General features: G+C 41.0%; 2 protein-coding genes across 3 annotated transcripts in view; one reads left to right on the forward strand and one right to left on the reverse strand.

The window, feature by feature from the left end:
- ADAMTS12 (ADAM metallopeptidase with thrombospondin type 1 motif 12) overlaps positions 1–16,236 on the forward strand; it is a 200,668-nt gene extending 184,432 nt beyond the window's left edge. The window contains exons 19-23 of one of the 2 annotated variants that reach the window (XM_042451931.1): positions 1–152; positions 2,336–2,488; positions 6,988–7,161; positions 8,166–8,382; positions 14,091–16,236. The exon at positions 1–152 is cut by the window's left edge and continues 949 nt beyond it. In XM_042451931.1, the coding sequence (XP_042307865.1) occupies positions 1–152; positions 2,336–2,488; positions 6,988–7,161; positions 8,166–8,382; positions 14,091–14,209 (815 nt within the window). In that variant the 3' untranslated portion in view covers positions 14,210–16,236. Of the gene's footprint in view, positions 153–2,335; positions 2,503–6,987; positions 7,162–8,165; positions 8,383–14,090 lie in introns of those variants that run through there. The other variant, XR_006102164.1, reaches the window with a different exon arrangement.
- A 16,004-nt stretch (positions 16,237–32,240) lies between these two features.
- On the reverse strand, positions 32,241–58,987 carry TARS1 (threonyl-tRNA synthetase 1). Its single transcript, XM_042453627.1, has 19 exons — positions 58,879–58,987; positions 57,101–57,181; positions 56,745–56,935; positions 55,345–55,468; positions 53,438–53,559; positions 51,711–51,828; positions 50,851–50,915; positions 50,688–50,766; positions 49,611–49,757; positions 48,725–48,823; positions 47,594–47,760; positions 44,378–44,540; positions 44,152–44,289; positions 42,945–43,022; positions 41,790–41,890; positions 41,575–41,679; positions 37,834–37,906; positions 35,339–35,453; positions 32,241–33,001 (listed from the first exon to the last, which is right to left on the reverse strand). The coding sequence occupies exons 1-19, from the start codon at positions 58,900–58,902 to the stop codon at positions 32,853–32,855; spliced, it is 2,139 nt and encodes a 712-aa protein (XP_042309561.1). The 5' UTR covers positions 58,903–58,987; the 3' UTR covers positions 32,241–32,852.
- Between the last annotated feature and the right edge of the window lie 11,901 nt (positions 58,988–70,888).

The raw sequence follows: 70,888 nt of genomic DNA on the forward strand, positions 1-70,888 counted from the left end.
GCTGGCCCACGAAGAGCCCATTTCTGCAAGACTCTCATGTTCCAACAAATCAGGAGAAAGCTTTCAAGACAATTTTGTGGAACAACTCGGATCCAAAAGATTCCATGAACTCTCATACTGATGCTTATTGGATAGTGGGGAATTGGAGTGAAGTGAGTATTGCTGGTTTTTTACATTACGATTGTTTTTATCATGGAGAATGCAACCTTTAGTTGCATTGCTATTTTTTTCTTAAAAAAACAACTCTTTTCTGTATCCTGTATCTACAAATCACTTTTTAGTTTGTGCATGTACCTTCAAGATGCCTGTCGACTTATGATGACCCTATGAATTTCATAGGTCTTTCATAGGCAAGAAATACTCAGATGTGGTTTTCCAGTTCCTTTCTCTGAACTAAAGCCTGAAGCTGGGATCCGTTGACAATCTCCTATCCAAGTATGTGCCAGGGCTCAGATCAGTCAGAATCTGATGCCAATGGGGTAATTAGGCCTTCTACAAATTAGGCCTTGTATTACCCCTATTGAAACTCCCTTTTCTACAGATAGTCTGCATGCTTGTCTGGATTTATGACAAGAAGGTTAATATGCTAGAGGGGAATGTAGCTGTGGGAAGATGATGGGACACGCAAGTTCACAGATGTAGCAGTGTCCCAGCAGCTAGTTATGCTAGTAAATAAATATTGTGATAACAAATCAAATCAAACCTATATATATTATACAAATAAAATCACAAAATTCAGGAAACTGAATAGTAGATACAACCCCTTCAGTTGTACTTCAAATTAGAAAAAGACTATTTTTAAAAAAGGAAATGACAGGATTATCACTTCCCTTTTCTTTTTAAAAGACTGTTTGCATTCTGGGCTGTCTTTAAATGGCAAACTGTGCCTCCTGCGGGTATATGCCAAGCTGACATTTTAAAAATTGTGGGTTTTTCCACCCAAGAGCTGGAATCCTAGGGACTCAAGGATTTCGGCCCTGGGGCTCCTTGTGCATCTTTAAAATAAGTATAATTAGAAGATGTTGTTGGAAAAATTAGAAAAGTACACAAACTCTGTTTTCATTGTGTATATTGGTTTGTGATGAAATGGTTAAGTTTGTTCTAAAATGTTCACTGAATACACTTATTCCCTGTCTCTTGTCCAGGTAATTTTTCCATTGCCTGCTAGGTGATACTTACAGCTGAGGTGTGGAGACTGCATCTAAAATTTTCTGAATGCAAAATATACATAATATATGCCATATTACTGAGCTGTGTTTCCTCTCACATCACCTCCCCAAACATAAGACAATACAGTCAGCCTTCCATGTCCACAGACTCTGAATCTATGGATTCAACCATCCACAAATTGAAAATGTTTTTTTAAAAATAAATCCAAAAGCAAACCTTGATTTTGTGATTTTATGTAAGGGACATCATTTTGCTACCCCACTGTGTATAACAGGACTTGAGCATCCATAGATTTTGGTATCCATGGTCCCAGTACAAACCCCAGCAGATACCAAGGACCTACTTTATTCACATACTGATTTGTGTTGCCAACCAAGCAGTAGGCTTCTAGTTATAAATTTTATATAGTGGCATTTAAACAAAAAGACACATGGTGATCTGCCACAGCAAACTCCATTGTTAAGCTCCATTTCCTATCCTGTTGACCCTGGTAACTGAGTCTGAGAGGAGCTGGAATCAAAAAGGATGAGGAGGGCCACAGGTTCTTTCACCTACAAAGGCAGAGAAGTCACTTCCTACACAGGAATACTAGCCACAGTATGCAATTATTTCCATCCGAAGAAACAATTCTAGGAAGTTATTTTTCTCTTCATGCTTGTTATAGCCTTCAGGCAACACTGGAAAGGATAAAAGTGTGAAGTGAACTAAAATAATCACAACTGATATGAAAGAGCTTTCAGATGTGAAAGAGTACATAATACTGGGTGAGGTATAACACATATTTGACATTATCTCCCTGAGCTGTCAAGTATGCAGGAAAGAACAGCCACCAAAAAGCTGAGTTTGGACGAAAAGCGACCTTCACATATACCTTTTACTTTGCAATTGTCACAATTTTTCATAAAAGATTGCAGACTTTGTGCATTGCTAACAAAACAGCAGATGTTTCAGTTGGGATGTTAATTGTTTTCTGCTAATTTCTGCCTACATTAAATATGATGCTTCAGACCAACACTAGAATATGATTATCTTTTGCTTCCAGTTACTCTCTGTGCTCTTGGGTTGCAAATGAGATGCTTAATATACATCTCAAGAGGCCATCCCAGCAATGTAATTAAGATAAGAATGTCAAAGCAAAGTCCTTTATTGCTCTGTTATTTTACAGTGTTCCACCTCATGTGGTGGAGGAGCCTTTTGGAGAGCAGTGGAATGCAGCACCAAGAATGAATCTGACTGCCAGCATATTACGAAACCTGATCCAGCAAGAAGGTGCTACCTCCGCCCATGTGCCCAATGGAAAGCTGGCAACTGGAGCAAGGTAATGGCCCCAAGGTAATGGTCCTTCTTGGCCATGGAAATCCACTGGGTGACCTTGGGCAAAGCACACACTCTCAGCCTCAGAGGACAATAATAGAAAATCTTCTGAACAAATCTTGCCAGGAAAGCCCCAAGATAAGCTTGCTTTAGGGTCACTATATGTCAGATGGGGAATTTTCACTGGCATAAGGCACCACAGGATGCTGGCCAAGCTTGTCTCCAGATGCAGTACTGCAAAATTCCTTTAAAATGGGGGGCAAATTGTTGTGTTAGTTAAATACATTTCTCCAAGTCACTGAAGAAATTTGGATCATCTGTAACTGTATCCTAATTTTCCTTACACCAACACTACCCTTTACCCTAATATTTTCAGGCCAAGTTCATTTGCATGTATAACAATAAAGAAGAAAGCAGAAAGGAAGATTGAATCAAAATGCATTGTACGTCAGGGATTATAAACCCAATTATGCAGCTAATTCTGATGCAAATGTCTTTCTGTAACAGCAACCACTATCATATTGGATTTTTTTTTTAAAAAAAAAATCATTTTCTTTATGCTTCCCTGTTCTTACAAGAGGGATATTCAGGAAAGTAACCATTTTCTTGATTAGCTAAACTGCTGCTGTTTTTTTCTCATTATCAGATATTACTCTTATTATTGTACTGTACTATTGCAGATATTGCTATTTCTATGCAGTTATCTAAAGAGGGTATCTGAGGATAACAACACAAGCCTAACCAGGGAGAATAATTTTAAATCAGTGAAAGATTTTGGTTTTTCTCAGAAGACAGATGCTCCTGATGAATCTGACATTTTGAACAATAATTCCCCAAATCTCCCAGAAAGCCATGGCCAGCTTATTTCCAAGCCCCTGATAAAACACTAATATGGAAAGAACTATGACTAGGATGTATCTGTGTCATTATGTGCTTTCTTAGAAAATGTGCAAGGCTGGGTTCTAGTACTTCCTTGCACGAAGAGTTTCCCCCTCCTTCACTTCCTCTTTGACCCTTCTCTGTAACTCCTCTGTCTGCTGTCTCCCCTCCTCCTTTGTCACAAATGCTTCATCTGTTGAGGCGCCTCTGGTACACAGAGGAGAGGACCAGAGAAGGAAGAAATTCTGTTGTTGGATAAATGATTCCCCACCCCACCCCCTACCTCCATTTATCCAACAGCAGAATTTCTTCCTTCCCTGGTCCTCCCTCTCTGTGTACCAAAGACATATGCCTAGACATGTGTCTAGATCAGGAGTTTCCATTATGCCTCTTCAACATTTCAAGAAAAACATCACTGTCTGGTAACTTTTTAAGGTGGACTTAGTTTAGGGTTGCCATTTGTCCAAAGAAACCTGGAAAATCCCAGATTGAAGGGACAAAAAAATGTCCCAGCCGACTGGGCCAGTTGAAGCAGTGAATCCTAGATTTCTTCTCCATTGCAGGCTGATGGGTAGGTTAAAATGTGTCAGTAGCAATGTGTCAGTAGCAATGAAGCAGGAAATCATGGGAAAAGGCCTCTTCCCACCCTGCAGGCTCCAGTTGCTACTGCACAGGTGTAGCTTTCGGGCAAAGCAGATGGCCAGCTTGGAACAGCCAGAGGCGTTCCAACCTCAGTGCTCCCCCTAATCGGTGCAGCACCACAGCGACCAGACACCATGATTCTGAGGCCAGCCTCCACCTCAGTCCCAAACAGGCCACTAGTAAGAAGTGTTTTCTCTGCATTCCTTTTGCTGGAGGTCCTGGGCCACCATGGGCAGTCTCAGGGCAGCATGTGTCAGAAGCCACTCTATCTTGCCTGTCTGTTTTGGGCCATTGTCACCTTATTCTTCCATTCCCTCCCTCCTTCCCCCAACAGGCCCAGAAAGCAGAAAAGTAAAGGAGGCAAGCAGAGATAGCCTTGTGTTGTGAGGTGACTGTGTTTGTAACTTGAGCCTAGGCCCAGGCAACAGGATGGAATTCCGCTTCCAAACAGTCTCAAGAGAGTACCGGGAATTCATTTATTCTCTGGGGCTGCTTGGAAGTCTCCTTGTCTTCACATCAGCTAGTGGGGGTGGAAAGAAAAAAGAGCTCTTAGCTTGGTACTGGTACTGAGATTGAAACATAATGGTCAAAAAAATACAACAATTAAAATATTGAATTTGCATAATCAGAATGCAAATTCATCATATGCATAATTATAATAATTTGCACAATATGAAAATGAGATACCCAGAGATGCAGAACTCGAATAAGGAACCCCTAGATGGATTGGCACTTGAGGGAACTGTCTGAACAGCAAGAGCAATGGATAGCTGCCAGAATATGCATGGGGAGGGCAATCCAGTGTAGCTGTCTAGGTGGCGCTTTTTGCTCTGCCAGTACTGAACTGGATCTTGGCCAGAATGCTGTTGGTACAGCTGTATTTTTCCCAGGGTCACTAAACAGCGAGGAGAGAAGGTAGACACTGACCAAAATCATGTATGAACCTGATTAGTATAACAGTTCTGCATATGTAACTGTTCTACAGCTGGCAATTAATCAACCCCCAGATTTACTATAGAGCCACTGCAGCCATTCCACCTTCCACCATGTCATTCTGGAGAGCTGGGGGGGAAATCAGAGAAGTGTCTGGCTACATTGCCAGATGCGTAATGATAATATCACCTGCTGAGGTTCATTGGGGTCCTCAGAGGTATCAGCAAGTTTAATAATAATTTCATTTCTGGGTACAGGAACATAGCCAGATGCTTGCTTGATTTCTCCCAGCTCTCGATCAGGTACAGCATGGTCGTTCAAGGGCTTCAGTGCATCTGTGGTAAGTCCAGAGGGGAGCTTTGGTCACTGCAGGGGGGGGGATACCTATCTTGCATCAACCAGAAAATGGCAATACAATAAGTAAAGTTGACTTACACCTGTGCATGTAGGATACCACTATCTGTCAGCTCCAAACAACCTGTTTTCCATTGTCTCACTGTCTTCATTGCTATTGCACCAACAGCTCTCCAACTGCCAGTTCCAATGCCTGTGTGTAGTTATGCTACCAGAGTGCACCAAAAGGATTCTGGTCTCCTTTGAATCCTCATTTTGGCCAGAAATACACCCAGTGCATGTGAGAAAGCAACACAGCAAACCTATTCCTTGTAATTGCAGTCTTACCTCAGAGCTTAGAAATGACAGATTTTAAGTAGCATTTATGTATGTATGTGTGGGTGGGTATGTAATAACCCCTTCCTTTTTGCAATTGAGGTATAACAATACTACATTTCAAAAAAAAATGTAAAAAAAGAGGAGCAATGTTGCATTTTTGGTGCAACCGAAATATTTTCCCATTGCTTCTTGAAAAGCTACTTCTGAGAGCATTTGTAGGCATTTTGAGCTGATTTTTTTCAAATGTTATGCCATTATTCTATTAATATTCATGGCTCTCCCTCAAAAAGGTAACAGAAAAGCATTGCCTAATGCAATGAGTTTAAAGAAGGGAATTAATAAAAATTAATTAAGTCTGGGGGATTTTCAAAGAGTTTCATTTTTTAAAAGTAACTTTCCCAATTCTGTCTATCCTATCAGTACACTTCCAGACATCCCTGTGCTGCCTCAGGAAATCCTGGCAATATGTAGTACCACTAGAATGGCTAGTTTTGCCTTTGAGTCAGTAAGACAGTAAAAATATGTATCTGAGCTTTCTTGCTTTCCTATTCCCTCCACATCCCCTTTTCCTTTTGTGTCTTGTCTTTTTTTATTATAAACTGAAGGACAGGGACAGTCTTCTCTCTTATTTTTTTATTATTGATATGCAAGCCACTCTGAGAGTCTTTCTGACTACAGAATGGGTTATAAATAAAGAAGGATGCCAGCCAGTTGGCCAGTCACAACGGATGGTTGTCAAACTCAGCACATGTTGCAAGTAATAAAATTACACTGAAGGAACATTTTTCAGTAGACTGAATGAACATGACACACACACCACTTTTATCCTTCCTATATAAGGACAATTCTCAGCCTAGTCTACAAAATTGTGATTTTCCCAAGATGACTAGTGATCTCCATGACCAAGCAGGTTTTTGTACCTGAGTTTCCATGATTCAGATTCAACAGTACAGGCTGAGTCTCCCTTATCCAAAATGTGTGGGACCAGTGCTATTTTGGATTTTGGATTTTTTTTTCTTTTAAAATACTTGTGTTTGCATATACATAAATAATTAGATATCTTAAAATTCAAAAGGCCATCCACTATCTGTGAGCTCTGAGCATATATACCTTGTACATATAGCTTGAAGGCAATTTTATACAATATTTTTAATATGTCTATGAATCACAGTTTGTGTTCACTGAGTAATCAGAATGCAAAGGGGTCACTGTCTCAGCCACTGATGAAAAATGTTTGGGGTTTGGGAATTTTTCGAATTTCAGAATTCTTGATGAGGGAGATGCAACCTGCACCATAATTTATCTGTTGCTGTGTTGGCCAAATATTTCTAACAAGAGTCCTTTAAAGCTGTAACCTTCTTAATCTTCTTTCTGCAGTGCTCCTCAAACTGTGGAGGTGGATTCAAGATCCGTGACGCTTATTGCCTTGATGTGCGTGACAACAGAATCCTGAGGCCATTCCACTGCCAGATTATAGGACGCAAGCCACAGCTGAATGTGAGCTGTAACAAAGATCCCTGCTTCAAGTGGCGTGCAGAGCTCTGGAATGAGGTACACAGTCCTCTAAGGCAGGCTATTAGACTGTGTAATTAATTACCAATTACAGGCACAACTGTGGCCTCTAAAGGCATTATGAGTATTTCTTCTCAAAGCAAGGCACAAACCTACTCTTGAATGGCACTTAGCAGCTACTCTTGGGGATGCCGAAGCATTCTTGCATGTAAAAAATGTCAAAGGTGCACAGTAATCCATGAGCAGGTATGGCTAAATTGAGGATGATGTCAGAATACATGTCCCTCACCAATACTAGATAGAGTTCATGGGTATTGCAATTGTTTCTCTGTCGAATGTGACAAACAAGGTGGGTCATATTACAGTCAACCTTCTGTAACTATGGATTCTATATCAACTGATTCCACTATCCATGGCTTAAAAATATTTTTAAAAATATAAATTCCAAAAGGCAAACCTTGATTTTGCCATTTTATATAAGGGACACCATTTTACTAAACCATTGTATTTAATAGAACTTGAGCATCCATTGATTTTGATATCCACAGGGGCTCCTGGAACCAAATCCCAGTAAATACCAAGGGCCCACTGTACAGCTAGGAAAAGTTCCTTCTTTGGACAGAAACCTCCAGAATCTCCCAGGAAGCAAGGTTACTAGGACTTGAGGACTACAAAAGTATCTTTTTAACCCACAAACATACTACTGAATAGGACTTTGCAGCTCCTCTTGGAGATGCTGGTGCGTTTTTGTATTTAAAAGTGTCAAAGTGTCAAAGAAATACAATAATCCATAAGTTTTCCCAGGAACTTTTGAACAGGAAGTTTTAAAAGCTTGGCCTAGGCAGCACTACCGCCAGTGACATGCTAAGGACCACAGATTAGGGATTAATAAAAGGCAATTAACAGGACAGACATTTTTGCCTTTATTGCCTTTGTCCTGCTCTTGGAAGCTGAGCTACTTGCTTTTTTGGTGAGATCAAACATGCTGCTTCCTTTTCTCTCCATTATACTATAAGTACACTGCTATCCATACTGTCTTCCAGTGTCCTGTTTCATGTGGAGGAGGCATCCAGCAAAGAGCTGTACAGTGCATCAGTGTGGAAGGATTCCTAGCCAGCGATGAGAGTGTGTGTGAGCACAAGGCTAAGCCTCCAGATGTGCAGAAATGCAACCAGCAAGACTGCATAGAAAGTGCGGATCGATTGCACTCAACAGCAGAGGAGCCTCATCTCAGAAATACAGAGAATCCTGCAAGACAGGGTACTTCATTGGGAATGTTCTGGCATTTCTTTTTAAACTGATAAATATCTTGTGTCTACATCACAATGCAATGGTTAAGCATAAATTTAGGAATGGTTAGATCAGCCTTTGTTACTGCCCATGTCAGTTTTACCTGTATTTGCATCAGTCTGTGAATTGAGGAAAGGGGACTTTGTAAACATTCATATTAACATGTGTATTTAAACAATTTGAACATAAATTAGTAATTAAATACATATTTTAAAGATAATTTCAATATGGCTGCTGCCCCACTGCAGAATTAATGCAGTTTGACATCTCTGTAACTGCCATGGCTCCATGCTATGGAACCCTGGGATTTGTAGTTTGTTGTGGCACCTAAGCTCTCTGACAGAGAAGACTAAATATCTCACAAACTACAAATCAGAATTCCATAGCATTGAGCCATGCCAGTTAATGCCTTGTTAAGATGCATTAATTCTGCAGTGTAGATGCAGCCTAGATCAGATTTGCAGTCATAAAGTACACTGCAGGAATCCTATATCAACATTTACTCAACTTTACATATACTTAGCTAAGCAGCAGAGGCACAATGATCCCAAGGAGATAGGCCAAATAAAGCACCTTCCATGTGCTTTTGGGGTCTGGCGTTCAAATGACACACACCCACAAAGTGCCCAGAAGCTGTTCTGAGACCAGCTAACACAGCTCAAAGCCAACCCAAAAAGGAGTAGCAAAAAGACACTCATGTCAGTGGCCCATTCTGGACCATGGCAATGGCCAGCTTTGGGACCACAGCATCCAGTCACCATGGGTCCGGAGTGGCCGCAGATTACTCCATTTGGCCCATCTGCTTTAGCCCTAAGGAACCCTGTTAATAAATTGCAAAGATGCTTATTGGGACACTGGTAAGAATGCATGATGCACATTGGGCACTTCGACAGCTCTGTTACATAATAATGTAACAACAACCTTCTACTGGACATAGACATTATGAAACTGTCCAGTTCTAATTCCCACATATGTAAGTCCACTTATGAAGATGTAACTCCCATACAGGATTCCAGCCCACATTTCTAAACATATTACAGGTTGAGTACAAAATACAAAATACAAAATGCAGAAGTCACTTTATGTTCTCTTCCTGTTCTTAAAAAAGATCTCTCCTAAACCTAAAGTGATCTTGGGTGAAAAGGCCCTCATGCCTCCCCTGGAGGGCATTTTAAGGCACAAAAAGTTTTACAAATGTTTACCTTTTCTTAACGCTTAGCGTATGAAATGGTGACTAGTGCTCTCCATATGGAAGCAGGTTTGGGGGCCTGGGTTTTTCTAATTCCTGACATAAAGGCCTGGTACAGAGCTCCCAAAAAGGGTGGTCTCCCGGCGCCTGGTTTTGCTCCACGGGGAAGCCTCCAGACCGCGGGACTTCCCTGTGGAGCAAAAAGAACCCGCAAAAAGCGGGTTCTTCTTGTAGCGCCATTATGACACCGCAATGAGCCAATGGTGCACTCGCAATTTCATAATGGCACCACGATGTGTGGACACTAGGCGTCCTGGATGTAACAATGGCACCGCCCATCTGTACAGGGTGCCACCATTGTTACACCCTCATCACATGCTAGGGTTGAGGCACATGTGGGTGGAGCACTCTCGGCCAACCCCTAGCACATGACGAGGGCACCCAATAGGTCCGTATGTACCAAGCCAAAGACTGACTTATTATTCAACAGCTGATTTCTTGGCTTTACTTTAGTTAGGCCAACCAGTTGAATTTGGGTCTTTATCATAAAACAAACATTTAAAATGCTTTTTGCTGTGGTATTTAGCTGAAGGCTGTAGAGGTTTAAGAAAAAGGTTGCTGGCTCTGACACTGGAAATTAGGTACTGAAGAAATAGAATGCTCAAAGCCAACAGATTTCATCTGCCTTCCTCACTTCTGCTGCACAACCCCAGAAAACGTATAACTGCTAGCATTGTGTACCCACAAGATTCCAGACAAGACTAAACCAGATTTGAAATTGAAATGCTTGCAAATCACTATAAAGTAGCGATGACAAATAGGTCTTAACATCATTGCAAAGTATAAGAGATAATTACATCTCCAGAATTATTATGTTCATATTGACAGCTGTAAAAATTGATATAAATTTTCACTATAAATTGAAAGAGACTCCTGAATCTGGATGGTAAGAGTCTGGAACAATGTGAACATGATTAGACTAGCAAACGTAATCACTGCCATCCAGAGAATGAATTCCATGAACAAAAACAGCATTCTGTCTGTGCATAGCGCCCTAGGTAAGAAATTTCAAATATAAATTGGATATTTATTGATATTCATCTGAGAGTGGATGTCAGCTAGTTGCAGAACATATACATGCATAGTCTTCTATCCACATTCTGGTATATTAGGTTGCATAGAAATGGAGACCAAGATTCTGCAGCAGACATGTTGACATGATGTTATGTCTACACTCCTTTTCCGCTTTGACCTGAACCTCACCTTAAAATCCAACTAGTTTTACTCAGGGATTGAATTCTACAAGGATCATGGATGGTGCGTTCAGCCTCCTCCCACCAATAAGCTGCAGTGTGAGGAGCAGAAGAATGGACTCTTTCAGGATCTTGTCACAACCCAGCGCACTGGCAGGAGGGGACTGAACATGGCATCCTTTGGTGCTCTGCTTATTAGCACTACAGACCTTCATCCCTCAGTGTGGTTGGGTGGATTTTAAGGTGGGTTTCCATGGCATTTATAACAATGGCAATAGTTCCAATATCATGAATATGGAAAGAAAACAGTTGCAGGGTCATAAGTCTAACTTAGGACATCATCACACGCTAGTTATATTTTTTGCCTATGCTAGAACTTGATCAGAATAAATGTTTATAAGGGAAAGAAGAACTAAAAGTGTACTATCACTTTGCTTTCTTCTTTTTATTTCTCTTAACCTTTATTTAAACCTAAAACTGCTCTTCATCCTTATGGGTACCATACTAAAGTGATATAGAAACAGTATCAAAACAATAAAAATATATCATCATAACAAAAACCAAGAAAAGGCAAATGTTTTATGTTGGCATTGAAATCAATGCCAGCATTGATTAGCAACTACACCTCCTTGGGAAGGAGATTTTACAGTTTGTTTATGAATTCTTTGGTGTTACATACTGAGATGTTAGGAGAAGACCCTTTACTAATGATTTTACATCATGGATAAAATCTGGTAAATATTTGGGTCTCAGGCCATTTAGGCATGCAAAGGTAACCAGTAGCATCTTGAATTGGGCTTGGAAGCAAACAGGTAATCAGCATAGCTCTTTCAGAAGAACGGTACTATATTTCTATGTTGCTATATGTCATGGCTAGCCAAGAGCAGGTCTCAGAGGATGAGGAGGAGGATGGGGCTCCTCCAGTGCAAGAGGTAATTGAGGCTATACCAGGTGCTAATCCTGCTCTGCCAGAATCCAGCCCTGATCTCCCAGCCCCAGAGGAGGAGGCTCAGCCAGGTCCTAGTGCTGGTGGGATTCCTCTGGTGGTACAGCAGCCTAGTGGTGACTCTGGGGAGGAACCAGGCTTGAAGGTTCCCTCCTATAGACAATGCAGGGTTGAAAGTGCTGGCAGGCACAGATCCCAGAGAACTGCTGAGAAGCAATTAGCAAATCAGCCTCAGGTGGCACGGGGAAGAGTTTCTCTTACTTAATGAGCAGAGAGACACCAACTCAGGGCCAGAGTTTACTGCATGATCCTTTGGTGTGATTGCTGTCTGCACTGGCTCCTTGTTGCCTTGATTCTTGACTTTGGATTGGACTGGACTATTGCTACCTTCTGGCTGATCTGACCCTGGACTGGACTGACTATTGTGACCTCTGTTATCCTGACCTCAGCTTGGCTTTTGGTTTGCTTTCTCTCTTTCTCCCTGCAAGGTTTGTGGACTACTTCCAGCTCCATAGTTAATTGCCTTCCTTATTGGCATGTGTCTGTGTGTGCTGGCCACAGTCCAGGACACTATACCATTTATAGTTCTCACTGCCACAGATTGTTCTGAACTTATTGAAGCTTCTAGCCCCCATACAATACATTGTAGGAGTATATTCAAGAACCTACTAGAGTATGAATCATAGAATCATAGAGTTGGAAGAGACCACAAGGGCCATCCAGTTCAACCCCCTGCCATGCAGGAAATCCAAATCAAAGCATCCCCAACAGATGGCCATCCAGCCTCTGTTTAAAGACCTCCAAGGAAGGAGACTCCACTACACTCCGAGGGAGTGTGTTCCACTGTTGAACAGCCCTTACTGTCAGGAAGTTCTTCCTAATGTTGAGGTGGAATCTCTTTTCCTGTAGCTTGCATCCATTGTTCCGGGTCCTGTTCTCTGGAGCAGCAGAAAACAAGCTTGCTCCCTCCTCAATATGACATCCTTTCACATATTTAAACAGGGCTATCATATCACCTCTTAACCTTCTCTTCTCCAGGCTAAACATCCCTAGCTCTCTGAGTCGCTCCTCATAGGGCAAGGTTTCCAGACCTTTCACCATTTTAGTCGCCCTCCTTTGGACATGCTCCAGTTTCTCAATGTCCTTTTTGAATTGTGGTGCCCAGAACTGGACACAATATTCCAGGTGGGGCCTGACCAGAGCAGAATACAATAGCACAAATACTTCTCTTGATCTAGACACTATACTTTTATTGATGCAGCCTAAAATTGCATTGGCCTTTTTAGCTGCCGCATCGCACTGTTGACTCATGTTCAACTTATCGTCTACTTGGACTCCTAGATCCCTTTCACATGTACTTTCATTCAGCAATGTGTCTCCCATCCTATATCTGTGCATTTCATTTTTCCGCCCTAAGTGCAGTACCTTACATTTCTCTGTGTTGAATTTCATTTTGTTAGCTTTGGCTCAGCTTTCTAGTCTATTCAGATCATTTTGAATGTTGATCCTTTCTGGAGTATTAGCTATTCCTCCTAATTTGGTGTCATCTGCAAATGTTGGGGTGTGTTTGGTATAGTGACGATGGAGACGGATCATGCCAACCACACTGATATATCTGAAGGATCATTGGATACACTTATCCACTGTTGCTTCAAAAAGTAGGACTGAAAGCAATAAGTGGAAGTAGCAAGAGTGTAGCATTCAGTTAAATCTTAGGAGAAACCTCCTAATAGTAACTGCTCTTTAACAGTGAAAATGATCTGCCTCAGAAGGCAGCGGGCTCTCCTTCAGTAAAGATATTTAAGCAGAGGCTGGGTGGCAATCTTTCTGGGATGCTGTAGCTCAGGAGTTGGGAACCTGCTGAACATAACAACAATTCCCATCACCCCAACAGTATCCTTAGTGTCTAGGAATAGTAGGATCTGGGGTCCAGCATTGCGAAAGCAATGGATTTCCCACCTTTGAGTCAGTTGCATAATTTCTGTTCTGAATTAGGGCTGGATTAGATGAACTTCCAATGCTTAAACCCTGTGATTCTATAAATAAATGAGTCCTTTTGTCTCTATAGAAAAGATACTCAATATGCTGAGCAGGCTCACTCTTGTCCTGTTTCATGTTTTCCTCTTGACTTTTGCTAAGGTGTGGAATACAAACTTGTCCTGACAATGGTCCAGTGATTAAAGCTTAACAGGTCACTTCATTTCTTTTTTCTCTGATACTTGACTGTCTTATCCTACTTCATTCAGCACCAAAACACTATTAACTTTTATTATGTGTGTGTTTCTCTAAGGACTACCTTGCAGCAAAGACAGGCTGTCAACAAATTTCTGCAAGAGAGTGAAAGATGTCGGCAAATGCTCCATGCCCTCAGTTCGGAAGCAGTGCTGCTCCACATGCAAGAGGCCCTAGGCTGTTAGCAAAATGGAGCCCCAGAACCTACCAAACCTAAAACCATGAAAACTAAGAGTGCCAGTTCAGAATTCAAAATTAAAAAACATGAATGTTGTTGAGCATTACTGTCTCTCCTTCTATGATCTGTGAAACTATAATGAAGTGGCTTTAAACCATTCCAAATCCAAGGTTAGTCTTAGCCCACATTTGAAACAGTAGACTCGCTTTTTAAATATGTTCTATAGTATACATATTTTCCTTTTGTCATTATATCTATTTGTCTGTTCTCTGTGTGTCCTTCCTCCTCCTTTAAAAAATGACTGTGGTGCTATCTTTATGGATCACTTTTGTCATATTTTGTTCACTCTAATAACTTGCTATGGAGACAACACAACCACCTTCACCTTGATCATGCAAGCAAGAACTAGGTATGGTGAGAACTACAGGAGTGTGTTATGCAAATACATACCTTCATATATATTGAAATGTACATCCAGGACAAGGTGGATATGTTCTTGAATGGAAATGAAGACGTAAATACTCTATGAAAGCCATTCGTTTTCTATACAGATGTTATAATCGCCACCACCAGCACCATCTATTTCTATGTATGCCACTTTTCTTATAAGATTTCATCCAAAGCAATTACAACACATCAAAAGAACATCACTTCCCCATCTCATCTGGATTAGAACATTTGGATCAAATGTTTTAAATTTCTGGTCTGTGTGACTGTGATACTGTGAAATATTATCCTGAATTAACGTTTTGGAAATAATATTGATGTCGGGGGGGAGGTTTGATCAAAGACAGCAGCTGATGAGCTGTTGCATGGTTGATATGATAATATAACATGATTTACATTAATATAATCTCACTATTATCCAGCTATCCTATTCTACCTGAAACTATTCAGCATAGTCACACTGAAGTAACATACATTTCAAAGTGTATCCCATTTTTTCACTTTGCATTCATCACCCATCAGCAACAATCCAAGAGTACAAGCAAGGGACTATTATCACCATGTTTCTGAGATCACCTTAGTTGGAGATTGAATCTGAGTCCTTGAGCATGCAAACCATGTGGTGTGTTACTAAATTATACAGATGCCTGCATGTCATCCAATTCCCCCCCCCCCCCCGTTTATCACAAGATTATCTGCATTAAAGCCTTGTGGTACAATGGGGGCCAAACTGAATGAATAGGCCTGTGATCAGAGGTTCTTTCTTGGTAAGCATCTGTCAAAAGCAATTGAAAGAAAGATTCAGTTTTTGACTACAGTGGGGAGATGCAGATGCAGTAGACAAGGTTAACCCAGCAGTGGGGAACCTCAACATTCTATCAGATTCCAGGTCCTATCAGCTTTAACCAACATGGTCAATTGTTCTGGAATGTGGTTAATGCTACCACACTAACAGTGGAGAACTAGCACAGATTTACCATCATCTCACCTACTTTGGCCCAAAAATTCTTTTAAAAATTGCTGTGATAATCTTTTTTATCTCTGAATCCATTTATTTCTTATAAATCTTGTGAATTGCGGAATTCTCTAAATACCAATTTTGGGGAAAAGGCCAGATGATGATGAATGATGATGATGCTTCCTTGTGAAAAGGTATGTCTCAAAGAGAAGTTAGTAAGATAAAAGTCTCAAGAGTCCCTGCATTAGCTAAATGACATTGGAAATTTGTTATTTGTACTGAGAGTTGCCAGTTCTCATCATATTCTTCAACAAACTGACACATATACCTCTAAGTGAAGAAAGTGCTTTTCTTTTTTTCTGATGCTGAATATGGTGCTGAAATACCATGGTGCTAAAACATGCATGGCATCCAAACATTCTGTACATTGTGTGGATGCATTTATGTCTGCTCTGAAATTATACTTTAGCTAGGTGTTGCTGTGCAATGCCCATTGTATTCCTTTTTCCCCCCAAATGGGTTGTGATGTGTTTCACCCAAATTGCTTCAATTTGTAAAATAACAGGTGTTTTTTTTAATAGTTACTTCTGAGAATAAAAAGTGTATCTGCTTCTTTGATGTTGGAAAGAGCTGTAATTGGATTTCTGCATGAAAGAAAGTTTTAGTGTATGGTTGAGATCTGATGTGCATGAAAAAGCACTCGCTGGATTGTCACTTAGGAGGCCACCATGTGAGAGGGGACTGCTGTTTTCATATCCAAGTAAATGGACAGACTCAGTTGCTCACAGCAGTCTAGGATGATGATGTGCAAACATACATAATTGTACTTCATGGTTACCATTTAATATTATAGTTACAGCTTCATACTGTAGAGTGATATTTCTGTATTCAAGTAGAATAACATCCAAAATCCACAGAACAGTGATACCTTTATTGGACCAATCAACATGCACAAAATACATGTCGCAAGCTTTCAAAATTCCACTGGCTTCTTCATCAGGCAAAGGTATTACAGAAAAAAAAAATGACAATGTTAGTCACAGGCCTGCATTTTGTCAAGATGTTGTTGGTGTTGTTCTGAGTTAAGATGGTATGGAGGGATATGTATGTGGCAGGCCACTCCTCTTTCAGGTCATGTGTGTACTGGGAAACAAGGTATTATAAAGTACAGGAAATAAAATGTATATTCTGTACTTCCTTTGAGATCCAGGATGCCTCCATCCTTTGTGAGACTACAAACCCCTTTGTTAGGTAGAGAACCCTTTTGTAGTCTCACATAGAACAGAAACATCATGGATCTCAAAGGAAATATTTTTTTTGTGTTGCTAATGGAATGTAAATTTTATTTCCTAGACTTTAATCTGCTTGGTTTTCAGCAAACATCTCTCTGCCTTTATAACTCTGGTCTGAAAAATGAGTGCAGCTCCATCCAGGGGAAAAAAAACACCTTTTAATCTCTCAAATAACTGTATGTGACTGTAAGCAAGTGCTTTGATTTTCAAAGTGTTCCCCATTCCTTCTTCCTTCCCCTGCTCCCCTCCTTCCTCAAGTGATAGGAAACTGGCTTCATGACTGGCTAGCCAACCAGTTCCCAGCATAGTCTTGCTCTGTGAAGGCTAGAAGTTGATTCATTATCAGTCCAGAGGCCAGTTAACTATGAAAATCCATTTTCTGCTCTTTGTGGGAATAAGAGGTTGGTTCAAACCCATGGAAAAGTTTCACATCCAACAGCAGTGCAATAAATGTCTTTCCTTATTGCTGAATGTATGGGATGCCCCAAGTCAAAAACTGTGCAAAGGATGTGGAGAAGTGTTACAAAAACATAAGATGAGCCATAATGGATCACACCAAAAGGCCTAGTTAGTCCAGAATTCACTTTCCATGGTACCCAACTACTGTTTATGAGAAACAATGAGCAGGACCTAAGTGCATTAGCCCCCTTCCAACCATGTTTACTAAGCACTGGTATACTGAGCCACACTGCCTCTAGTACTAGAGGCAATATACTATCCATTTGAACAGTAGCCATTGTTTGTCTCTATCTAATGCCTACCTAATCAATCAGAAACCAGACTGACAAAATTATGGGTGACCTCAAAAGAATCATGATATAAACATGCCTCGACAGCTAGCGTGGTGTAGTAGTTAGAGTGTTGGACTATGACTCTGGAGAACAGGGTTCAATTCCCAGCTGAGCCATGAAACCCACTGGGTGACCTTGGGCAAGCCACATGCTCTCAGCCTCAGGGGAAGGCAACGCCAAACCTCTGAACAAATCTTGCCAAGAAAACCCCATGATAGGCTCATCTTAGGGTCGCCATAGTTGGAACCATCTTGAAGGCACACAACAACAACAAGCGGGCATACCTCAGTTAACAAATCCCCTGACAAAGAAGCCTCTTTTTACAAAGTCCTTTTATGCCTTTCCTCTTTGTCCTTCATCTAGATCAGTGGTTCCCAACCTGTGGGTTGGGACTCCTTTGGGGGTTGAATGACCCTTTCACAGGGGTCACCTAAGACCATTGGAAAACACATATTTTGCATGTAGCAATGAAAATAATTGTATGATTGGGGGTCAACACAACATGAAGAACTGTAATAGAGGGTCACAGCATTAGGAAGGTTGAGAACCACTGATCTAGATGGAATGTTATTTTTAGCAGAATGAGTAGGATGGTGAAGGACGACTATAGAAACACTGTTGCTGTTGGATTACACAGCAGCAGGTCTGTAGTAAACAGAGTGGTAAAGCTTGAACTGGGAAAGATCAAGATTCGGCTCTATCTAATCTTACTGTAGCCATGTGTGCTTGCTTACAATGGAAACAGTAAACTGCAGCTGTCTCTAGAATCTCTTACTGAGTATATGTGGACAGCAAAACAGAAAAGGGCAGAACAGATATACTTGCCTTAGCAGCTACCCCTAACATGTTTTTTAAAAGAAAAAAACACATAGATCTAGCAATGTGGCCACTAAAATGAACATTATAAGAAAATGGAAACTGGTGAAAGAAGAAATCATTCTTGGATACTTTTTGGAAGAAGCCTTCAGGTATTCTATAGAAGTTTCAACATGTTCTTCTTTACTTCTGAAATGCATACCTGATCTAGTTGTTTCATTTTACAGGTGCACACTGCAAAGGGATCTTGTAGCACCTTTGAGACTAACTAAAAGAAAGAAGCTAGTAGCATGAGCTTTTGTAGACTTGAGTCTACTTCCTCAGATGCATCCTGTTAGTTTTTGATAGACAGTTTGCTGAAACATGTTGAAGAGCTCTTTTCTTTTGTTAGGTAGGCACCTATCCATATTTTCTCCATGTTATTTTTACCTCTGGTACCAATGTTTCTGTTAATGAAGTAATGCCTAGGAAGACATCTACTTAATTAACAGTGGTATCTGCAGTGCATGGGTCTCCTTGTCTATTTACAGAGCACAGCTGTGCCATTGAAAGAGAAGAGGTGGCAAAAGGAAGGAACCCAATGCAGGGACACAAAATTACTTCTTTTCATGATGCACATTGCTTATACCCCAGGAGCCATCCAAATGCCACATCTTATCCTACCATACTGTCAGATTAACAAAGAGAAATATCTCTTTTTGCCCTTTGCTGGCTTCTGAAAGGAAAATTCGTGTAGCAACAAAATTTGCACTTGGGATTTTGGCTGTCAAAACAAGCTGTTAAAAGCATGTGGATAGGATGGGAAAGATGCAACCTCTACGTAACGGAGAACTGTGATCACTAGCATCTTAGTTCTTAGTTTAGACTTATGTTGCTTTTGAGTCAGAAGCAATTTGGGAGTGGGTTCAAAGATCTAGATATCTTTTGCTAATCTTGGCTGTGTTGTGGTGCTGTTTTCCATAACCAGTAGCAGAGTTATGTTCTGCTGTTATCCAACCCCTATACTGGATAGTAACATAGCTCAACAAATGTGCATTGGAAATCAATGTGCATTGGCAATACAAAGCTTTTGCACACTAGTCTCTAACCATCATTGAGCAACTGCATGTGCAACAGTTCTTCATTCTAGTCACAGTGTCACATAGTGCTTGGCTGCTGAGAGGTACGGCCAAAAGACCTTGCGCACCCTTTCTCTTTCACCACAGCGGCAGCATCCTCCTCTAGTATTACTTCATATACTAGATAAGACTTCAATCAAGTGATCCATAGTTCACAAAAGTGTATACTGTAATAAATGTATTAGTTTTCAAGGTGCCACAGGATGCTGTGGGGTATCAGGGTGGGGAGATTAGTTTTTTATTTGTGTTGCTGTAACATGACTGTCAATTCACAAACTATATGAGTCCCAGTCCTGGGAGAAAGGCAGGATAGAAATTAAAGCCAGACTTACTGTCTCATAATTTTGGGGATCATGTTTATGGTCATAACTAACTGAACATGACCTCAAAAATCTACCTCATAAGCCAGCTGTTCTTAACTGCCTTCAAGTCAAACCCAGCTCATGGTGGCCATGTAGATGAGACATCTCGAAGCCCCTGTTCTCCACTGTTCTGCTGAAGTCTTGTAGATTTAGGCCTGTAACCACCCTAACTGAATCTAGCCGTCTTCCTCTTTTTCTGCTACTTTCTACCTTCCCTAGCATTATTGTCTTTTCCAATGAGTCATGCCTTCTCATGATGTGCCCAAAATAAGATAGCCTCAGTTTCATCATCTTGGCTTCCAGGCTTGATCCGTTCTAGGATTCATTTATTTGTCTTTGGGCTGTCTGTGGTATCCTTGGCACTTTTCTCCAGTACCACATTTCAAATGACTTGATTTTCTAACTGCTTTCTTCACTTAAGCTAGGCAGTGCCCCCAAAGGAAGAGTGTTGCAGCACTCTTCTGGCCATGGGCTGTATTGAGTCAAACAACTGCAGCAGATTCCCACGGAGTCTCCAGCTGCCTGTTCTTGACAAATGGGAGAGTTCTGCAGTCAACAGTCTCTTGGGCACCCTTCAATTGCGGCGTTGTTGAGCTTAAGAGGTAGGTTTCTAGAGAGTAGCATTGGCAGAAGTAACTACAATAGTGGAGCTCTATCACAGCCATGTCTACTGAGGCAGGATATCTTGGGGTTGTTTGTTTGTTTGTTTGTTTGAACCGTACAGCTGTGATAATGTGTCCTTCCCATTATCTAGACAACACAGTTAATGGAATAGAATCCCTCCAAATAAGAAAGGGTTAATAGGGTGACCGTATTAGGTTGCATTTATTGAGGGCCAGTGTCACAAGGAGTCACAGAGACAACTGCTCTATGAGATGACCAGCTTGAGAGAAGTTTCCAGACCTTCTACGGAATATGATAAATACCTCAAGGGGGAACACAAAGTGTGAGGAAGAACAAAGAAAGAATTGTGATAAGGTCCATGCTGCACCCAGGGGAGCTGGTCAGCCAAGATCAGGTGGCCTAAGCCAGCTGGCCTAGACATCCCAGCCCAGAATTCCCATTGGCCTGTGAGTAGATAGGGAATGTTAAGGTAGTCATGTCAGGAGCTTGGCTGAACTGGTCTAGACTTTTCTGCAACATGTAATTTTTCTAAGTGTGCCTGAGCAGAGAAGGTGCCCATTTGCTAATATCTCTTTTGCTAATATAGACACCTTGCTTATAACAAAGTCTTCCTTTGAAAGTGCTTCTCCTCTTCCACACTGCTTTCATCTGCCTTTTGTTTTGTCTCAATTTCCCTGCAGGGATGTATAAGCCTAGAAATTTTAGTGAAAAAAATGACTCCAAAAAATCTGGGTTGATCTATCCATGGGTCAATGTAAGTACTGTACCATAACTCTTATCCAAAAAAACAAAAAGAAAAAAGGAACCACCCCTTCTCTGCGTAGAGTGGCAAAAGGCAACAGCTTAGTCCATCCCAGAAGAAACTAAAATAAGCACTGCCCCTCTCTGTTTTAATCCATTGCAGTGCCACTTCTGGCCTCTTTGAATGTCTGGGTGAAAACTAGCAGTGTGCTTTGGCATTATTTTCCTTTCCCTTGTCCTTTGCATCCTTTGTTACATGCTCCTAAGTTTTACCATTGACTTATACATGGTTTATATAAAAATCCATAACTTTGGCCCCAAAACCTGCCGTCGACGTATACATGAGAATGACTTATAGTCGAGTATATACACTAAGTCAGAGAGGGAAGGTGCAAGTGGAACCCCAACGATGTCCCATGATGTTACTACTCAAGGGGGATTTAGATAAATGGGTGGTGGCAGTTAATACAGATGATCTATGGGAGGTACCATCCAACTCAGGCGGGGGGCGGAGCAGCTCAAGAACACCTCTTTATCTCCTATTAATTAACAACAATTTCTCTCCTGTGCATAAAAATCAAACCTGGCATGGTGAAAACAAATCCTCCTCAATATCTAGTTTTCTGAGGACAGGAATATCTCTTCTCCCAACCAAGGTCAGACCATGTCACATCTGATCTTCTCCAAGACTTCCTTCCTTTTCCTGAGTAATTGTGCCCATTTTGTCTGAGATCTGAACAGCTCAGCCATAAATGTTGTAAGATACTGAGATAATTATTCCCAGAGGCTTCCCCACCAGATGATCCTTTCTTCCTACAGTAAAAAGAAAGGAAGACGTGTGAGTGTGTAAGAGAGGAGAGCAGCTAATAAAGATAGGAATGAATCTGTTTCATAAGATTACAGAACCTCATCTGCTGCAAGCATTCAGCAGAGCTTGTGAACATTTTGTTTTATTTTGTTAACAACGTCTCCAGCTAGCATTGCATCCTACTGGCTAAGAGATGCTGGAGTTGTAGGGGAAGAAAAGTGCCTTTTTTGAGTGCAAGAATTCAGTTTACATCAATTGCATCCTTCATAATAAGTATTTCACAAGCTACAACCAAGTGAAAAAGTTGCTACCTTGATATGTAAACTTTTTAAAGCACTTCCCAGAGAGTAGTGGCTCTGTGGCAAGAAACAGTTGGTTAGGTTTACTTTTGATGAAAAACAGCTCAGGCTTGGCTCTGTATAAATACACTTGCCAGACACTGTACCTTTCTAAACCATTGCAGGAGATGAACAGCAAATGGAATTTCTATTATTCCAATGTGTGCAAAATCAATAGCCTCTCTTGAGGGTGCTATGCTTGCCTTGTGTAAACTTGTTCAGGAGGCTGAATAAAGGAAGGAACAATTTGCCTTTCTCTCAGCAGATTTTGATGTGGCATTTTGTTTAGATGCAGCTGGAGATGTTGATCATTATTCAGCCTTGTTTTCCCATTGAGGATTGCTCATTCTTTCTCCCCATTGCAATGTGCAAAGTTAGGGCAAATTCATTTGGTCAGCACATGACTTGCCTGTTTGAAAAGGTTATTTGTTTAAAGCAAGCATCCCAGGGGGACCACTGAAACATTTCACTTTTGGGGCAAATTGCATGTGAACTGAAACCTTGTTGACTCTTTTTCAATTGCAAAGTACAGCTGGGCAGCATCTGGCTGGAGATCTGCAGCTGGGAGAAGAGAACTGCAGATGGACACTAAAATAGTTCGTACAGACCTAGAGGGAGGGTTAGGCTGGGGAGTTGAGTCCTCCTGAAATTTTTAGGCACCAATGATTAGGAAAACCAACATTCCTATGTAGTTGAACCCCTACCCTCAAGAATTAAAAAAAAAAACAAAACAGAAGAGTTCTAGTTTACAGCTGTCTTTGCATTCATTTAATAGGGTGTTTTATATGTATATATATATTTCCTTTTCCTTGATTTATTAATATTTAAAATATTTCATCTATTTGCTGATGTCATACATCAGCCACTTAGTTATGTCTGACTAAGGGGTTATTCAGACAGTGAAAATAATCCCAGTAGAATCTGGGTTGAATTTTTGTTGTTCAGATACATTTTGAATGCATCCAATTAATTGGGGGGGGGGGGGGGGGCGCGACCAGAAAACCCACTTCACCTGGGATAATTGATCTCAGTTTTTTTCCTGAATTTTCCTAAAAGATTCACATTGTAGGCTGTGTGAATAACCGATGCAAATAGACCTGGGATAAAACGGGATAAAACACAGCAAGCCTTGAACATGTTTCAAATACATCCACATTGTTGAACCCATCCTTATTCGCAGTGCTGACACATATTAACAACAGAACTTGCAGAGATGTGGTTCTGATTAAAAAAACAGTGTGAACAACAAAACCAGAATGCATGAGTGAGATTACAGTCAGACCTTGCTATCTGTGGGCTTTCTATCCACAGATTTGAGCATCTGCAGATGGCAAGCCCCATTGTCCCAAATGGCCACCCACATGTTGCACTGCCATTAGGGACAATGGGACTTGAGGTCCCACATTGTTTTGTACCGGGGTGTGTGTGTCTGGAATGGATCAACTGTGGATATGAATGTCCGATTGTATTTGCATAGTTGCACTAAAAATACAAGGTCTGATTGTGATGTGTCTGGCCCAACCTCTGAAGCCCAGCTGAACAGCCAGCCACCACACTGGGATAAGGAGAATTGTTCAGCTGCCAACTGGGGCACAAGGAAGATGACATTTCCAGCCCCAATTTAGCAGCAAGTGAGTTCACAATGAGGAATTAAGACAAGAGTCCTGCTTCTGATTGTTCCAGCCTCACTCACTGGAGGGAAGGGTAGGAAACAGCATCATCCTAGCACCCCAATTGACAGCTGAACAGACCTTTGCTCAATGCATCCGCTGGTTCTTAAAATGGGTCAGGGGAGGCATTTACTACTGTGCCAATAGTGTCACAATTGTGACTACATAGGGCTATTGAATACAATGCAGTTACAAATTAATTCTGAGTTATGAATCCATTACTGCAATACCGAATGCCAGCCGTTATTTTGTAATATCATGTACATGTATCATGCTAGTTATGCTGTTAACTTTAGTTTGTGATATTATTATTGGTGATGGTGGTGGTGTTTTGTGGTTTTACTGTTTTGTAAAAATATACATGCACAAACACAAAATTCCTAATGACTTTCAAAGGACCAAGACCAAAGCAGCCTGAGAGCAATGCTTGCCAGGGTCCAAGATCGGGGCCTAGGGATGGCAATAAAGCCAGAGTGGTGCAGTGGGTAAATTATTATTATTATTATTATTATTATTATTATTATTATTCTTATTAAAACTTTATTTCTAAAGTGCTGTAATTATACACAGCGCTGTACAAAGTCGGTAAAATTAAAGAGTATATAAAGCCTGCCCAAGGCGTACATTCTAAGATAAAAACATTAAAAGAGAAAGATAATTACCATATAGAGAAGAAAAAAACAAATTAAAAACATCAAATATAAAAATATAAAAAGCACTGGACTACAACTTTGGAGACCAGGGTTCGAATCCCTGCTCAACCATGGAAACCCACTGGGTGATTTTGTGTTTTCCAAGTCATACTTTTCTCCACCTCAGAAGAAAACAAAGGCAGAACTCTCTGAATGAATCTTGCCAAGAAAACTCTGTGAGGCACACAACAATTGCGCCTTGGGATAATCAAAACTACATACGAGGAGATAATGCTTAAAAACAATTATTCCAAGTTTTCCCCTTGTATCCAGCAAGTTCCTTGATCCTATATGATTTACAGGAGCCCAATAGAGGCAAAGTTAGAGCACACTGGTCAAGAAGCATCCTAACACAGCTACTATTGACTCACTGCCTTCTCCAGAAGAGACAACAGGGAATCTGCTACTGCTACTTACTTCAGAGCTCTTTCTAGGTGCTCTGCCTACTAATTTCCACTGAACAAGAGGAGTTCATACCGCTATCCACTCACTTGTCACTTTCACTGTCTCACTCACTAGCTTTCCTGAGAAGGGCTTACAGTACAAATGCTAAGGCTTCCTTTCGCTACCCACACTATGCACTTTTCTATCTGGGAAGTAAACACTGGACCTGAACAGACAGGCCGAAATAAAGCTGCTTCAGATCACTTCGGAGGTATGCTGTTTAAATGATGCATGCATCCTAAGAGGCCGGTAGCCGTGCCAAAGCCATGCTCCAGTCCTGGAGCACAGTTTTGGCGCAGGTTCTGGCCTCTTAAGATGCTTCTGCCATTTAAACAGCATACCTCCAAAGTGACCTGAAGCAGCTTTAATTTGGCCTGCTGTTCAGGCCCACTGTCTCCCATCTGTAAACATAGTTTCTCTTAGCAAAAAGCATCCCCTACCCCCAGTAGGTTTTTGTTGTTTTTCCTCTTCCCCATATCAAACCAAATAAAACAGGGGACTGTTCCTCAAATCTGATTTCCCTCTCTCTGTGCCCATAATGTCCACTGCAAAAACAAAACAAATTTCATTTCTTCTCACCTTCTTAGCAGGTAGGATTTCTTAGGGGAAGGAGGATGAATCTTGGGGCAAGCTCTGATAATATGTGTTAATATAGTTTCCTCCTTGCATATACGTAGGGTTGCCATAACTGTCAACCTCCAAACCGGGACAAATGTAGGACAAAATTTACCCCACAAATGTAGGACATATTTTTAGAATGGAGGACACGCGAACAACTAAAAAAATTTATAATTTAAAAAAAGATTAATATAAACGCATGTTTCTTAGGCATGCTCAAAATGGAGGACATTTTGGCATTATTCCAACACAGATGGCAGAAATGCACTTCCCTTTCTGGCCAAACACCCCCCTTCCAAAACACACACGACAGCACATTTGGACATTGAACATGCCTTCAGAAACAGTGAGCGCATGCCTCAGAAGCTGACTGATATTAAGATCACCATCATCATCATCACCACTATCATTGTCAAAACAAGGCAGCATTAAAAGCACGAAAAATACACCAAAAATAAAATAAAAAAAAACTTGTTGCCAGAGGCCTCTGGCCATTCACCACCACCACCTCCTCCTCCTCCTCCCCTTTCTTCTCCTTCTCCTCTTTGGCGCCATGTGGGCCCTTCCCCCCCCCTCTCGCCCAGAGTCCTCCTCCTCCTCCGAGGCTCCACCTCCTCCTTGAGGTTGGCCAATGGCAGAGTGGGGCTGGAAACAGCCCCGCCCCCGCTGCTCTGCCATTGGCCAGCCAGCCAGCCTCAAGGGGACGAGTGTTTTTCTTAGATGCGCACGCGTGCACGCACACAAGCAGGCACTGCCACCGGCCTCGGCCCGGGCAATTGCTGTGGGCCACGCAAGCCGCAGAAGAGGAGGAGGAGGAGGAGGCAGTGGGTGGCGTGGCTGTGGGGAGGAGGCGGAGGAGGGTGACGCGGCCACACGGAGGAGGGCAGCACAGCCATGCAGAAAAGAAAAAGGAGGGGGAGGGTGGCACGGCTGCGCCCAGGAGGCAGCGGTGGAGGGGGAGGGGGAGGTGGGTGGCGTGGCTGCACGGAAGAGGTGGAGGGTGGTGCGGCCGCACGGAGGAGGACAGCGCGGCTGCGCAGAAATGAAAAAGGAGGAGGGTGGCACGGCTGCGCCCAGGAGGCAGCGGTGGATGGGGAGGGGGAGGAGGAGATGGGTGGCACAGCCAGCTGCACGTATTAGCGGCCGCGGCAATGGCCGCCTGCGGGGCCCAAACCCGGGATTTGGCATGAACCGGGACGGGACCGGGACAGTACCACCAAAACCGGTACATTCCCAGGCGCAGCCAGGATACGGCATCCCTACTTATACGTCATTTTTAAAAACTGAATTGCATACTCTGTGAGACTGGTTGATGCTTAATGTGTGGTTCTTAATCACATCACCAGGGGCTGCTCCTTGCAACGTCACTCATATAATATCACTAGGGATCACTTTCTAGGAGAAGAGATTGTTCCTTAGCTTTATGATTTTGGACCTGAAAACTCAGGGCCTGGGATAGCCTTGACTTGGCAGCCTAGTTGTGTGTCTATGCCCCTTTGTTTCGTCCAGTAAAATATTAAAACTCTTTTAGTTTTATGTTTGATTTTATTTATTTTTTAATTTGTTTTTACATTTTGCAACCTGCCATTTCTCCCAGAAAGCAATCAGGGACTTGCATTTGTATTTACATCGAGCACATCCTCTGCTGCCTTAGTGTGTGTGTGTGTGTGTGTGTGTGTGTGTGTGTGTGCATGCGTGTGTGCACCTTTAAGTCACCTGTCAACTTAGGGCAACACCATGAATTTTATAGGGTTTTCTTAGGCAAGAAAATTGTATTAAGGGAGCCAGAGGAAGGCCACAGTGATATAAATTCTTAAAACTCACCCATTGAGCAATCAGTTGAGCTTCCATTCAACTGCTATTCCCATTTACAGTAGACCAAGTAAATTAACTACTTCAAAAGATAGTCAACACATATATAGTCATAACTGTCTTGCAACATCATTCAAATAACATCTGCTTCAACAGATAGTCAATACTTAATGTAAATTGATTCAACGAGTCTACTCTAGGCTTAGCAATTTGTTATTTTAGGTACCTCTCGGCCCCTACTCCCTCACATTGGTACAAGTTCAAGATTTGTATTGTTGGTAGACATCCAAGTAATCAGATAGAAAAGAAGAGAGGGCCCCTACATCTTTAACATATTCCAAGGTAGCTGTGTTGTCTAAACAACAAAATTCTCTGCTCAAGAAAGGAACAGTTAGTTTTGCACAGGACAGGGACAACTGGATCTCCTGGAAGGTTATTTTAATGTTGCTAATGGAGTTGAAATTTTACTACCTGTCTTTTATTGCCCTTTGTCCCTCACAGAGCCAAGGAAGAGAGTGGCCTCTGACTGCATTGAAATCCCTCTACCATTTTAACTGGCAACAGAATAATAGCCGAGACAGAATGTAGACCCTGGGACTCTTAACATTTTTCTCCGACATGATTTTTAACACCTTTGGCTGACAAAGGATGCAATGAAGCTTCAAAAGTGTGCATAATATATTTTATACTTTGGAGTTGGCCCAATAAAGGCGTCGCTGTTTGTGGAGTTTAGATTTTGTTATATTTTACACCTTAAACAGTTTGTGTAGAAAGGGGAACTTTAGCATCACGCAGCCTGTTTTCATTTGCAGGAATTGTAGTGCCATCTATTGGTCAGGAAAAGAGAGGCCAACATCCGTTGTGTACATCAGTTTTATCCTTTCCTAGTCTATAATCATATCGATCCCTATGCCAGTGTGAAACAAAATAATGCTACCTGTGCTTCCCTCCCCTGCATTTCTTAAGATGTGCCCAGTTTATCCGCAAATTGCTGAGTTACAGGTTCATTTGGAGACATCATCTTAAATGCAGCCCCTGGATAGGGCTGCTCTGGGAAATGTCTGCTTGGCTGATCACAGCTGTTTCTTATCAGCATAGCCCAGAGAGGCATCACCTTTAAATGACCTTGTGAAAGATATCAGAAAAACCTGACTTTTGAACTTTGGGTACAAACATTTCAAAAAAGACAAATGGACATGTCCCGTAGGTTAAAGCCTAGTATTAACTGGCTCCTGATGGAACATGGTTAAATTAAACCAGCAGAAATTAATGATGTGTTATGTAAATGACACTGAAAATATACGTGCACAGTTAAGAAAACCACCAACCTACTCTGAAGAATTGATTGTCAAGGCAGCTCATTTTTATTTCTTTCAGACTTATAACTTCTAGAAATGGGAAGAATGTGGGAATGTGTCTTCCTATCTTGGCTCCCCATCCCCCTTGAAAAGAACATTGCAAAAAATTGTTTATGTTACAGATATAATCTAATTTAACAAACATTTCCTTTCACCAGGAAGCCTCAGTAATGGTCACAAAGAAATCCTGCACACGTCTAATCAGGAGTGCCATTAATGTCAATGGTGTTTATTATGTTTGTCAGGAGATATAGGTTTTCCTTGATTGATCTGACCATCTTGACTCTTAGGGAAGAAGGGAGAATTGTGTGGCCATTCATATATTGTCACATTACAACTCCCAGCACTCATTATCATTGGCTACCTTCCTAGGACTGCTAGGAGTTGCAGTCCCCAAACATCTGCAAGGCTGCATGATTCCTATCCCTATCTTAGTAGGTAGACCTATCACATCATCCTTGCCTTTTCTCTCATGGTCAAACTTAGCAGGGAATTATGTTTCCTCCATATCACCTCTATATTACCAAACACAATATAATAGATCATGCCTATGAGAAGGGGGAAAACAGTTGGGTCTGTGGGTGGCAATCTAGGCTCTTCTAATAAAAGCATTTGCTCAGAATTTACACAATTCCAAATATGTGTAAATAGACCAACTGATTTTAGAAGAACATTCTTCCTTAAAATGTGCAATTTTCAGTTTATGAATTCAATTTGAATACACTTAATTTTCAAACTAAGCTGACAAATATCCAAGAACTAGTATTAAAGAGAAATTATTCATAAGACTAGCTAAATGCTGGTTGCTTAGTTTTGTAACGTACAAGTGGAATCATCTTCAAAATTTGTTATTACCATTTTATTTGCTTTACCCATGGGATTCAATGGAAGAATATTGATGTTTTAATACAGTGTTTTATTTCTAAACATTTTTGCTATTTGCTTTTAATTCATGTACCTTGTTTTAATTCATTTTCTGAACGGTCTTAGGTCCGATTTGGGAGAAAGTTGGGATATAAATAAAATTAAGAATCATCATCCTCAATTAATACAGAAGAGTCTGTTGTCCTAGAGAAAAATCAGATCATAGGCAAACCTCCCGGGTGGTTCACAACCAGTTCAAAGAGCATCCCCTCAAAAAGCAGTATGGTATACAGGAGGATCAGACAGCACTATGTTTGCAGTATGTGAAATAAATGGAAAATGGATCTCTGGAAAATTGCCTTTGTGTTGAGATCTGTTATCTGGATTCTGTGTATGAATTTTTTCATTAAAGCAAGCAACTATATCGAAGGGCTTGGCTGTAGACTATGGATCTGGTGGTGTGTTCAGAGTGGAAACTGGATGCACGTAAGTACATGTAGCGGTTAGTGGGTCTGCGATATAGTGTGGTGCTTAGATGTCTGTTGTGTAGTTGTATAGTGGTATCCAGAAAGTGAACTTGTTCTGTTGATAGTTCCAGGCTGAGGTTGATGGTGGGGTATAAGTTGTTGAAATTCTGGCGGAATGTCTTGAGTGAGTCTTCTTCATGAGTCCAAATTATGAAGATATTGTCAATCTACTTCAGGTAGGGAGTGGTTTCTCAGTGCAACAATTAAGGAAGCCTGAACATATCACCAGATCCATAGTGTACAGCCAAGCCCTCTGACACAATTGCATCCGCTCGGACCCACAGGGGAGGGAGGCCAAATTCAAAGGATTACAACAAGCACTCTATAGTACCAACCACATGAAGTTAAAAAATCAAATAAGGCAAGTTTTTGTGGGTTTTTCAGGCTGTGTGGCCATGTTCTAGAAGAGTTTATTCCTGGTGTTTTGCCAGGATCTGTGGCTGGTATCTTCAGAGAAACAAATAAGGCAAGTTTTTTCAGACTGTGTGGCCATGTTCTAGAAGAGTTTATTCCTGATGTTTCACCAGCATCTTTCAGAAAAGATGCCAGTCACTGTGGATGCTGGACATGAAAGCCTTAGATTTCAAAATAAGGCAAGACTTATATTTAGGACTGATCTATTACAAAACAGACTTGAAGCGAGAAAATGACAGAACCCCAATGTTCCCAACTAAGACCACTCAGGCACTTATAACCCATTCTGGACAACAATGCTGGCCTATCAAGGTCCCTGGCACATTACAGACATTTCAACACTATCTAAACCCTCTGCTTATCGGAGCACCCTTGACTTGTTCATCACATCACTCTCTGTTTCCCACATTCATCTATTCTCACCTGCAGGCTACAGTTTCCACTGCCTTTGTTCACAACCATTGTTAAAACTGGACATGCCACTTCATTTCCATACACAAAGAATTTTGAATTTGAATTAACATTCTCACACAGTAATGGCATATATAGGTCTGTCCCTGGCTTTCAACTCCACCAAATGCATCTGAGGATGTAGACTTAAGTCTACGAAAGCTCATGCTGCCAACTTCTTTCTTTCAGTAAGATTCAAAGGTGCTACAAGATCTCTACATATTGATTATACAGGCTAACGTGGCTATATCTTTGAATTCTATCAGGATGACATCCGGACAGGCTAGAAAGTAAATGCTAGCTTTCTGAGTCCCCAATGGGATGTAGAAATAAAGGAGTTGGTGTTTGGTAATGTTAATTTAAAACCCTATTAAGACTTTGAAACTGCCCCAATATGCTCTTCAATTCCTGAATTTCATTTGGAATTACCAGAAGAAAGAGAATATCATTAGTATGTATGTTAATATGTTTCCCAATTTCTATCACAACTAGGGTTTGGCCTAATTAAATTACCACTGACTCCACTGCAATAGAACACAGCTTGCTCTGTGTCACTTGACAATGGGATTAGTGTGAAGGCAACTTTGTGTATTTATTCTCATAGAAGCAAGAGCAGAGGTTTGTGAGGGGTTTTGTTGTTGAAGTGGATTGTACTGAGATTTTTCCTTATGGCATCTGGCAGGTGATCAGTAAATATGAAGCCTGCTTGATTGGGCTGAAAGTACTCTATAATGAATACATTTATGTGGCAAGTAAGGATTCAAGATAGAAAATTCATGTCCTGATTTTGTAATGCTTTAGGGCCATATAATTATAGACTTAGAAGAGTTCACAAGGGCCATCCAGATCAACTCCCCTCCCAAGCAGAAATACACAATCAAAGCACTCCCAAGAGATATTCGCAATCTAATTGTGAGAATGAAATTGACAATTAAAAGAAACAGGGGGAAAAAAGATTTGTGCACTGATTTCAAGCAACATCTTGTTGAACTTTAGAAGGCATTTTCTTACAAATTTATTTTGTGAAGAGATGAAAAAACATTAGTTGCTACAGTGTTATTTCAATCCCTGATTAAACATTTCATTGTTCCATTGGTTCTTGTAAAGTAGGGGTGGGAACTACATTGCCCTCCACATGCTACTGAGCTGCAAATCTTAGCATTCTTCATCATTATAGAAGGTGGTTAGGCTGCTGGGAGTTGCAGTTCAACATTTGGAGGACTGCAGAATTTCTACCCATATTTCGAAGCCCAATTCCAACATCTTCACAAGCTTCCATTCATTTGCAAGCAAAACAACTACATTAATTATACAAAATGGACTCTGAATTTGACCTCTACTTAATTTGAGAACATATAAAACAGCAGGGGACTGGGTAAAATTCAATTTCCAGTACAATACAGTGCTAAGATGAGATTACTGTCCAGCAAGGCTAATAATTAAAGTGGAAAAGGATCCAGCTATAACACTAGCCTAATGTGGAGAACCAAGGTCTTGGTTAAAACTCCTCTTCAGCATTTTTGCAGCGTGAACACTTCAATTGCTGCAGCCTCTCCACAGTTTCAGCTACCGTGCGTTCACCATGAACCTTGTTGTCTCTGGTGCGGATATTAACTGTTCCACTTGCCTTCTCTTTTTCACCAATAACTAAAAAACAGAACAGAAACAAAGAGGTTTTGAAAGAGCTTACTCTATTTTTTTTAGCATTCAAGCAGTAGATCTAACTACTAATATCATTATTGTTATTATGGTTTGTGAAGTCGAAGGCTTTCATGGTCGGCATCCATGGTTTTTTGTGGGTTTTTAGGTTGTTATTTTTTAAGGAATCAACACCTGAAATAATGATGCCACTCTACTTAGCATAAGGAACAAGGAACATATGGGATAATGTGTAATGTTTTGGATCATTTGATTAAGTGATGCTGGCAAGCTAAGAGAATGGTATGGAAGATAAAATAAGGCATTTCATATAAGGCTGCATTCACACTGCATAAATAACCCAGTTTGACACTACTTTAATTGCCGTGGCTCAATGCTATGGAATTCAAGGAACTGTAGTTTTGAAATGAAATGAAATGAAATTTTATTTATATACCGCCGTTCCCACGATCACGGCGGTTTACAACAGGTAAAATACAATACAATACAGTTTACAAGCAGCATAAAAAACTACATTACAGCATAATACATGTTTTGTGACACAGTTAGCCTTTTCTGTCCGAGAGCTCTGGTGCCACAACAAATTATAATTCACAGAATTCCATAGCATTGAGCAATGGCAGTTAAAGTGGTCAAACTGTACATTAAAAAGGATCTCAGTAAATTGTTGAAGAACCTGGCTAAAATTCATTATGGGACTTAGATCTAAATACCTATGACAGTAGGAAACAGAATTGAGCAGTTTCACAAGGCCTTAATTCAACAAGGAGCTGCCATGGTGTTACTAAATAGAGGAGCCAGCGAAGTGATTGTTGCACATGGAAACCGAAGCACATGAAGCACACTTGATACACATAGGGCAATGGCTAGGGACTGTCATTGTACACTGATAGAGTCCAATGCACATTGGCATACCACCTTGGTGTGCTGATGAGAATCGGTAAAGCCTGATGTGCATCTGGACACTGTTGCCAATGTCCTGATAGGCATCTTTGCAATTCACTAGGAGGGTTCCATACTGTTATGTGATTAGGCATGTGTAAAGTTATGCAACATAGACTGGGATGAGTAATTTTATTAAATCTCATATTCCAGTTAGCACTGAAATAATTTTCTGTAGGAGACAGTATTTTTCCCTAGGAATTTTCCAGGAACATTATTATTGTTATTATTTTACTTTCTTATTTTCTGCTTTTCTCCCAATATAGGGATTCAAGGCGGTGAGAAACAGCTGGGCAGTTGAGATCAGAGATACTTTAGCATACAGTGGGAAGTGAACTAGGTTACCCGTGCTCCCATTCTTTCTGATTCTGTCTGTTCTTATTGTGCTGTGATGCTTACAGTCAGACTGCATAAATTCCTATTAAAACATCTAAAGAAATCACAGAATCATAGAACTGGAAGAGCAGCTCTGACAGATGGTCATCCAGTCTGTTTAAAAACCTCCAAAGAAAGGGACTCCAGAAGGGTGTGTGTTCCACTTTTAAACAGCTCCTACTGTCAGGAAATTCTTCATTCTGACTTGTCACCAGGACAAGTATGGTCAGCCTCATTCGCTGAAATAATTAGCTTGTGGAAAAGATTCACTGTAAGGATGTTCATTTCCAGATTTAGTACCATAGTCATAGTTTTAATGGGTGCCTGACCTTCCTTGCACACTGTTTGCTTTTGAGAGCATGAGGACAAATACAAAATGTGTAGATCATACCATATAAGAGTGGCATAAACATGATCCCCTTTGACTTTCTCATTGTAAGTAAATGGCAAGCGGTAGCATGAAAAAGAGGATCAGGCCTCTACCACAACTTGGATAAGAAAACTGGCGAACACTAGATGTAAACACTAGTCATGTTTGGTGTTTATGTTTAAACAGGAATACTTGAATCAGAAAAAACAGAATGAGGAGTGTTCCAGATGTTTCTGATACAACACAGTGCCCAACATTTTATAGAGAGCTGAAAAAGACACAAAGCAAATTACTGAGAATAGACACAGACATACTGGAACCTTTCAGTTGGGCCACTTAAGGAGGCCTGGGGCCAATTTACTGGTTACTTTTTCTTATGGGAAAAGAGGACCAAGGACTTCCCCAGAGATGGCTCTGACATATATCAGATGAGTAAAAGCACTTGCTCCAGGTAATGAGGCAGCACAGATAAGCTCCAGAGGAAATTCTTTTACTTACAGATTGGAATGTTGCTGGCTAACTGAAAGCTTCATAAGATAACAAGTATCTAGGGCTTACACTCTCAAAAGAAACCTAAAGATAGTACAGGGCCAAATGAAATTTGATACACTAAAGTTCATGAACATTGACATTTTTACCTAAAATAAAGTTGTACTGTGCAATCTGAGCATTTCTTATCTTCTTGTTCAGTGTGCAGCCAGGGTCCACATCAATATCTACCATTAACCCAGCATCATGGAACTGCTGCTTCACCTTGAAAAACATCAATGTGACAGTTTTTAGGTTATGCATCCTTGGAGGGAAAGATTTCTAACCTCACTATGGAGTTTAGACTGCATTAAAACAAAACCTAAAAATTTTATTCCACAAAGACATAATTTAATAAACCACAGAGCTTGCAATTAAATTAGGAGTTAGACATTTGACACTGGAAAGATAAGTACTTTAGAATTTTTCCCCCTATATATCCAGACAAATGGAGAAATTAAGACAAATTTATGAACTGAAGTAGGAACTTTTCCAAGAATGTTTCAGTAAAGGTTAACTATTCATTTTTGAAACAAACACAAGCACATACTGACTTTCAACAACATATATACACTACAAGTACATACAATGAAGAACAAGTGAGAGACTTACAAATGACATGAACAAGATAGTGCCACTTATTGCCTATACAAGTCCAGGATGGGAAAAAGGTAGCATATGAAAGCATGTGGCCCGGGAATGGCGGTGGTTCCACCTGTTCTGAACGGGATCACGCTTCCTGTGAAGGACTCCGTGCGCAGTCTGGGGGTGCTCCTTGATTCATCGCTCCACCTTACATCTCAGGTGGATTCAACGGTCAGGAGCACCTGTTATCAGCTTCGGCTTATCCGCCAGCTGCGCCCATACCTGGCCCAGAGGGACCTTGAAACGGTAGTACATGCTCTGGTAACCTCTCGATTGGATTTATGCAATGCGCTCTACATGGGGCAACCCTTGTGCCATACCCGGAAGCTACAAATGGTACAGAATATGGCAGCCAGACTGGTCACTGGTACATCCAGGGCCAGTCATATTACACCTGTACTTAAAGATCTGCATTGCCTGCCTATTCGCTTCCGGGCGCAATACAAGGTGTTGGTTATAACCTATAAAGCCCTACATGGCTTGGGCCCAGGATACCTAGAGGACCGCCTCTCCCCATATAATCCGCCCCGCACCCTCAGAACATCTGGGCAGCAACTACTGAGGGTCCCAGGGGCTAGATTAGCCTCCACATCGAAGAGGTCGTTTACCATCATCGCCCCGACCCTCTGGAACGCGCTGCCCATGGAGCTCCGCTCGGCCACCTCCCTGGCCCAGTTCAGGAAGGAGTTAAAGACCTTCCTGTTCCAATTAGCATTCCCGGACACAAGTTCCAGCTAGTCCCCCCCCCTCCTCTGACAGCAGTGGTAAGCTGGCCAGAATGGGGTTTTATGAGGGTTTTAATTGTATTTTAATTGTATCTGTATTGTGATGGTTGATATGTTGTGCACCGCCCTGATTGTAAGAAGGGCGGTATAAAAATAAAATTTTTATTATTATTATTATTATTTATTATGTGAGATTCTAATGTGACTAAATATCATTATAACCTGAGCTCTTCTGAGTAGGAGAATATATATTATATAGATTAATTGCAGTAATTGTAACAATGACTGCATCATTAATGCTACAGTTAAATTAATTAACTGTTTTTTGTGGCTGCTAGGGACAAACAACACCTAACTCCTCTGACAGGAGAAACGTTTTCCAAAATTTTCATGTTTCTTAGATATCCAGGAGTCCAAACATCAGGTTCTATTTAGCTGAGGTCCACATCCAGGTCTAGGAAAATAAGCATTTACTTTAATCCTCTTCCAGCAGATGGGAGATTTTAGAGCCCCAGAGTCATATTTCTTGCAAAATTCATAGACCTAATCTTACAATGTAGACATGTGATAATATGTAGCTTCAACCGTTTTGAACAATGTCACTGAGTTTCTACCCTCTGCCATGTACATGTTTTATCAATGGACAAAACTATAGCTGGGGAAAAATTGTCCAAAAAATGTTCAGTATTTTATCACAGTGATACATCTTTGTTCCGTACAATGTAATGCACAGGGACAAAAAGTGTCCCATGCTATTTTGTGGGTGATGCAGAAAACTTGATGACAGCTGTATGAGGAAACAAACCCTTCTTCTGTTTAAAGGTGGGAGGCATGCTTACTTGATTATCTCTAGGAAGGACAAAACAGAAGGACTGACACCATGCGGGGCAGAGATGGCCATCAAGATAGTTTACCACACAGCAGCCAGAAACATAATTTGGGATTGCCCAGGACCAAAGAAGGATTCAAATAGAAACAGAGCTAGAAACCTTTGAACTATTCTCCAGTTAAACCATTCTTTACCACATAATCTGTAAAACAAATAGAGAGGCAGTGTATTCAGGACATGGAAGGAGAGGAACACTACCAAACTGCAAAAGTGCTTCACCATCACTGAGCTGAAGGAATATATAGAACAATTTTATCCTGTGCAATATTAGGATTTCCATGGGATCAGAAGATATCCCAGAAGTCACTCAGTGCAAGTTTTAAAATACATCTTTTTAAAGCCCTACCTTTTGCGCATATTCATCACATGTTGGTCCAACTGGTACCACCATCACCTGCTGAGGAGATAACCAGAGTGGCCTTGTACAAAAAGAGAAGCCAAGTAGAAGTATTAAAATATCATTATTAGACCCTGTAATGACAATACACATATGCACAAACATATATTTTGTTTTTAAAGCTGTGGCTACACCATCTAATAAACCTTTGATTCCCATCACTTTATAAGAGGTGATTAGAAAATGAACATGATGTGGTGTGTGCATACAGATAGTTGTTGTTGTGTGTCCTCAAGTTGTTTCTGATCAAATCTGGTGCCTAAAAACCCCAAACGCACTAGATCCCTTCTAATCTCGAGTGCTAAGCAGGGTCAGCCCTGGTTAATATTTGGATAGGAGACTGCCAGCAGATACCAGGTGCTGGTTGTTGTTGTTTTGTACTTTCAAGTCTTTCCGATTTAATTCCGGCGACCCTAAGGCCAACCTATCATGGTTTTTTCTTGACATGATTTGTGCAGAAGAGGTTTATCATTGCGTTCCTCCAAGGCTGAGAGCATGTGACTTACTCAAGAGTGGGTTTCAATGCTGAGCTGGGAATCAAACTCTGGTGTCCAGAGTTGTAGTCCAACACTCAAACCACTATGCCACACTGGCTCTCCATGTGGATTTGTAATTTACCGTATATACTCATGTATAGGTCTAGAAATTTTAGTTAAAAAATTGACCCCAAAAACCTAAGTCAACTTATCCATGGGTCAATGTTAAGTACCATACTCTAACTCTTACCGATAAAAGGAACCAGCCTCTGATGAAAGGCAAAAGCTTAATCTGTTTTGGAAGCACTGATTCCCCTCTATTCTCTCATCCATCCAGCCTTTAGTGTAAGCACAAACAGTGATGTCTGCTGGAATTCTGTAAGCTGTTTGGCATTGTTTCCCTTTGCTTCATTCTTTATATCCTTTACATCCATGGACTATGTTAAACTGGATAACTTTGAGTTTGTAAATATTGATGAAGCAGGCAAGCTTCTTGGAAGTGTAAGGAGGACAACATGCCCTCTCAATCTCTGCCCGTCATGGTTGACCGCCCAGGGAGGTGATGCAGTGAAGACACTACTACAGTCTATAATTAATGTATACTTTAGGGAGAGTAAATTTCCAGCCCAACTAAAACAAGCGGTGATCAAACCGCTTTTGAAAAAACCCTCCCTAGATCCCCTGGTAAGAAATAATTACAGACTGGTCTCCCTTTTACCATTCTTGGACAAGGTGATCAAAAGGGCAGTAGCTTTCCAACTCCAAGTTGTCTTGGAGGAAGCCGATTATCTATACCCATTTCAAACTGGCTTCAGGGCAGGATACGGAGTTGAGACTGCCATAGTCACCTTAGTCCAAGATCTCCGTCTGGGCATCGTCAGGGGAAGTGTGACCCTGTTGGTGCTCTTGGACATATCAGCGGCCTTCAATGCCATACACCATGGTATCCTTCTGGAACACCTGAGGGAGTTAGGTATTGGAGGCACTGCACGCCAGTGGCTCCATTCCTACCTCTCAGGCAGATTCCAGATGGTGATGCTAGGGGACAGCTGCTCTTCTAAAATAGAGCTGACATCTGGCATCCCTCAGGGTGCCATCCTGTCCCCCATGCTGTTTAACATTTACATGAAGCTGTTGGGCAAGATCATCTGGAAACATGGGGTACGGTGTTATCAGTACGCTGATGACACACAAATTTATTTCTCTATGTCTACGACTGCTGCAGTGACTAAGGATGGCATCTCTCCTCTGGATGCCTGCCTTGAGTCGGTAACGGGCTGGATGAGGGGAAACAAACTCAAGCTGAATCCAGAGAAAACAGAGGTTCTTGCAATAGGTACCTCAAGTCTGGGGATGGAAATTTGTCAACCAGTCCTGGACAGGGTCACACTTCCCTTAAAAGATGTAGTTCGCAGTTTGGGAGTACTCCTAAACTCGTCGCTACAATTGTCATCTCAAGTGGATGCAACAGCCAGGAGTGCTTGGTACCAACTTCGGTTGATATGCCAACTGCGCCCCTACCTGGACCAAAAGGACCTGGTACATGGGACTACCCTTGTACCAAGTTTGGAAGCTTCAACTGGTTCAAAATGTAGCAGCCAGATTGGTCACTGGTTCGTCCAGGTCTGACCATACAGTGCGCCTGTGTCATACGCGGGCACGTTTTACGCAGCTTTCAGCATACGCTGAAAACCGCATGGGGAGGAAAGGGCGGCATGTCCCATAGGGACGAATGGGGCACGCGCCTGTGGTGCACGCGCACCGCTGAGTGCATGAGCCCCATTCATTTAAATGGGGCTCGAGCATACGCAGAATTTGCTTTACGCAGGGGTGTCCGGAACGGATCCCCTGCGTAAAGCAATGGCAAACTGTATAAAACTTATCCTAAAATCTCTTCAACTGGCTGCTGATTAGCTTCCGGGCGCAATACAAGGTGTTGGTTATTACCTTTAAAGCCCTACATGGCTTGGGCCCAAGTTACTTGCGGGATTGCCTCTCCCTACAAAATCCACCCCACACTCTCAGAATAACTGGGAAGAATGTGTTGGAACATCAATCAACTAGGATCATATCGACTTCTCAGAGTGCCTTCACAACTGTGGAACTGTCTTCCGGAAGAGATCCATCGTATTACCTCCTTGGAGGAGTTTTAAGAGGGCACTTAAGATGGATCTCTTCCGGCAAGCTTACCCACCTGACCTTATGTAAGAGACACCTTCAGACCATTCTATGAATCTACTGCATTACCACTTGACGATGAGTTAGCTTTTTAAGATTAATTGCATTTTTATTGATGTATTTTTATATGTATTTTTTACTGATGTATGTGTTTTAGCGGACTGTAATCCTGCCTCAATCCATCTGGGAGAGGCAGTAAAAGATACAGAAATAATAATAATAATAATAATAATAATAATAATAATTATTATTATTATTATTATTATTATTATTATTATTATTATTATTTACATGCTGCTAAGTTTTACCCTTGACTTATCCATGGATCATATCAAAAGCCAGAATTTTGGCCCAAAAATCTGTCTTCAACTTATACATGGAGTCAACTTAAAGTTGAGTATATACGGTATTAGGAAATGCCTTACATTCCCTTACTTAGGCAAGACCCCTACATTCCTTAACTAGACCAGATCCAGTTTCATCACCTAGTCAACAAAGTGAGATGAAACCACTGTTTCTTGTGTGACAGGAAAATATAGTTTAAACAACCAGGACAGAAATGCTGAAGTCAGCTAATGAGAAGATGTGAGGTTGAAGGATGGAGTCCCAACAACTCAGTAAAAAATGTTTTTTTCAGTGAAAATAATTATGCCTAAATAGGCCTTTTCATACATCTCACAAAAAGTGTGTGCTTTAAAAAACAACAACATTCACACACTTTGCTGAGTCCACTTTCCCAAAGATTCATTTCTGTTTTAATTATTCCACTGGTCCCATTACAAGCAGAACAGCTAGTGTTGTAAGATAAGGAAGTCAAGAGTCTTAGACACTTGACAGCACATATGTCATATAAGTTAATGAAAAATAGAAGCAAAAGATTTTAACTTCTATGCATGATTCTACTGAAGGAACAGAGGACAGAAGGGGAAAGAATGAGCCCTGGTTAAGTGAGGATGACAGGAGACTAGACTTGTTCATATCATGGACAATCACTATTAAACTGATCAAAAACAGAACTAAAACACCTATTAAATACCATTTGCCGCCATAGTTTTCTGTCAGGATAGCAATCATCCTCTCCACAGATCCCAAGATGGCACGGTGTATTATGACTGGCCTTTTTTTGTCATTGCCATCATGGCTGGAAGATAAAATTTGATTATTAGAAAATACTCATAAAATATGGAGTATTACTTTTAATAAAATAAAAAATACTTTGAGCAAAATGAATAATACAATCAATGCATTTACCTTACATATGTGAGATTAAATCTTATTGGAAGCTGGAAATCCAGCTGGATTGTAGCACACTGATGGTAGCGTCCAATGGCATCTTTAATCTGAATGTCAATCTTTTTTGGGGAACGAAGAGGAATGAGATGAGACCCATGTTAACTACAATGCTCACATTCAGCACATTAAGATCATTTGAGAGACAATTTCAGGGTTTCATCTAAGTCAAACTGTACCTATATACACTTCCACCTCTATGATAGTTCCTTGCTACAGCCATGTCCATGGCTATTTGCCTGCTAGCCTTTTTATGGTACAACCGCAGACACCATAACTTTGTCATCAGTTCAGTGCTAAAGCAACTGTGCATCCTTTTAGCACAGTGACCAGCTAGGAAAAATGTATTACTCTGCTAAGAAATACAGAGGGCAAGTGGGTTACAGGGCTAGTTAGCAATCAAGAGGCTAGTATGCAAGGTGGCTTCCCTAGTCTATTTTGATTAACCTCTTCATGTAATATTTTCTAAGAGGATTTCTGGATGATTATATATACACATTTTTTACCACACATGATTATGCTGGATGGCTTTATACCCAAGGAGGATATGCTAGAAGATATTCAACTGGACATTTAGCGCAGTTCTCTTTTGATGCCTTAGTTGGTCTAGCCATCGCTCAGTATGATAAAAACGTGGACATGCACTCCTCTGTTCCATCATTCAAATAGAACTGACAGTGTTAAAATGTTATAAAACAGGCTTTTAATCTTCTAGTTTAAAAGGCATTAATTACACATTAAAACCTAATTCATGTAGTTACTCCTGACTATAGTAGAGCTATCATCATTGTATTGTTGACTCTCCTTTCAACAACTAACTTAATGGGTCTATCTAGTTGGGATTGATCTACAGGATTGTAGCCTAATTCTGATGACGTAAAGCACAACAACACTGGTCCACCCTTCAACTCTACATCCCTAAATGTGGAGTTAGATAACTAGATTGCCCACCAACTGTAAATGAAAGGGGATGTTTGCAAATCACCACCACACAGGAACACAGTACAAGTGTTCCAGTGTGCAATTTTTTCACAGCTAATACTTGTGAAACAAGTTACAGAAATGCTACTTCTCACAAAATGAAATAATTTTTCACTCAAAGGGTTACTTACTAACCTTCGGTCCATAGAAAGCACCATCCCCAGGATTCAATTCCCATTTTTCACCAAAGTCATTTAGGCTATTTTCAAGTTGCTAGAGGAAGATAATATTCAAGTTCAGTTGGTTTACTTTGCAAGGTTAAAATAGTTTCTTATTTTCTTCTTCACAGTACAGTTTGGACATTATCTAGCTGCAGAGGTACAGAATATTACCTAAATTCTTTGAGTACACTATTCAAAGTAAAAAAATCAAAATATCAATTCTGTAAACAAATATCTCGCTCTCGCCTTGTTATCTAGAATATCCATTAGTGATTTAGCTGTGTCTTTGCAATGTCTTACAGAAACCTAGGGTGCATCTATACTGCAGAAATAATGCAGTTTGGCACCAATTTAACTGCTATGGATCAAGGTAATGGAATTCTGGGATTTCTAGTTTTGTTAGATATTTATTCTTCTCTATCAGAGCTCTGGTGCCACAAAAATCCTACAAATCCCAGAACACAGCATTATTTCTGCAGTGCCAAAGCAACCCAAGAAACACCATCCTACACATAATCATGTAGTCAGAATAAGCAACATCATAACATCCTATATGATAGCATACATAATAGCTTTCCTCCTTGCAGCGCCTGAAAACTGTTTTGAGGGGCCCCAGAGCAGCTTTTTGGGAGGTACAGGAGGCCTGCAAGAAACAGTGGGGATCTATTCTTTATGGATGTCATTCTGCTGATAAACAGAGAGGGCACAATTTGGTTCTACCCCAAATCTTTGTTTCCCACAACTGCAAATTTGAAATGATCTGTTTTTTATTGTTTGAGACTTTCTGATTTGTGTAGCCACAATAGAAATGCATTCCTATTCAAGGGGCAGAAGTACACCTTTATGAAGTAAAACAAATGAACACATACAATTACAGTGGTACCCCGGGTTACGAAATTAATTCGTTCCGCGGTTAATTTCGTAACCCGAAATACCTTCGTAAGCCGAATTCCCATAGGCGCTAATGGAAAAATAGCTCTCTGCTGCCCTCCGGTGGCGGAAAATAGCGCCGCGGTTTTTTCGTAACCCGAAGAAACCTTCGTAAGCCGAAGCAATAAATCCCTATGGGATTTTTTCGTATCCCGAAAAATTCGTAACCCGGCGCATTCGTATCCCGGGGTACCACTGTACAAATCAAACTCATTTTAACAGCAACCTGTGGCCAAGAATTTAAAGGTTACCTTTTCAGCTTGATTCCACACTTCAATGTCTCCAAGGAACTTTTCAGGACGGGTGGAGAGATTGAGTTTGAAGGAAAAGCCAAACACATCATACACGGTACGCAAGAATTCCAGACAGTTTTTTATCTCCTCTTCAATCTGTACATGAAATAAAAACAGATGCAGGTGGAAGATTTCCATTTTTTTTAAAGGATATTGTCTGTGCCAAACATATATTGTCTTGTACCTGTTCCATGGCACAGAATATATGTGCATCGTCCTGCTGGAACCGCCTCACTCTGGTGAGTCCTGTAAGGGTCCCTGACAGTTCATTACGATGGAGAACTCCAAAGTCAGCCAGTCGCAATGGCAGCTCCCTCCAAGATCTTGGCCGGTGATCAAACATAAGGCTGAAGGAAATAAGGCATGTGTTTGAAATCCATTCAGGACTCTACTGTTATGAGAATGGTTTTTTGAACTGTCAAAAACTGTCTTGAACAATAAACGCTTACAAACCAGGAGCTGCAGAGTTTCTGTTTAGTATTACTATTCATAAAGAAATGTCACACTAGAACTATTTTCTTCTTACCAGAATTCCATTTCTGTATCACTTAGTCTCAATTTAAAAACTACTGACATTACAAACATATCCTAAGATCCACAGCATTCTCACTGTGAAATGTCACAACCTGATTGAAAGCTTTCTTTAGAACATCATACTGGCATATTATAGTGGATGTGTGCCACTGGAACATGAACTGTCAGTAACTCTGCCAATTTATATAATTTCTACACAGAACAAAAACAGGACATTGCTTCATATTAGGGGAGGAGATAGCCAAGCCTGGGTCCAATGGATATTTTGGTGCCAGTCAAACACAGCTTAATAAATAATAAATAATACAGTGGTACCTCGGGATACGAAATACCCAGGTTACGAAATTTTCGGGATACGAAAAAATCCCATAGGAAAACATTGTTCCGGGTTACGAATGTTTTTTCGGGTTACGAAAAAACTTTTGGTGCTTTTTTCGGCTTTTTCGCACGGAATCGCGGCTTTTCCCCATTAGCGCCTATGGCAGTTCGGCTTACGAAGGCTTTTCGGGTTACGAACGGTGCCACGGAACGAATTAATTTCGTAACCCGAGGCACCACTGTAAAATATTTATTTCTAGCCCGCCTTTACAATGATCAAGGCGGATTACATACACATGCCAGTACAGCATACCAATACAATATAAGACACAATAAAAACAGCAAAAACTTTACATTAAAAATTGCAGTAGCAATTACAAATTACAAAATCTAGCTAGCTCGAAATACTACAACAAAAACAGTAAGAGAGGGAAGGGCTACATCGGGGAAAGCTAGGGAAAAGCCTGTTGAAACAGGTAAGTTTTTAACTCCTTCTTGAACTGGTCAAGAGAGGTGGCCGAGCGGAGCTCACCGGGAAACAAGTTCCAGAGCTTTGGGGCCAAGATAGAGAAGGCCCTCTGCGTTGTCATGGCATATTTTGAGTCTGGAACTCTCAAGAGTTGCTTCCCGGCCGATCTGAGAGCGTGGGGCGGATTATATGGAGAGAGACGCTTCTCCAAGTACCCTGGGCCCAAGCCATTTAGGGCTTTATAGGTAATAACCAACACCTTGTATTGCGCCCGGAAGCGAATAGGCAGCCAGTGTAGATTTTTAAGTACCGGTGTTATATGGCTGGCCCTGGAAGCTCCAGTGACCAGTCTAGCTGCCATATTCTGGGCCAGTTGCAGCTTCCGAGTTTGGTACAAGGGTTGCCCCATGTAGAGCGCATTACAGAAATCCAAACGAGAGGTTACCAGAGCATGTACCACTGTTTCAAGGTCCCCCCGGCCCAGGAAGGGTCGCAGCTGGCGTATCAACTGAAGTTGATAACAGGTGCTCCTGACCGTCGCATCCACCTGAGATGTAAGGTGGAGTGACGAGTCCAGAAGCACCCCCAAACTGCGAACGGTGTCTTTCAAGGGGAGCGTGACCCCATTCAGGACAGGTGGACAAACATCCAATCCCGGGCCGGGGGAGCCTATCACAAGCACTTCCGTTTTCTCTGGATTCAAACTGAGTCTGTTTTCCCTCATCCAGCCCATTACCGAGTCCAGACAGGCATCTAGAGGAGAGATGCCATCCCTGGTCACTGCATCAGTCGGAGACACAGAGAAACATATTTGAGTGTCATCAGCGTACTGATAACACCGCGCCGCGTGTCTCTGGATGATCTCTCCCAGCGGTTTCCTGTAAATGTTAAATAGCATGGGAGACAGAATGGCTCCTTGAGGGACACTCGATGTAAGGGCCCTCTTATCAGAGCACACGTCTCCCAGCTGCACCATCTGGAATCCACCCGAGAGGTAGAAATGGAACCACTGGGGTGCAGTGCCCCCGATTCCTAACTCCCTCAGGCGTTCCAGAAGGATACCAGCTTAGGGAATGTTATGAAGGGGGGCCTAGAAAAGATACAAAATTGAGGTTTTGTCTCTGACAGAAGGTAGATAGGAAAAGGATGGCATAGAGACAGGCCAGTAAACCAGGAACAAGAACTAAATAGGGTTTTGGGGAACTATGAGTTCAAAGACCCTATAAGTCTGGAAAATCAGTACGTAAAAGGGATCTTGTAGCACCTGAGACTATGGAAAGAAAGAAGCTGGTACCATGAGCTTTCATAAACTTGAGTCTATTTCCTTAGATAAATTTAGGGATTAATGTGTGATCTGCATAAATTTTTACTTCTTTATTCTTGTTTAAAACTGTATCTGGCTGTTCCTGTTAGGTTTTGACAGTCTGCTCACACTTACCACAGTGAACCCACTAAACGACATATTTATTGGTTCATATAGGGATCACCTTGAAGCCCAAGTACCCAATTCAGGGAAGATTCTTGATGGAAAGGAAAGTGACAGAACACAAAGGTTATGGAACTGTGGGGCCAGCCTGGGAAGGGGATTTGTTGTACTCGAGTACCCTCAAGAAGCATAATGATGGGCTATTTCTACAAAACCTGGAAAACATTTTCCCCATATTCTTTCCCCTTCCTGAATACTTCCAAGAATATTTTAATTATTGCTTTTTTCCTGTTTGAGCTACAGGCCAGAGACACAAAAATCGATGTATAGAAGCAGCACTTGGTTAAATCCAATCAACTGAAATTCAGAAAGCAGAAATGGCAGAAGGTGTAATAGTAAGAGTAAACTGATACGTATCTTCTTAGTTCTCTGCCATACAAAGACTTTGTTATTCAGTTCATACAACTTTGCCTTATTGCTTAGGTAACAAAGCAAAGTTAAAATAGAATGAATGATCTGCCAATAGTGTATTGCTCTGCTTATATTGTAAACAGTACATTTAATTCTGCAACCTTAGCTCAATAATAATTTATTAAAGAAGAAGAAAGTGAGATAACATGAAAGCTGGTCCCAATTTGATATTAAGTCAGTACCAATGTCCAGGGCAGTTCATTGGCTTCAGAGCAAAGAGTTCTTTCTCCACCTCAAAGGAAAACATGTTGTCACTGTAATGCTGCCAATGTCCTGATGTCACCCAAAGTTTGCTGTTGTAGACATTTGGAGAAACAACCTCCTGGAATCCCCGCTTTCGATATTCACTCTGAAAAAGAAGATCTAAAAATCAGAAACTTAAGGAAAATAAACTAATAGAATCTGATTATTGATTCCATTCCCTAAACAGCTCTTTTACATGCACTGCTAGAAAAATGAGCCATCCACTCTTCTACTGCCTAATGCTTGACAAGACAATGCAAAGGACCAGACATATTAACGTTTTTATCATGGGGCAACATGACTCGCTGGAAAAAATGATAAAACAGAAAACAGTAGAAGAGGCAGATCATATTAGAGATGAATTTATTCAATCAAGTAAAGCACAGGCCTGAGTTTACAAGACCTGAGCAAGGGTACTGTTGACAGGGTGTCTTGGCTATCTCTTATTCATAAGTCAAAGCCAACCTGGCAGCAAATGACAAATTACCTTGCTTTCTCCTAGTAATACACAAAAGAAAGGAATGTGTGGGCAAGAGAAAAAGTGAGCTCCACTGGCACAACTGATACAACCATAGATGATGTCTCATTACAATATGCTCTTTGGTGCCAGTACATCATTGTCTTCGTCGTCGTCGTCGTCATCATCACAGTACAGACTTGAGCATCCATGGATTCTGGTATCCACGGGTGTCCTGGAACCAAACCCCAGCAGATACGGAGGGCCCACTGTACTCTGATTTTTTGCAAACTTTAAAAGGCAGCAAAAATAACTTTTCAAGTTATACTAGTCTACTCTCCTGGGGTGGGTGGACTAGTATACCTGGATAAAGTTATTTCATAAATAAATATTTTTTACTAGTATAAAAATAATAGCACACTTTCCACGACTAGTGAGTTCTGGTGTGTAACAAGTTGTAAAGGCCTGTACAGAATTACATCGGCCAAATGCAAGGCAATCAGCATTGCCACCGAACTAGAACCTCCACAAAAGAATTGTACACACAGTACTTTCCATTACCAGAAGAGCATTTTCAAGCCTCTGTGCAAACTGAACCTGTGCCTTGACTTACCCTGATGAATTCTATAAGTGTATTATAAATATAAGCTCCCTTCGGTAGGAAAAAACAGCTACCAGGACTGAGTTCATGGAAGAAAAATAATTCTTGATCCTATTGGGAAGAAAGAAAGAGAAAATCAGTTTTCCTTCCTGTATACAACTAAAATAATTATAAGTGCAGTTCTTACCTAACAATGTATTGTTTGCTATGCAATAACTGCTATGCAAGCTCATTCTAAAACAATTTGCAGCACACACTTCTCAAACACGCTTGCCTAAGGAAGTATGAATAGCAGGAAAAAAATGAAAAATGGTAGGACATAAAAGATGAGAAAATATATATTTCAGATTTCATCACAACATGAAGAAAAAGGCATAAGTGCCAAAAAGACGAAAGGAAAACTCAAAATAATTATGAAGAATATTAGAGACACTAGTGACAAAAAATTAGTGCTACATTTATTCTGTTTACTGACATGATAACAGGACACATTATGCCTACATAACAGTTTTGTGGTATATGATGCCCTGGGGTAGTTGTTTTCACCCCATGGAAGTTACTATCTTTCTTCATGCAACTTCAGTGGTAGACTTCAATCAGGTTTTTAATTAATTGCCTTTGGCCACCATTAAGGAAGAAGTACAGCAATAAAAGTGTAATGGTAGTCTGCACACAAATCTATGAACAGTTATTTTATGTAGCAAAGAAATAAGAAATTTTTAAAAAATCAGCCATATTGCTTTGAGTAAAATACATTTAAATATAAAAATAAGATCTTAAATATTTTCAACATTCTTATATATACATAAATTAGCTTAATGCTCTTTGGTAAACTGAACTATTTTCCCTCTTCTCATATACCCTATTCAGGGCCATGCTATGAAAAAGTTAGTCTCACCCGTCCAATTTTTCTGTGATCTCTGTTCTTTGCCTCCTCTTGGAACTTCTCCCAGTCTTTTAGCATTTTTGCATCTGGGAATGAAATTCCATAAATCCTCTGCAAGCTTTCCATATCAGATTTCCCTTCCCAATATGTTGAGGAATTCTGGAATCATAAGGTTTAAAAAAATGTTGCTGTAGAATTATAAATTTTACAAGGCTAAAAAAACCTCTGAGTTTAAAGTTCTGTATTTGTTACAATTGCAAATGATTTACATATCTTATGCTATTAAAAAGCCAACTGCAGTTAAGTAATCTTGTTATGGAGGAAAACATTAGCATAGCTTTTAAAATGTCATAATGAATACAGTAGCAAGTTCTAAACAAGCACTGGGATGGGTATGGCATATATCTGAAAGCACCCCTAAACTTTAGCTATCACCACAATGTGACAAATACAAGAAAATGGACCTAAACCAGAGAAACAAAGATGGCCAATTTAGAGCCCATACAGACAGGCCAAAATAAAGAGCTTCGGGTCACTTTGGAGGTATGCTGTTTAAATGACACACACATCTTAAGAGGCCAGAAGCTGTGATAAAGCCACGCTCTAGTCCTAAGGACAGGAGTGCAGCTTTGATACAGCTTCTGGCCTCTTAAGATGTGTGTGTGTCATTTAAACAGTATACCTCCAAAGTGACCCAAAGCAGCTTTATTTTGGCCTGCCTGTATGGGCCCTTAAATATGATTTATTGTGCATTTAAGATCCACCAATTTTAATGAGGCCTAGGCATCTGTTGAATACAACAGCTAGCATAAAAAGCCCTGCGTCACCCACTTGTTTTTCTGAATTAACATTCATTTGAGTTACAATCCAAGGGGCCAATTAGCTTTTCTTAACTGCAATGATTTCAAGTTAATTTGGTATGTTTGAAGCAGTGCACCAACTCAAAGCAACTGAAGAAATCACTCTTCTTTAATGAAATGAGGTTATGATTAGGTTTTTTAAAAAACTCCAGAAGATCCCACCCTGAATAATTTTATCCCACGTGTCTGTACTTCTGTTATACATGCAGCAGAGAGTTCAATTTCTTACCTTATGGATTTTTAATGCCTTTATTTTACCAGTATGTCTTACATGAGGTCCCCTGCAAAGATCAATCAAAGGGCCACACCTAAAATACAAGAATAGTTACTGAACTCCTGAAATAATGCATGTCATTAGCTTCTAGAAGATTTGAGTCTGATTTGACTTTTACCTGTACACAGTAGTGGTTGGCGTTGTGACCTTTTCATTCAAGATCCGACATTTGAACTTGTTGTACTGTAAGAAAGTTTTTAAAAGCACATTTAATTCTATGCCAGTTTAAGATCTAATATATATGCTTATGCTTATCTTCAAGTGCCACAGAATACATAAGGCCAAAGTATTAAAGTAATGAAAAAGTCATTCCACAGGGACATAATTATTTCTCTCTCCCACAGTCCAACCATCTTAAAAACATGTGTCCAAGTAAAAGTAATTGGCTCTGTGACTGTGTATTTCACCTATGTGATCCTCAGTCCTAGATGAAATCTTCATTTACCTTGACCTTAAGGAAAGCAGCAGTGTAGTGCCTATAGATTCTTTACACCATGGGATTTTATGACACTATGGTCATGCAGGACCTCTATAGCAATTGGAGTACAAATTATGAAACTGAGCAACAATGCCAAAAGCCATCTATGCTCTCACACCATAAGATTTTAGAAACCAAGAAACACAGGGGATGTGAGATTAAGTAAATAGTACTTGTGCTTTTTACTTTTTTCAAAGCATTAGCCACTCAGTTTTATACATCCTATGATAAACCCTATTTGAGAACTAATCTCAATAGAAAGAAAATAATTTGAACAGTTTAGATCCCATATTCAATCTATAGTATCTTTAGTTAAGGAGTTTGAGGTAACAAAGAAAATGATAAATTCCTCCCAAGAATTCTGAACTGCTATCTACTTATAACACAGTCTGGTAAAAGAGAGCTGGATAAACCAATAGGGCATGATCAGAAAATTACAAAGATAAGATATAACTAAAACTACTGTAATAAATACAGTCTATATGAACCTATGTGAATACCTTAAACATTTCAAGTAAAGTTTCCTTCTTAACTTCTAGTCGCTCAAAAACTTGCTTCTCCTTCATAATTTTCTTGCACAATGACTCTAGAGCAGGAAAATCATTGCTAGAGACACCCCTAGAAAAGACATAAACATGGTCAGGACTATGCTTGTTGTCTACCAAAGTTTTACTGTTTTTCTGTTCATCACACAAAAAAGCAGTCTTCTAGAGGAGTTCTCTTTAGGCAAAAATGAACTGGGCACCAGGTGAAACAGTCAAAGAATCTGCATCATTAGACTGACCAGTCATCCTGATAGTATGGAAGATGGCAGTCTATGATTTTATCTAGTTATATATGCTTTCTTCATAGTTAAAACCTCTCTCAAAGTGGCCTCTAAAGAAAAATGAAAAAGACAAACTTCAAATCATGAAATCATTCATAAGAATCAGCTCTAAATCAAATTTTAAAATGTCCAGGCCAGTAAAAATATTCAAAAGCAATCAATAAGTGCAACTTAAGTCAGCCAAGAATTTTATACGCACAATACTGGAAAGAAGCAAATATACCATTAGTAGAAGAATGGATAATTAAAATGTACAAAGCTAGAAATATGGATGTACTGGCAACTTTACTACAAGGGAAATCCAAAGAAAAATCAGAAAAAGAATGGAATTGTTTAAAGATATATGAAGAAAAGGTAAAAATAATAAGTTGATAAATGTATTTGTATAGGAATGATTAGAATACAACCACGTGAACAGGATAAATATAAGTTAAATAATAGGAATGACAGTTGATCTACAAAATGCTGGATTAACCAACTGTATAGGAAGAAAAAAACAGGAAATACTGATATCAAGAATCATGTAAATATGTAGATAGTTTATGTGTGTTAGCTAGTTGTTGACACAATGTATGTTTGTTTGATATTTGTTTTATGTTGTACTGTTCGGTGTTTGTTTCTCCCTTTTCTCTTTCCTACTTTTTTCTGTATTATAATATTCTAAATAAAATTTTAAAAAAATAAAATAATAAAATAAATGTATTTTTTAAAATTTTATGTATTAAAATATTTATATCTTACCCTATATCCAAAGGTTAGAGGGCAGCTTACAGTAAAATCAATTTAAAACAATAAATAATAAAAATACTTTTGAAAAGTCTAAAAATATATTAAATCACTTACCAATTAAAAACCAGACAATTTAAAACCCGTTAGACTAATTTAAGATAATGCATATGCGTAGCATGGATAAAATCAATTAGGTCCGAAGGCTTTAATAACAAATCAAAATTTGACTTGAGGCTAAACTGACACCAACGCTGCCACCAACCAGGCATTCAAGGAGGGGACATTCAATAACTGGGATGTCACCACAAAGAAGGCTCTTTCCCATGTCCTCCAACAATGTATTTTCCCTACCAGTGGAACACAAAAGAGCTCCAATAGATCTAAATTCCTGAGCAGGCATTTAGAGATATAAGTGCTTCCTCAAGTATGGAGATCCCAAACCATTTAGAGCTTTAAATGTTAACACCAGTACCCTGAATTCAAATCATATGCATATTGGCAATTGCTAAAAGACTGTAAAAATTGAGCCTGAGAATCCACAAAGAAATGTACATTATACAAAAGTGGACTCATACCTAAAAAGGCCCTTTAGTCTCATTCAGCCCAGGTTTTGCAGGCTATGCTACAAGACAACAATCCAGAAACTTAACATTAAAGCACAAAAAATCTCACCCATCTTCCAAGAACATATCATAATAAAATCCATTCTCTATTGGTGGACCATAACACAAACAACCACCATATATTCTTTCCATGGCTTCGCCCATTATGTGGGCACTTGAATGCCAATATACCTGGAAAGAGGGAAACAAGAGAAACAGAGTTATCAGGCTGGTACAACTATGTTGCAATCCAGTACCAATTTTCTTCTCCATAGAGTTCCCAAGAGCTGAACAGACTGGCCAAAAAAAAAAAAGCACAATGCGCATCCCCAAGCCGCCAGAAGGCTGCCATGAAGCTGCCCAAGCACCTACACAGCAGCAGCGTTGCAGCCTTGCAGCGTTTAGATGTCACAGTGGCAAAAGCACCTTTTTCCAGCACAAAAAGGAGCGGGGCCGTGGCATGCAGTTCCCACAGCTCCGATCTGGCACTCAAAGGGGTGGCAGCAAGCTGCTCCTTCGAGGCTGTCTGTTTTGCCCCTATGATACCTAAACATCCCAGTCTTCTGGTGTTCGTGTTATACTACTTAGCATTTTAGTGCTAACGTCTGCCTTGTTGAATAACAAAGTCATAAAACTGATTTATCGGTTAAACAAGAAACTTGAAAGTGTTATTCTTGATAAAGTTACACCCTCTTTTTTCACATCTTCCCTGTGAACACCAGCAAGTTGGGAGCTGAAGACCTGGTGATAAAATGAGTGACCCCACCTTCCCTTCACAATTAGGATTTTGAACCCCCAGAGAGGGCAAATCTCTGCTGTATTTGAATATAGAAAATGTGGACAATAATCTGTTATCTATTCATGTTAATTTTAGTTTTAATGCTGAAATACAGCATGCATTGGAAAGATTCATAGTTAACTCAACAGCTGTTACAAAATGACTAAGGCGGGATACAAACCGCCGCTTTGCGGCGGTCTGCCGCCGCCGCCGGTTAGTCTGCAGGGGAGCCGGAGCCTCCACACGGCGCGGCTCCCGTGCAGACAGAAAAAGAAGCTCCAAAATGGAGCTTCTTTTTCAGTCGCGTTTGCGACGTAGCGAGGCGCCAGGGGCGCACTCGCTACGTCACAAGGGACGCGACGCGTACGGACGCTCAGCGTCTGATACGCAAAGATGGCGCCGGCCATGTAGAAGGGCCGGTGCCATCTTGTACGGACGGAGTCCGTACTAGGCCCAGGGGCGTCTATAAGAGACGCCCCTTTTTTAAAATGGGACGTCCTCCGGACGTCCCAAATGACAGTATAGAAAGCCCCTATATACAACCTGGAATGGATTTCCAATACAAGTTGTACCTCTCAGGCCCCTGCAGTTACTAGAGAGAGGAAACTGGAAATTAGTCTGTAGCGCTCACTTTCTAGCTACAAGTTACTGCTAGTTGGGTTTTAAGGCAGGGAGGCCTTATAAAGGTTCTTTACCAGAAATGTCTCCTGACAATAACAAAAAATGCATAACACAATGTTTGCCTGTCTAATCTTGGATCAACCCTGATTAGTATTTGAATGGGAGACTGCCAACAAATACCAGGTGCTACAGGCTAGATTTCAGAGGAAGGAACTGACAAAACCACCTCTGAGTATTCCTTGTCTAAAAAAACCCTATGAAATTATTGTAATTGCCATATGTCAACACATAATACACATACAGAGGTTTGTCAATAAGTCTTCCTCCGTTAAGTAAGCCATGCATATTTGTGTGTGTCTTTGAGTTGCCTGTCGATTTCTAGTGACTCCACCAATTTCTCAGGGTTTTCTCAGCCAAGGAAGAGTCATAGGGGGGTTGCCACTGCCTCTGAAATACAGGCTACAGCACCTGGTATTCCTTGGTAGTTCCCCCATCCAAGTACTAACCAGGCCTGACCCGACTTAACTTCCAAGAACAGACAAGATCTGTTAATCACTAAAATTGAGTGTATAGATTACCGCTTGTGCATCTTCATCATCAAACTTTAGTAGTTCCAAGGTACAATCGTGTTCCAAAGGACGATCTAGATCCCATACCACTTTGTTCACTCGAGCAATCACAGTGTTGTCTGCTAAACCTTGACTACAAATGCAAAATGAACAGGCATGTAAATGGTCTATATACAATAAGAAACAACTGATGTCTTCAGTCACGTGTATGTTACAAAATGTTGCCCACCCTAATGAACTCCTAGATCAATGAAGCAATAAATAGCTTCCTGCCAAAAATTATTTTTCAAAGAGATGTCTACAAATGTGTGTGTGTGTGTGTGTGGAGGAGGTCTTTTGAGCTTTCTTCTGATAGTGAATGCATTGTTCAGGGCTTGTTTGCAAACTCAGTAATTCCAATAAGTTTCTCTTTGCTGCAAGCACCAGAATCCTGTATGGAAGATGCATACAGACAAGAACAGTAGTTACGATGCTATCAGGTGAATTCCAACCTGACCCTTCAAATCTCCACTTACTGGAAACAGCTGCTGCAATCGACAAAGATCTCTTCCTCTGCCACCCTAAAAACAGCTGAATGCCATTTAGCAGGAGAGGAAAAGAGGCTTCTAGCATAATAATCAAAATTAAATGCACACACTTGTAAGACGAATGTGTGAGTTCTGACTTAAAACCAGGGCTGAAGAACCGAAGAACCAAGGGATTGTGCTTTAAACATAGCTAAAGGACCAAACAAGATGGTTCCGCGCAAAGCATTGATGTGACGAAGGTATTTGGCAACTGAGGCGAGGAAAGTCTGAAAACTTGGAAGCTGAAGTGGGGTGCCGTCCAGGTGTGATGAACTATGACTGGGAAGAACCTTATCTCCTGAGTCGCCATGATGAGGAACTGACAGGACAATGGAGAACTTTGAACAAAACGAGTTGCTTTGAACACGGACTGATCTGAACAACCTGTCTGTCCTCCCAAAAGAGGAAGTTGAGTAATGGGCTGCAATATTGCAAGACTTCAGCAGCCAAGAGCCAGAGAGAAGAAAAAGTATAAAGACCCTGGACTTTCATCTCCATTTTGTTGGCATCTACCGCGGCAACGGTGTCATCCCCAGCCTTCGAGAACAAATGATCAATGTTCGGCGGAAGGAAAGTGTGTGTGAGTATTGTATGAATGTGTGAGTGAAAGAGCTCTTGATAATCAATGTTTGTGTTACTTGTGTGATTCAATAAATGTTACATGCATGGTGTTTAAAACCAAATTTGGTGTCTCAATGTCTTTCTCAGCCTTGCTGTGAATAGGTCCATGGAGGGAGAGGTTTTCATTTCACGCTCTCAGGATAAACAGGTTGCCCTTACAATCTTGGGCATAACACACTTGCAATCCTTAGATGCAGTTGAATCCTCCAAGAACAAGCTCACCTGATGCCACAGGCAATTTGGTATGGCGTTGTCTTCCAGGACTCAGCATCAACTTGTTTGCCATCTGGTAAGGTAACTTTAATGGGCTGGCTTTCTTTAGCAGCTCGTTCTGCCAAAAGGGCCTCATGCTCGGCTTTAAGTTTATGGTACACTTCAAGGCGCTGGTTAATGTAGTCTGGCCAAGGACTCAGCTGCATTGAAACAAGAAATGGTGTTAAAAGAAAATTCTGTATTGCACTTGGCAATAAAGTGCCAGGAAAATCCAGGCAATGTACTGCCTGGTAAACAGTTTCAAGATTTAAACAATTTAATGTACAATCTTTAATGTTTGCATTAAATGAAGTATGGCCATTTACCTCTGAGCAGCCACCATTGCCAGTTCCATCCTTGCTTTTCTTCTTTCCTGGCTCTTTCTTTTTCTCTTCAGCAGCTACAATCTAAAAGAAAAAAAAGCTGCTAAGCCACGTGCTTCATAGTGTCATGATTAATATTGCTAAATGAATCCATGTTCTGCTGAGACACTGCGAGAATGTCAGAAGAAGTTTTTATGAAGAAATTGATGAGTAGCAAATTTAATTTTCGGCACCACCATCTCAGTGCCATTTGTTTTACTAGCACAATCATCTAAGATAATATTTAAAACTCCTAGTCTGAGTGACTGCTGCGGTTCTGCAACGGCCATGAAACAGGAGATTTCCACCATTACTCTACTTTCAGTCTCTTCTGGCAGGCTTATCCAGACGATTTTTAAATTGTGGATTTTAAATGTGGATCATTTCAATATGTGTATATACTATTTCTCAATTTAAAACGATGTGAATTTTAACAGATGAGTTTTAACTGATGTTGTTTATCTGTTCATTGTTCTTGTTTCCTGCCTCGATCCATGGGGAGAGGCAGGTAAGAAATTATTATTATTATTATTATTATTATTATTATTATTACTACTACTACTACTACTACTACTACTTCAGGAAATATCCAAAGCTGTCACCTTGAACCTCAAGCGAATTTTTAAAGAAATGTGCTTCTAGTAACTGGTGATTCGAAAGCACCTACAGTGAGACCTTGGTATCCGCTGGGATTTGGTTCCAGGACCCCCAATGAATTCCAAAATTCATGGGTGCTCAAGTCTCATTAAATGCAGTAGCATAGTGAAATGGTACCCTTTATTTTTAAAAAATGGCAAAATCAAGGTTTGCCTTTTGGAAGTTATATAATTTTTTGAATATTTTCAAACCATGGATGTGGTCTCAAACTGGATTATTTCTGCAATGTGTTTGGGGCCAAAGAGTCCAAAGGGCCGACTGTACACACACACATTTCACATGATGTATGGAACTGTCAAGAGTGCAAATTTCCCTCCATCCATTACAGTGCGGTCCTTAGGGTCGCCGTAATTAAATCGGAAATGACTTGAAGGCACAAAATGACAACACTTGGTATCTGTTGGCAGTCTCCTATCCAATTATTCACCAGGGCTGACCCTGCTTAGCTCCCAAGACCAGAAGGGATCTGATGCCAGTTTAGGGTCTTAAGGGACCAGACTGGATCTTCAAGATGTATTTGTTAATTTTGAAGCATATTGTGCCTTCAAGTCCCCTGTTTGAAACCCCCATGAAGTTCACAGGCTTTTTCCTAGGCAGGAAGTATTTTGTGCCTTCCTTTGAAATCTAGCCTCCAACACACCTGTTATCCATTGGCGGTCTCCCATCCAAGAACTAATCAGGGCTGACCCTGCTTAGCTTCCAAGACCAGATGGGAGCTGGTGCCTTCAAGGGGTCTTAAGGCGCCAGATTTGATCTTTAGGGAAGATGTCTTTAATTATTATTATTATTATTTATGTTGCTGGTGACTTCCAGCATGGCAGGGGTTGGATTTGATGGCCCTTGAAGTCTCTATGATTCTATGCATTTAATTTTGATTATGCCCATTGAAGTACATGTACTCCACATCTCCAGGTCCCCTGTTGAATTTATGGCCACCTCATGAATTCCATGGGGTTTTCTCAGGCAAGGAAGACTCAGAGGTGGTTCTGCCAGTTCCCCCCTCCGGAATAAAGCCTCCAGCAGCTAGTGCCCATTGGGCGGTCTCCCATCCAAATCCCAACCAGGGCTGACCCTGTTTAGCTTACCTGCTGCTCTTGGGGCGCCTCCATTTTTTCAAGTGAGGTGACAGCAGCAGCCCCCTGGAATGCTCAGCCTGATCAGAGCCACAACGCGCATGCGCCGACAACTGATGCAATGCAACGCAACGCCACGCTGCCCGTGATGCCTCTCAGTTTGCTTTACGGCACTAAGGGGGCGTGGCTAGAACAAATGGGCGGGGCCATGAGCTAAGACTGATGGGAGTTGAAGTCCAGCAACCTTTTAGTGGATTTTTTTTTTCAATGTTGGGCTGACGCAACTCCTCCACACGGAAAATAGAGCAGTTTGGCTCGGCTCTAATGTTTCACTGGCTCCATCCTCTGGGGATGCCTAGGATTTGTAGCTGGGTGTGGTGTTCAGCCTCACCAAACTACAGATCCCAGGGCTTTGGGGAATGAGCTTCAGCTGACACTGCCTCCATTCTGTGGGATGCCTGGGATTTGTAGTTGGGTGAGAAGTGCCAGCCTGGTTTGCCTCACCAAACTACAAATCCCAGGATTCTGTGGGATAGAGGCTGCTGCCACACTTCCAGAATTAGCTTTCACTGTCAAGGATCCTGGGATTTGAAGTTGGGTGAAGTGTTCAGCCTGGTCGGTCAGAGGGGCCTGGTGCCTCACCCAACTACAAATCCCAGGATTCTGTAGGATGGAAACTGCTGCCCCATTGCAGAATTAATGCAGTTTCATACTGCTTTAACTGTCATGGCTCCAGCTTATGGAATCCTGGGATTTGTAGTTTGTCGTGGCACCAAAGCTCTCTGACAGAGAAGGCTAAATAGCTCACGAAACCCCTAATCCATAGCATTGGAGCCATGACAGTTAAAGCTGTGTCAAACTGCATTCACTCAGCAGTATAGATGCACCCAGAATCATGGCAGTTCAAGTAATGCCAAACTGCTTTGTTTCTACACTCTTAAGACTCTGGGAGACCAAAGTTCGAATCCCTGCTCAGCCATGGAACTGGGTGACCTTAGGCAAGTCACACTCTCTCAGCCTCAGAACATGGCAAAGACAAAGGTAAACCACCCTCTGAACAAACCTGCCAAGAAAACCCCGTGATAGATTCACCTGTTAGGGGAGCCATAAGTTGGAATCAACAAACTACGGTTCCCAGAATTCCAGAGCACTGAGCCATGACAGTTAAAGTGGTGTCACGTTGGATTATTCCTGCAGTGTGGATGCAGCCTAAGTCAACGCTTGCCCCGATTCTATTGATTTAACTTATCTACTCCAGTTGGAGATTTAGGTCTCTGCAACATTGTTTTAAACTGCTGCCGTGTCAGTGATTCTGATTTTTGTATTAGAAATATGAACTTACATAGGAACGTTTCTGTCATATTTATAAATGTTGAAATAAATAAATAGCGGAATGGTTTCATCAGTGCATGCTCAAAAGATTTGTAATGGTTTGTCTTCCAGTTCAGTAAGTGTGCGCTGAAAATAAAAGACAATATGAAATTATTATTATTATTATTGTCAAATTCTTATAAATAACATTACTTCATAGTATTACATTGTAAAATAATAGAGATGAGTGTCAGAAATGAGGAAATATCCTGATGAAGTAACTTGAGTAAAAGGATAAATGAAAAGGATCAGGCAAAAGCACCTTCTATTATTCCTTGCCTAGGTAAACCCTATGAACTTCATGGAGTCACCACAATTTGACAAGTGACTTAAAGGCAAAATACACAACCGCCTCTGATGCCTTGGAAGGAGGAACTGGCAGAACCACCTATGAGGTCCAAAACAGACTGCAGAAATAACCCAGTCTGAGACTGCTTTAACTGCCCTGGATCAGTGCTATGGTGCCTCCAGAGCTCTCTGACAGAAGGCTCAATGTTTCACAAACACTACAGTTCCCATAATTCCCTAGCACTGAGCCAGGGCAGTTAAAGCAGTCTCAAACTGGATTATTTCTGCAGTGTGTTTTAGACCGTATTCTTCCTTGCCTAGAAAAAACCCTAGGAACACATTGTCTTCTGAGACTTCAGTGGGCACAATAAAAATTAAATACATCCCCCTAAAAATCAAATCTGGTCCCTAAATACCCTAAAGTCACCAGATCCCATCTAATCTTGGAAGCTAAATCCAGTCAGCCTTGGTCAGTACTTGGATGAGAGACCACCAGTGATACATTCAATTATTTTAATCCACATCTCAAGTCAAGTCTTAAGTCTCTATTTTCTTAAGTGTTAAGTCTCAAGTCCTCTACTTTCAAGTCAAATCTTAAGTCTGGGAGCCAACTTTTAACATGGGGTGTGTTCAACATGAGAGCCTTGGTTAAATGCCTGTACTGCATGCACTCACTCACAAACCACAAGGTTGTGTGTTCACTCACACTTTCCAGACGGATCAATTACGGGTCATGTGTGAAAGTCCTTACCGTGATTGGGCAGGAAGGATGGGACAGGGACAGGAGAATGACATCCCATCCTGTCCCTCATGTGATAAACTCCAGTGTGTCATTTTTCCTAAGTCAAGTCCAAACCAAGTCATTGGAGCGACCTGAGTCCAACTTAAGTATGAGTCAAGTGACTCAAGTCTACATCACTGGAGACTGCCAACGAATTCCAGGTGCTGTGGAGGCTCTATTTCAGAGAAAGAGAATGGCAAAACCACCCTGAGTGTTCCTTGCCTAAGACAGGGTGACCAGGTGTCCTCCTTTTCCAGGACATGTTCTATACTTCAACCTTCTGTCCAGGAGGAATTTCAAAATGTCCTCCATTTTGAGTGTGACTAAGAAGCATGAATTATCAATTATATTATTTTTTTATCTATCTATTATTATTATTATTGTTGTTGTTGTTGTTTTTATTTGGTCATGTCCTACATTTTTCATTAATGTCTTATTTTTTGAGATGCCTTGTCCTTCTTTGCAGTTAAGACATCTGGTCACCTTGACCTAAGAGAACCCAATGAAATTCATGGGGTTGCCATAAGTCGAAAAGCAACTTGAAATCTCTCTCTCTCTCACACACACACACACACACACACACACACACACACACACACCATCCAATTTAGGGTGTTAAGAGATTCACAGTTAAGTGTTTTTTCCCCAACCAGGAGATGGCAGCAAAGTTATACATTTCAGAACAAAGTCTTTAATGACTGTAGGTCTTTTGTGAGTTCTTTTGTTTCTTGGGAGTTTATCACACAAAGAAGATGGGGAGTTTATCCTGCGAATATTCTGGGAAAATCGCGTAATTACGTGAAACAATTTCACACAACATCACACAAAACCCACCATTAAAGTGGTCACAAAGAAGTATTAACGCGCATCTATTTACTTTGGGGATTTCAGCGACAATGCATTTCCAATATTGCTTTATTCGCGGGATGCTTTAAATGCACTTTAATCTCTCTTTAATGCTGAAATTAGCTCCAGTGTGATAAAATCCTAGACTTGTTGCACTGAAAATTCACAGGAAATTAAGCCATGGTAGAGGATTCAGGACTGTGAACAAGCAAGGCCCAGCTCCCAACTGTCCCAATTAATCATCTGTTGTCTCACATTTTGAGCTGCTTTTAAAATGTTCCCGTTTCTCTCTCCTCCTCCCAAATTCCCCCTATGACCTGAGCTTACATCCATTCCTGCAAAATGAATCCAAAGTGCAAAAGTAACTCAGTAGGAGGGATAGGGGAAGAGTAGGCAGAAGCTTGTGCATAGGCTCAGGCAAAAGGAAACTGCTTCAGCTTGTCTCCTAAGTTTTGTATCACTGATCATTTTTTGCCATATTGACCACACACACTGATATTAGCCACACCTGCCCCAGTTTTCATCTGTGAAATGTTGGAAGGTATGCTCAAGGTTTGAAGGGCAATTTGTCTTCTAGGAGGCCCCATCCAATCTAAGGGGTTATTCAGACGGTGAAAATAATCTGGGTTGAATCTTTGTTGTTCAGATGCATTTCAAATTCATCTGATTAAGTTTTTTTGGGGGGGGGGGCTGCCAAAATCCCACTTACCCCAGAATAATCGATAATGGGTTTTTTAAAAAGACTAGCATCATCAGCAGTGTGAATAACCAATGCTAATAGACTCGGGATAAACCAGTATAAAACTCTGCACACCTTGAATGTGTTTCAAATACATTCACATCCTTGACTCCATCTTTATTCAAGTACTGGCACATATGAGCACCCAAACTCACAGAGATGCACAAAGATGTGGTTCCATAGTATGAATAACAAACCTGTAATGTGTAAGTGAGATTATTCGCATTATCATGCTATAAAAAACCTATGTCTGAATGACCCCTCAAGGGGCTGTCATTTTAATTCTCCAAAAGCCCCAGAGAAATACTACATCAGCACATGTGCAGGAATGAAAGCTGTAGTTAGGATGAAACTCTTGGCTCTGCTCAAGGCAGTAGATTGTTAATAATTAAATGTATTTATGTCCTGCCTCTCTGTGTAACACAACGGGGCATTTTACAGTTTAAAACATTAAATCCCACATCCCAATATCATGTTCCCCTAAAATGCAATTAAACAATTCACAATTAAGACATATTTAAAATAACAAGATTGATGGTGGGAATGTAAAAGCATCTCACGGCAAGAATCAGGTGCAGGAACCCCTAGGGTGCTGAGACCTTTCTGGTTGCCCAAGAATGTCAGATGCTGATGTCCCAGGAACAATACGAGGAAGGAGACTCCACTACACTCCGAGGGAGCTTGTTCCACAGTCGAACAGCCCTTACTGTCAGGAAGTTCTTCCTAATGTTGAGGTAGAATCTCTTTTCCTGCAGTTTGCATCCATTGTTTTGGGTCCTAGTCTCTGGAGCAGCAGAAAACAAGCTAGCTCCGTCCTCAATATGACATCCCTTCAAATATTTAAATAGAGCTATCATATCACCTCTTAACCTTCTCTTCTCCAGGCTAAACATCCCCAGCTTCCTAAGTCGTTCCTCATAGGGCATGGCTTCCAGACCCTTCACCATTTTAATCACTTTCCTTTGGACACGCTCCAGTTTCTCCACATCCTTTTTAAATTGTGGTGCCCAGAACTGGACACAATATTCCAGGTGGGGCCTGACCAGAGCAGAATAGAGTGGCACTATTACTTCTCTTGATCTAGACACTGTACTTTTATTGATGCAGCCTAAAATTGCATTGGCCTTTTTAGATGCTGAGTTGCACTGTTCACTCATGTTCAACTTGTGGTCTACTTGGACTCCTAGATCCCTTTCACACGTAGTTTCATTCAGCCAGGTGTCCCCCATCCTATATCTGTGCATTTCATTTTTTCGCCCTAAGTGCAGTACCTTACATTTCTCCATGATGATTTCATTTTGTTAGCTTTGGCCCAGCTTTCTAGTCTATTCAGGTCATCTTGAATTTTGATCCTGTCCCCTGGGGTATTAGCTACTCCCCGTAGTTTGGTGTCATCTGCAAATCTGATAAGTATGTCCCCAATTTTGTCCTCCAAGTCATTGATAAAGATGTCGAATAGCACTGGGCCCAGGACAGACCCCTGTGGGACCCCACTGGTCACTTCTCTCCAGGATGGAAAGGAGCCATTGAGCCATGACAGTTAAAGTGGTGTCAACTGGGATTATTTTTGTAGTGTGGATGCAGCCTAAAGAGATTTTATCTGATTTTTGTTTGTACCTTTTAGTAAACTCCTGGGATTTGTCATTTCTTGATTCCCAATTTTGAAAGAAGGGCAAGCTTGGAGTCGGTAATGGGCTGGATGAGGGAAAACAAACTCAGTCTGAATCCAAAGAAAACGGAAGTACTAGTGATAGGTTCCCCGGGTCCGGGTAGTGAAATTTGTCCACCTGCCCTGAATGGGGTCACGCTCTCCCTGAAGGACTCAGTTCGCAGCTTGGGAGTGCTTCTTGATTCGTTGTGCCAATTGACATCCCAAGTGGATGCGATGGTCAGAAGCACTTGTTACCAGCTTCGGCTGATACGCCAGCTGTGACCCTACCTGGACCAGAGGGACCTTGAAACGGTAGTACACACTCTGGTAACCTCTCGATTGGATTTCTGTAATGCGCTCTACATGGGGCAACCCTTGTACCAAACCCGGAAGCTTCAATTAGTGCAGAACATGGCTGCCAGATTGGTCGCTGGATGTTCCAGGGCAGACCACATAACACCTATCTTGAAAGATCTCCACTGGTTGCCTATTCACTTCCGGTCCCAATACAAGGTGTTGGTAATTACTGTACCTATAAAGCCCTAAATGGCTTGGGCCCAGGGTACTTGGAGGACCGCCTCTCCCCATATAATCCACCCCACACACTCAGGTCAGCCGGGAAGAATTTGTTGAAGGTCCCAAATGTGCAATATGTGGTGACCTCGCAAAGGGCCTTTTCCATCTCGGCCCCAAAAATGTGGAACAACCTTCCCGACGTGCTCCGTTCCACCACCTCCCTGGATCTTTTCAAAAAGAACCTTACGACCTTTTTCTTTCACCAAGCTTTCCCCCCATGAGATGTGATATTATGCCCTTTCCCTCTACTGGTAACGACCTTTGTAACATTTTGGACTTTTCCCTCAGCTGGCCATGTAATAGTTTTTTAATATGAATTGTTTTATTGTTATGTTTGTAATCTTGTATTAGAATTTTATCTGTATGCCGCTTTGATCATCGCGGAAAAGCGGGATAGAAATAAAAAATTATTATTATTATTATTATTAAATCAATAAAACTACATATGAATAACATGCACTTCTTTAAAAGCAGTACAAGGGCTTTCTCAGCAGGATTAGGGAAATTGGGGCAAGTTCTCTGCTGTGGTCCTGACAAAAATGCCGCCTCATGAGCTGCTCTTTTCATTTGGAGAGAAGCCTAATGCAACCTGATATGTACTGGACCAGTAGCCACAACATGCAATCTATTTCTTTGAACACTTACTCAAAAGTAACTGGATTTCAAGGGCACTTACTCCCAGGAAAGTGTATTTAGGATTGAAGCTTTGTCGTCACAGTGATCTCCATTATAATCTGACAGCAAAATATCCCCTATGTGTAAAAAAGAAAAATATTGTTAGTATAAGTTGTGTGCATAGATGTTGTTTAAAATAAAAATGTATTTTGTTTATTAGTTTTTGAGACACACACAAACTTCTGTCTGTGTAGTTTCTGTTCATGGCACTAGTATTTAAATATTCAGGCCTATGTGTGTGGCACCCTGGGAGGGAAGCTCAGGACTGTTCGTCTAGTAAAACCACAGCTACCATAGCACAGAAAGGGCAACACTTTGTATAGGTGAAATTTCTTGGATCGAATTCGAAGTGGGTGCAGACTGGTGTAAATATTGTGCTTTATCCATTTCCACCACCTGAAGATCTGGTTTGTTTGGTCTCATGTTAAATTTACTTAAAAATTGTGGTTGGAAAGATTGACTGGAATTAGAATGTTATTGAGTTCACATTCTTCTTTAAAAACAGACTGTAAAGCAACCAGCCAGGAAAATACAATCCAAGGAAATAACAGTGTGAAAAATGGATACTAGTGTGCCAGACAAATGCCAAGAACTGGAAACAGGGCAATGAACCCTGGTAGAAATGAAGCGAGAGGTCACTATTAAAAGCAAAGGGCCATATCTAGTTCTGACACTCTCAGGTATGCTACCTTTTTTCAAAGTTTGGTTTAGCCTAAAGCAGTCTATGGGGGGAAATCTCTTCAGCTAGAAAGAAGGTGGATTTTATTTTTTTTTGAGTTTTTTTGGGCTATGTGGCCATGTTTCTATCTAGCAAGTTTCTTCCTGACGTTTCGACCAGCATCTGTGGCGGCCACAGATGCGGGCGAAACGTCAGGAAGAAACTCTGCGAGAACATGGCCACATAGCCCAAAAAACCACAAAAACATGGATGCTGGCCATGAAAAGCCTTCGACTTATAGTGGATTTTAATGTTTCAAAATGTTTTCTTTATACAGTGGAGACATCATCAGGAAATCCAGAAACAGACCTTCTCATCTCAACCTGGCTTTAGAAACCCAATAATTAGTTGGGAATTTCCTAACACGGTGAATTCATTGCTGGTGTCTAACTTATAATATTATAAAAGTATCTGACACTTCTATTTTCTTTGGTTCGAAAGCATTAAAACTGGCTAGATAGATTTTTGTAGGAAGGCTCGGAAGATACAAAGGATATTTGGAAGTAAAAGAAATTTTATGTGTATATGTATTTTCTACCTACCATGTATAACAGATCTCAGAATGATTACAATAAATAAAGGGTAGGTGTTCCATAATCCAGCCTACAGGCAGAATGTCCCTTTCCCTTGTCTCATGTGATGGGTCACAGAAGAAGTCACCACCACTGCCTATCTTAATGACATGAAGATATTGCGAGATAGAGGAACTCTTTTAGGCTATTTAATGTCTTAAAGGTCCACCATCAACAGCATGATGTTGAATCAAAAGCATATTGGCAACCATGTATGCCTTTAAAACCAGTGTTGGGAGTTCTGTATGGTGTTCTTGACAGCATCTAGCTGTGGCTTTGCATAATGTGATCTTCAACACCATTCCAACAGAACACATTGCAGTAATCTAAATGGGAAGCTAAAGTGAATGAACCAATGTGGTCAGATTGTCCCGGTTCAATAGGAAAGGTCACAGCCACAGTTTTATGGAAAAGAAGGTTTTTTGATGACTGACTATCTTCAGAAGGGCCAAACAGTTGGTGCAAAATGCTACTCTAACGCTGGCAAGACAATAGATGTTTGGAAGAATTTGAGGTCTGAGTGCATAGACTATCCACTCACTCACCAGACTTGGTCCATCGGACTATTCTTTGTTTCCCTAACATTAAAAGAATTTGAAGGAAAGAAATGGTTGAATGAAAGAGGTCATAGTTGGAGCAGAGCAGTATTTCAGTGACCAAGCCAGAATTTTTGGGGAGAGTTAAAAAACCTGAGAAATAATGTGCCAAGTACATTGAACTTGGGGGTGTATATGTGGAATAGCATATAACTTTTATGTTCTAGGGTATTCCTTTTCCACAGCACAGCAATCAGCAAATGATGAACTCTTGGCAAAAAGGCAGCAGATGTAGAGAAGCTGGTGGCAGCGCTCTGATATTAGATGAACAGGATTATAATCATCTTCATATCTCATAGTCTCAAGTCCTCAGATATACACTAAGAAGAATGCTGGGATGACAGTGGAAGTCTTCTCTAGTTTCTGCATACCAGAAAAAAGTCATGGACCATTTTAAAAACATTTTGCACAGTCAGTGGAGAATGCTAAAGCCCTCTTCACATCCAAAGTGGGAATCCTGGACCTAGAGCGGAGTGTGGTGAAAGAAAAATTAGAGAATTTTTTGGTAACAAATGAAAGTAGGATTTCACTTTAGGGAGAAAAGTTATTCAGGAACTCATTTCACTATGCAGTTATAGAACTAGAATCTGTTTTTACTGCCATGGCTATATCCATGAAACCTGGTTTTTGTAGCTTGGTGGAAGCACTAGAGCTCTCAGGGTGAGCTCTAGTATGGTTCCTGGAAAGTACAAGAAGCAGAGCAAATCAGGGTTGTTTGAGACCATGACAGCAATTGCAACTGGCAACTGCAATCTTTATCTTGTATTGATAGAGATTTCATTGCATCCTTGGAAGAATGTGTTAACGTATTTCCCAAGACTCTCCGGGTGACATGGGTATTGCAAAGACGGGTAAATGAACATTGCAACAGGAGCTGGAGACGGTATTTCTCAGTCGTTGAAAACTGTATAAGTCAGGAAAGGAGGACCAAGGTCCCGAGACAAGTCTATTCCGTGCAAGAGGAAGATGAACAATTGGAAATGGCAATTAGTTGTTTGGAGATGAACAGTCCCTTATACCCAAAGCCAATCCTAAATTCCAATAACATGAGGAGCAGTGTGGCACGGATGCTTTTTATAGACCCATCTCACTTCCACTGGAGAACTGTGGCGGACTGATGAATGAATATGCAAGTTGCTGGGAACCAGAATGAAAGTGTGGCAATGTGGGTCCTTATAGGAAATATGTAAAGTCTGGGGGAAGACGAAGGCTTTCATGGACGCATCTATATTTTTTTTTGAGGGTTTTTCAGGCATGTGGCCATATTCTAGAAGAGTTTCTCCTAACGTTTCGCCAGCATCTGTGGCTGGCACTCTTGCTTGCCTGGAAAGGACTGGTTTATATTTCCAGGTCACACAATATAATACCCAAGTCCTTTTCCGGCAAGCATACTCTGAAGATGCCAGCCACAGAGGCGGAGAAAGGTCAGGAAGAGACCTAGAACATGACCACATAGCCGGAAAAACCCACAAAAAACTCTGGGGAAGATCAATCAGGAGAAACTTACTAGTATACACATTGCCACCCAAATCGAATGAAATGGTAAATGCCTTGCTCTTGTAGCTGTAGGATATTTTGGGCCCGAAGAAGTTTGTGACTTGTTGTAGTATGTGGTGTAGAGAGACTAATGACATCAGGGGTACTCGCAGACAGCTATAATAGCCTTGGCTCGTAGACTGTTACTCTCCAATTTGGTTCTACTGAATATGTCAGAACACTGGGCTATATGGCCTTGTGGATTATTCAGAAATTGTTGATCCAGAATGTTTTAATAACTAGAAGGTTTCCCAGTTCTTTCTTTCTCTTCCTCAATTCTTTCCCTTGATCCTGTCACGTGTGTAGTCCCACTCAAGGTTACATATAAACAGGGTGGGCCGCAGTTACAGCCAGGATCAAGCTTGGACCTATATTAACTTTGAAGTGAGGCTGAGTTACTTTACAGCTGCTGTCCAGAAGGTAGGAGTAACGGATGAGGCCATAGCAAACTGGTTCATCGTCCAGGCAGATAACATAATATGGTTAATTTTTACATAATATTTTAAAATAATTTTCTGCATGAAAACAAGTTTGTGTACACCGAACCATCAGAAAGCAAAGGTGTCACTTATCTCAACAAGCCATGCGAACAATTTTGGATGTTGCAATTCCAGATAAGGGATACACCAACCAGTACATAGGGCAGGATCAGACCAGCAAAATGTAGAATGGTGGTGGCGGCAGTAGGGTTAGGGAGTGCGCACCATTTAGACGCCCCTAACCCTAGTACGGACTAGGGTTAGCTAGTCGTACGTGGCGGCGGCAAAGGGCGGTGCCCTGTCTACACGGCACCGCCATTTTGACACACGGACGCTTAGCACTGCATGTTCCCGCATCAAGGATGTCACGAGTGCGCCATTGGCACCACTGTGACGCTTTTATGGTGCCACAAGAAGGACCCATTTTTTGCAGGTCCTTTTTGTCTGCATGAGGGAGCTGGCAACGGTTTGTCCACTGCGGCTCCCTCGCGCAGCAAAGCAAGACGTGAACTCTTAATGTGCTATCCTAAAGGGTGGGGCACAGACTTCACAGTGCTTTAAAGACAAAATTCTAGAAATGTCCCAGGTAAGGAAGAGACCACACATTTCTATCTGCTGTCTCACTCCCTGCAAAGTTAAGAAATAAATGAAAAGAAAGATACCAGGACACGAATATTCACAGATCCCCACGGCCACTTTGTAAACTTTTTTTTTTTTGTCTTGTGCCTGCTTGGTGGAAATGATTGACCTATACTCTAGAATCTAAAAAGTAGGATGTGGAAACATTCGGTGAACTTATATTGTCGTGCTGGCAAAGGAATAGCATTTTTCCATAGAAGGTCTGGTTTGATACTGGGAATAGGTGAAAGAGCAGAGAGGGGCACCAAGAACAACTTTTTCCACTTCCAGGATCAGAACTTTGGCCTGCAAGAACTGCAAATTGGCACTAATGCTCATGCCAGAATTCTTCTGTTTCAAAGCTTCCACCCCCACCTCCTCACCCGCATGGTAATCATAAGGCCCCTTGCTAGAAACATTTTGACGAAATCTCAACAAAATGCCTAATGGGGAACATGCCTTGTGTAATCCTGTGACAGGGGCTGTTTGATGTGGTCTGCCTGCCCTGTTTCCCACTGCAGGGCTAAGTGGTCCAGTTTTAACACTACATACACAATGTGGGTAGAGACAAGGCTG

This window comes from Sceloporus undulatus, chromosome 2, assembly GCF_019175285.1.
Source record: "Sceloporus undulatus isolate JIND9_A2432 ecotype Alabama chromosome 2, SceUnd_v1.1, whole genome shotgun sequence".
Taxonomy (NCBI): domain Eukaryota; kingdom Metazoa; phylum Chordata; class Lepidosauria; order Squamata; family Phrynosomatidae; genus Sceloporus; species Sceloporus undulatus.

Excerpts from the sequence above, each read along its gene's own strand:
- TARS1 (XM_042453627.1), bottom strand. The coding sequence starts at position 58,902 with ATGGAGGCGCCCCAAGAGCAGCAG. Across the intron at positions 57,182-58,878 it reads AGGCGCCCCAAGAGCAGCAG|ATTGTAGCTGCTGAAGAGAA; the intron begins GTAAGCTAAACA and ends TTTTTCTTTTAG. Across the intron at positions 56,936-57,100 it reads GCAATGGTGGCTGCTCAGAG|CTGAGTCCTTGGCCAGACTA; the intron begins GTAAATGGCCAT and ends GTTTCAATGCAG.